The sequence below is a fragment of the Hippopotamus amphibius genome, chromosome 7 (genome assembly GCF_030028045.1).
Source record: "Hippopotamus amphibius kiboko isolate mHipAmp2 chromosome 7, mHipAmp2.hap2, whole genome shotgun sequence".
Classification (NCBI taxonomy): domain Eukaryota; kingdom Metazoa; phylum Chordata; class Mammalia; order Artiodactyla; family Hippopotamidae; genus Hippopotamus; species Hippopotamus amphibius.
In genome coordinates, this window is record NC_080192.1 from 93,971,406 (window position 1) to 94,032,353 (window position 60,948).

At 43.6% G+C, this 60,948-nt stretch overlaps 1 long non-coding RNA gene across 1 annotated transcript; it reads right to left on the bottom strand.

Moving 5' to 3' along the window:
- Positions 1-32,320: 32,320 nt before the first annotated feature.
- On the bottom strand, positions 32,321-60,431 carry LOC130857060 (uncharacterized). Its single transcript, XR_009054756.1, has 4 exons — positions 60,316-60,431; positions 44,849-44,933; positions 44,357-44,568; positions 32,321-32,712 (listed from the first exon to the last, which is right to left on the bottom strand). It is a non-coding gene; the product is annotated as an uncharacterized LOC130857060 (long non-coding RNA).
- Between the last annotated feature and the right edge of the window lie 517 nt (positions 60,432-60,948).

Here is a 60,948-nt window from a genome sequence, read left to right on the forward strand (position 1 = left end):
AATAGTTGTGGCTCACGGGCTCTAGAGCTCAAGCTCAGTAGTTGTGGTGCACAGGCTTAGTTGCTCCGCGGCATGTGGGATCTTCTGGGACCAGGGCTCAAGTCCATGTCCCCTGCATTGGCAGGCGGATTCTTTACCACTGCATCACCAGCGAAGTCCCTCCAATTTTTCATTAAGATGTTATACTATGTGGCATTGTCGAGTCACATTTCCCTCGAGGTCCTGGATTTCTTTAAGTAGGATTTCCATCTCTCTTAACACATATTCTGCTTATGAAATATACAGTATCTCTCTAGTCCTTATTTTAAAAAATTGAACTTACAATTTCTAATTTTAAGTGTATTTTCTGAGACACCATACAAAGCAAAATCCAGAATGGTGTTCTAGAACTAACATGGTAAAAGAAGTCTCAAACCACGGAAATGCAAAACTTGTGTGTAAGAACAGAGAAGTTTTAAATTATAGAGCAAGGATGAAACAGGCTAATGTGTTAATTTTGGCACATCTTTCACAAGTGGGAACTTCAGCCATGCCAAATCACAGAGATAAATTTAGAATCATTCAAAGCCATTAGGATTATTAGTTCATACATAAGAAAAGCAGGATTAATAAACTCCTGCCTATGTAGAAATGAGTACTCTGGCCTATGTCTGCTATTCTAAATCGTAATTGCAAAATTCCTACTGTGAATACATCATAACTAGGAACTGGAGGTGGCCCCAGCTATGAACCAAAAATTGGAAGAGATCACACTAATTTGTGAAATCCAGGACTGAACTGAAACCAAACATTATTTTTTTCTAAATTGTGGCCTCACCCAAAAAAGATTCTATGAAAACCAATAAAATCCTATTAAATTCATATGAACTATAATTGAACCACTGTTTTCTAAAACAATTGAACCAGAACTTTAGAGTAGTATCTAAACCAAACCAGCATTTTTTCTGTGTACATCTCTTCTGATAATTATCTTTAAAGACTTTCATTTTTTTGTTCCAGTTATTGTGCATATCAAAAGCACAGGAAACATATTTCAATCAATTATTAACTATTTTGAATTCTGGCAGACTCTGCTGGTTGCCAAACACATATTCATTCCATTCTACTTCTTTAACAAAACCCAGATTTAGCCAAGAAGACAATATATCCAACTTCCTTTACCTAGCCTCCCTTGGAACAAAATGTGGCCACGTGTCTAAGTTTCAAACTATAGGATTTAAGCAGAAGTTGAGTGGAACTTCCAGGACACTTTTTTGCCATGGACCCATTCTATATTCTTCCATCTTGAAATTCAAGTGTATGGCTAGAGCTCCAGTACCGTAAGACAAATTTTAGGATGCAAGCTATGCATTAAGGATGACAAAACAGAAATCAGGAGATAGAGTTATTGTTGACACCCTGAAGGTCCATCCCAGCTCCAGTTTTCTTTCACATGAGAGCTCAATAAAACTTTATTGTGTATGAGCCATTGCTTTGAGGATTTTCTGTTGCATGTAGCTAAACCTTAACCTAACTTATAAAGAAAGTATGCTAACATTACAGAAAACAACTCAGTACATCATTTTATTCAATGAACATTCATTGACTATCTACTCTGCATCAAGCACTGCATTAAGGATACTGATGTATTTCCTGCTGTCATGGAACACACAAGAAAGAAAACTTGGCTTGGCAACTACATCCCAGACCGAGCCCTACTATCAGCTAATGAAGCCTTTGAACTTGGAGAAGCCACTTCACTTCTCTAAGCCCCAGGTCCTTCATATGTAATATGATGAGGCATGACCAAATCTTTCCTAAGATCATTTCCAGCTCTTCCATCATATGATTCAGTGGGTGTCCACAGAAAGCCAAACTTTTCCTCACCATCTATAGAGCCCTACCCCACCCTAAGTCCCCAGAGGCTAGTAATATGACCCTAATTGACCTTCTCCAACCACACTTGTTAAGACCAACAATCAGATTCTCCTTTCTGGGAATCTGAAGTTGAAATATTGTGATACTTAGGTACCTGGTGCTGGGCACTTGAACTGAAAGGTCATGTGCAATAGGGGTAGAGCAAGGGGCACAGCAAACCAGAGCCCTGTGTGAGCCCGTGTTTAGGGAGCAGAGACACATCAGGAAGCAGGGAAAGTTGCCTGCATGACAGAGCAAGAACACACAAAGGAGGAAAAGCCAAAGGTACCAAACTGGCAGTCTGACAAGGCAGAGATAGCCCTTAGTTGAATTTTCATTTGAACCAGAACATTTTTAAAACATTGGATCATTTGTCAAGATTTTTAAAGGAAGACATTTTGCATAAAGTTTTGAATTTCCAGCATCTCTGAATTCGTGAAAGATCTGACGACACTAGACCTTCCTTTATGCATGGCCACAGGGACTGGAGCAGGGTTGTCTAAACAAGATGAGTTATGTCAGCGCCCACCCCTCCCTGTTATCTAACACCAGTACTCTGCATTCATCTCCCCTCCCTACAGGGCCCTTGTTAGTATTTGAGTTTGAGACCCTGACCCAGGCTGTGTAGACACATGAGAAAGTGACAGGCTCAGCCAAGATTTTCCAATTTCAGTGTCCCCTCTCTAGTCCCAGCTCGGCTTTAGTAACTGTCCTGGAGTAGTTGTTAGATTCCAGAGCCAGCTGTAAGAAAAGCCAAGAAACAACACAACTGACATCTTAGAACCCCCCACAGGGTCAGGAATTGTCAGACTCAGGTACTTCTGGAAATGGAAGGTTAAGGTAGGACTAACAGGAATATAGATTAAAAGCGATTGGAGGAGATTTCCACTTAAGTCAAGATGGAGCAGCAGGGACCAGTTTTACTTCCTTACCAGACACAATTCATGGAACATACAAAATATATGAAACAATTGTTCCCAAGACATTGAATATTAGGCAAAAAAGTACAGACATTCCTGAGAGACAGAAAATAAAGATGAGCTCTATGATTGCCCCAGCTTACTGTCTTGAGATAGTTTTTATTTCCACCCCAAACTGGCCAGGACACACACTATTCTTTAATGCACACAGATTATTTACCAAAATAGTCCCTATTCTGGGCCAAAAAACAAGTCTCAATAAATTTAAAAGGGCTCAAGTCATACAGAGTATGTTCTGAGACCAAAAGGAAATTAAAACAGAAATCAATAAGAAAAATATATCTCAAAACTCCCAAAAGTTTGAAAATAAAATAACACACTTCTTAACCCATGAGTCAAAGAAGAAATCAAAAGAGAAATTACAAAGTAATATGAGAACACAATATTTCAAAATTTGTGAGTTAACTAAAGCAGAACTTAGAGGGAAATCTAGAGCACTAAACACTTAAGTAAGAAAAACAAAAACAAAGAAAGTGTCAAATCAGTGACCTCAGCTTCCTTCCAACTTAAGAAACCAGGAAAAGAAAAGCAAATGAAACCCAAAGTAAGGATGAGAAAGGAAATAATAATAATACCAAAAACGTACGGAAATGATACTAATCCTATACAAAATCTTACAGAAAATTGAAGAGCAGGTAAGGAGTCCTATGAGGCCAGTATTCAATGATACCGAACCAGACAAAGGCATTACGTGAAAAGAAAACCGCACATCAATACTTTCAATTCATAGATGCAAATTTCTGTTTTTTAAATTGAGGTATAATTGACATATTAGGTGTATAATATAGTTACTAGACATTTGTAGATGCAAATTTCTTAAAATAAATAACCAAGTAGGTATTATCCCAGGATTATAAGGTTGATATAACAATTGAAAATCAATAAATTTAATTCACTATGTCAACAAATTAGAAAAGAAAAACTATGCAACCATCTCAATAGATACAAAAAAGCATTTAAAAAATCTAACTTTCCTGTTAAAAACTGTCAACAAAGTAAGAACATATGGGAACTTCTGCAACCTCATAAAGAATATCTAGGAAAACCTACAGCCAACATCATATTTATTGGTGAAAGACTGATTGCTTTCCCCCTAACATCAGAACGAGGAAAGGATGTCTGCTCTCATCACATATATCCGACATTGAACTGAAGGCTCTAGACACTGAAATAGGCAAGACAAAGAACAAAGGCATCCAGTTTGGAAAAGAAGAAGTAAAAGTGTCTTTATTCACAGATGATGTGATTATCTATGCAGAAAATCTTATGCAACCTACACACACACAAAAAAGCTACTAGAATTAATAAATGAGTTTAGTAAAGTTTTAGTATATGAGTAATAATGTAAAAAAATCAAATTACATTACTATATACCAGCAACAAATTATAGGAAATAGAAATTAAAATATTCCATATCGGACTTCTTAGGTGGTGCAGTGGTTAAGAATCTGCCTGTCAATGCAGGGGACACAGGTTTGATCCCTGCTCCAGGAAGATCCCACTTGCCTCGGAGCAACTAAGCCCATGTGCCACAACTATTGAGCCTGCTCTCTAGAGCATGAGAGTGACAACTATTGAGCCCAAGTGCCACAACTACTGAAGCCCACACACCTAGAGCCCGTGCTCCCCAACAGGAGAAGCCATGGCAATGAGGAGCCCACCCACCACAATGAAGACTAGCCCCTGCTCACCACAACTAGAGAAAGCCCGTGTGCAGCAACGAAGACCCAACACAGTCAATAAATAAATAAATGAATAATTAAAAAATAAAAAATAAAAAATAAAAAATGAAATATTCAATACTATTTAAAAACATGAAATACTTAGGGATAAATCTGACAAAAGATATGTAAGTCCTATATAAGGAAAACTAAAAAACATTGTGAAGAGAAATAAAGAATATTTAAATAAATAGAGAGATATACTGTTTTCTTGGGTTGGAATGCTCAGTGTTGCTAAGATGTAAAATTTCCCCAATTTGATCTATAGATGCAATGCAATTTCAGCCAAAATCCCAGTTGAGCTTTTTACATTATACATTATATTGTTAATTTTCATATTGACAAGATGATTCTAGAATCCATTTGGAAATGAAAAGGACCTAAAATAGTCAAGTCAGATTTTTAAAAAGAAGAATAAAAGTAGAGGATTTACACTACCCAACTTCAAGATTTAGTATAAAGCTATAATAATCAAGACAGTGTGGTATTGAATTCAGGACAAACAAGCAGAATAACAGGTTAGAATGGAGAATACAGAAATAAATCCTTGCAAAAGTGCAAAGGCAATTTGATGGCAAAGCATAGTCTTTTTGACAAATGGTGCTGCCACAACTGGATATCCATATACAAAAACCAGAAGTTTGATCCATACCTCACACCACATTTTAAAAATTAACTCAAAATGGATCACAGACCTAAATTTAAAACCTAAAAGTACAAAACTTCTGAAAGAAAACAGGAGAAGGTCTTTGTGACCTTAGATTAAATGAAGGTTTCTTAGGTACAACACCAAAAGGTCAATGAATAAAAGAAAAAAATAGATAAATTGGATTTCATCAAAATTAAGAACATTTGCCCTTTGTAAAACATTGTTAAGAGAATGAAAAGACAAACCACAGACTGGGAATATATATATATATATATATATATATATGCAAGTCACATATTTGATAAAGGATTTGCATCAAAACTAAGCAAAGAAACCTTCAATGGGCAAAGAGATTTGAACAGACAATTCACCAGAGGATATACACATGGCAAATAAGCATATGCAAAGGTGCGCAGCATCGTTAGCCACTCAGAAATGCACATTAAAACCACAATGAGTTACCACTACACAGTTACTAGAATGTCTAAAATTTAAACGACCAAATGACCAAATCATGTGTTGACAAGGATATTGAGCAACTGGGATTTTCTCATGCATTGCTTGTGGGGATGGAACGGATATAGCCACTTTGGAAAACACTCCTAGGTGTTAACCCAAGAAGAATGAAAAACTATGTACACAGAGCAACTGCCCATGAATGTTCATAACAGCTTTATTTGTAATAATCAAAACTTGGAAACAATCCAAATGTCCATCAACAAGTGAATAAATTGTGACCTCTTGATACAATGAGATACCAGTTAGCAATAAAAGAAACGAATTATAGATACACTCAACAACATGGAAGAATCTCAGAATAATTATACTGAGTAGAAAAAAAAGCCAGAACCCCTCCCACCAAGGAGCACATAATATATGATTACATTTACATAAAATTTTAGAAAATGCAAACTGATCTATAGAGACAGACAGCAAATCAGTAGTTTCCTAGGGATAGAGAGGAAACTGTGGGGGTAGTTAATATGCTGGTTATCTTGACTGTGGTGATGATTTCACAGGTATGTACATTCCTAGGTATATATACACTTATCAGATTGTACATTGCAGGGAATTCCCTGGCAGTCTAGTGGTTAGGACTCCATGCCTTCACTGCAGAGGGCACAGATTCAGTTCCTGGTCGGGAAACTAAGATCCCACGAGCCGCTCGGTACAGCCAGAAATGAAAACAAACAAAAAATCAAATTGTACTTTATAAATAAGTGCTATTTATCTTACATCTATTATACCTCAATAAAGCTGTTTTAAAATATATATAATTAGGTTCCTTTCCCAACTCTGTTCAACTGGGCAACTGCTCTTCCATAATCCCGCCATTAGACTGAGGTTATTTTCTGGAGGAAGATAACAGAGGGTCCGTGGACTGGAGGACAGCAGGCAGAGTTGATGGCAAGGGAATTACGACAAAAACGTGAAAGTCTACAGACTGAATAGTGAGACTCACAGCCTTCTAGCTCTACTTGGCTCCTGGAACCCTGGCAGTCAGGCCTATCTCCTCCAGGCAGAAGCCTGAAAGATTCTTCTCAGGGCAATCCTATTGGCCCAAGAAGAAAGATTTAAACATTCTGACACTGGGGATTCCCTAAAGAAACATCATAGCCAGATAACCCTATAGCCCACAATCAACAAGCCCCACTCACGATATCAGAACTTCTAACTGGCTTTATAATATCCCACTCTTTAACATGAGCAGACAACTCAAATAAGAATTTAACTAGTCTTAGAACATAAGGGGATAGAAAAGGTGCTTGAACAGGGGACTGGGGAGCATTATTGGAAAAATAGAGAAGCAATCATATTCTTTAGGGAGAAGTCATTAGAAAACGCCCAAAACTTAAATTGCCCTGGAAGTAGCAATTTAAGCCCATTATTAGGTTATGCAAAGATAAATATTAAAAGAACCAGCTGAAAAAATTGGAAGTGGTTGCCTCTTGGGAAGGGAAAATGGGGAGGGTTGAGAAACTGCAGTAGCAACAAGTCTGGAAGAATCAGGTGAGTCTTTAAAGTATGTGCTCCTGTAGCGTTTATAAAAATGGGGAGGGGGGGAGTGAAAGAAATTCAGTAAAAGCTGAATAAAGTTCTCGGAAAGTCAATGGATAGGATGGCCCCATGTCCCTCGTTGTCAAAGACGTGCCCAGTTTTCAGCTATTGCGAGGGCTCTCTCTTACTCTCCAAATATCTCAGTGTCACTACCTTGATAATGGAGGTGTTGGGTTGACACCTCCTGAACCCACTGATGGACAATAGCATCACCTTAACACAAAACAGGGTATCCTCCTGTGATGCCACAGGAAGTACACAGCACCATCTATGAAGTATGCTTGCCTCCCCCCTAAAAAAGAAAAAGAATTTGAACCTAATCAAGTCTCTCAGGATTTCTCAAAATTCACATTTGGGGACACACAATTCTTTCTTGTGTGTATAGGATGTTTCATGGCTTCCCTGGCTTCTACCCACTAGATGCGAATAGCACCACCACCTGGTTGTGACAATCAATACGTCTCTACCCACTGCCAAATGGGGTGGAGGGGTGGCGATCTCCCCCTGGTGAGAACCACTGCTCTCTCTACATCTAAGTACCAACTTCCAGGAAATGGGATGGAGAAGTATGTGAAAGGGCATCAGCAGAATACAATCCAAATGCAGAAGGCGGGAAATTCGAAAGGACAGAGGACCCAGTTTTTTCAACAAACATAAGGACTGGGGAAAGTTTGGGAGGGGACTATTACAATTTAAAAGCCCTTTAAAAAAAATCAACAAATGCAATGTATGGACCCTGTTTGGATCCTGATTTTGAAAAGCTGCAAAAAGACCTTTATGACACAACTGGAGAATACTGAATACCGGCTAGGTAATGATGCTAAGAGATGTTGTTCGTTTTGTGGGTGTGATGATGCTACTGTGGTTGCGTTATTTTTAAAAGCTTTCTGCTATAGATACACACGGCTGTATTAACGGATCAAATGACATGACGTCTGGTTGCAAAGAGGGATGTGGATCAGATCAGACACGAAGGTCAGACCATGGATGGTTACTGCAACTGAGTGATGGGGACCTGGGCATTCATTACACTTGCCTCTCTACTTTTGTGTATGTTTGAAACTTTCTATAATTAAAAACTTAAGTGAAAGTAAGTCCAAGGAATTAATAAAGCATGGCTTACTAGGAAGCACATAGGAGTCCAGAGCTTGGGGTTATATTCCGGCTCCTCCGCTAACCAGTTCTGGTCATTTTAGCAGGAGAGTCACTTCTCTGGCCTATAGAAACAGAGTCTTGAATTAATGGATTTGTGAAGGTTTTGGTTATTCCACAACATGCCTTGAGAAGTGAGTTGAACAGCATCCTTGAGGACCATTAGTTTCAAAAGTCTGAATCTGTGGTTGAGACACTGGTGATATCCTAGCCCAGGGCTCCCAGATTCCTTCCTCAGCCCCTCAACTAGTTTAGAAGTAGCAAGGTCAGCTGTGCTAGAACATTCTGAATTAGAAAGTGCCTGATGAAAAAGGCTTGCGTCAAATCCCTCTTTGAGCGGCTGTGGCTGCAGTTTGAGTAACTTGTCAGGAAAGTGTGAATTACAAGTCAGTATTACAAAAGTGTTTATTTTCAGCCTTTCCCAAAAACAGAAAGAGGGAAGCATGCATAATAAAGCAGCAGGGCATCTGAGGCTAAAGTTTGCTTTCTCTCATCCTCTCCCCTCAACCTCCCACTTCAGTCTACAGGTATCCCTTTCCTGTGACCCTGAATGCAGCGAGCAGGAAGAGGGCAGGTGAAGAGGCACGGAGGAAGGAAGTACTGCCACTCACAGTGGGGGTGCAGAGCTCACAGTGACAAAGGAACAGCTCATGTCCTGTTCTCCCATCCCCCTGCCAAGCCCTCCTGCCACGAATGTAATGATTAATGTAGGAGTAACTGCCAAACGCCACAAAGAAAACCCTTAGAGAAAGCTCCCTGAACCACACCTGAATACAGCATCCAAAAGATCTCTGCCCTTGCTTTGAAGAAGGCAGAAAATGTGCCTTGCCACCATATGTAGAGCATTGCCCACGATGAAAGGAGGGGGAATATCACACTGGTTTCCACCCCTGCACCCCCTCCCTGGGCCCCAAATGAAACCTCAGCTTCTCTCTATCAGCCTATCAGAAGGGTCCCCCAACAGTCTTCAGCCTCCCGGACGACCTTCCACAAAGGCAAACCTGTCCAAGCCACTCATGCTCCTCTTTAAAATGTTTTCATTTGCCTCATTGTGGTGGGCTTAAAATCCAGTGCATAGGACCTGCAGTAGAGGTAGTGAGTGCTCATGATTTAAAAGCACCCTCAGAAATCACAGAAGCCACAGGCTTTCCTGGATAAACGTAGAATGAGCTTCTGTATAATATTCATATGGCAGGCCTAGGTGCAGAACAAAGGAATCCCACCCAGATGCAGGGCCCTTGGCTTTAGGCCTGGACCTAATGGCCTCTCCCAGTCTGCACCTTTCTGGTCTCCCCAGACCTCTTTGGTTACCAAATGGCAGCCCCTCTGCCCTGCAGAGAGTGCTATAAGAAGGGCAGCCCCAGAGAGCGGGTCCCCCAACCTGAGGGGGTGCAGGGGGTGGAGCAGCTTCAGGGGGGATAGAGGGTTTATTCCAAAAGTCTTGTCCTTCTGTATCATCAACCAAAGCAACCCAGAGGCAAAGGCAAACAAGGACCCTGAAGGGTAGAAGGAGCCCCAGGGAGCCAGCAGAAGGTGAACCAGATCCATTCTGGAAATGAAGCACAAGCACTTGAGGGAGCTTCACAAACAAATGTTTAATTACACTAGTAGCACAGGAATAAATTCTCCTGAGAAAATACTTAAACTAGTTCAGATTAAGCTACTGCATTGGTTAACATGTATTTAATCATATCAGAATGCCTGCCTAACAGTGATTTAAGCAATAAAAGTATTTAAATATCTCAGGTCACAAGCAGTTTGAAGAAGAAGAATATCTGCTTTGGAATAGCGAGATGTCAGGATGCTGGACTGAACTCCACCATTCCCCTGGCCTTTCCCTCATGGTCATAAGATGGTTGCCATAGCTCCAAGCATCACATTTTCAAACAACATCACCCTAAGACAGAAAGGAAGTGCAGGGGCAGAACTCTTTGTCCCCTATACTCTCTGTTGTTAGAGCAAAAAATATTTCTAGAAGTCACCACTGGATCAGGTCGAGTGCCTACCCCTAAATAAATCACAGGCAAAGAGAGCTGGTCTAAATGCACTTGACTTAGATCAGCCATGCCTGGACTACCTTCCCTGAGTAGAGTGCTGCCTTTTGATACTTGAACAAAATTTGAATTGTTAGGATGAAAGAATGGAAGAGGGTGGGAAGTGGCTGCTATTAGGCAAACACCAGTGACTACCACAACTAAAGTCCCCTTTGACTGTCTCCCCCCAGGCTACCCCCACTCTTGAGCCTCCTCCCACCTCCCCAGTGCAAACCGCTATTATCACTCCAGATCTTACATTCACGCACATTTACATATGCACCACACACCATAAGAGACAGTAGACTTGGAGCATTTAATAGACTTACAGTAGTGTGTGTCTGTCTGTGTGTAAACATGCCACCCTACTCTGGGCACCTTTCCGCAATCTGCTTCACCATTCATCGATACATCTCAGTGATCCATCCACACCAATACTTATCGATCCTCCATCCTTGCAAGTGCTGCATCGTGTTCCCTAGAGTGGATGTGTCACCATTCATTTAGATACTTCCCTGTTGAGAGCCTCTTGGTTATTTTTAGAGCAGCTTAAAGGCACTTCTGTGCACACAGTCACTGAGTTTTCTCCATTTGGCCTTCCAGCTCCTTTCTCTGCTCTATTGTTCAGATTGCTGACTGCTATAAATACATGAGCTGCTTTTCTTTCTCTCCGGCATCTGGTTGGGTAAAACCTATGCGAGTAGCCCGAAATCAGAGAGAGAAAGAGAAAGGATTTGGGGTATTTATTCCCCTCAGTCCCTTCCTGCCAAGCTGCAGGTTTTCGGGGACTGTGTTCCTCTATCCAAGGCTACAGCTCCTGTCAAGGTACCCATCCTACAGCTAAAACGCTCAGGGGTCTCAATACCTGCTCTTGTCCCCTTGTTGCTTCAGGCCCCAGGAGTGGTAGCATTTCTCCATTCTGGGAACCATCCCTCTCCAGGTGCTCTCTGTTTCCTGGATTCTAACTGATGGAGGTAATTCTTTTTTTTATTGAAGTATAGTTGATTTACAATGTTGTATCAATCTCTGCTGTACAGCAAAGTGACTGTTATACACATATATACATTCTTTTTTAATATATTTTTTCCATTATGATTTATCCCAGGAGATGGGATATAGTTCCCTGTGCTATACAGTAGGACCTTATTATTTATCCATTCTAAATGTAATAGTTTGGGTACTTCCCTGGTGGTGCAGTGGTTAAGAATCTGCCTGCCAGTGCAGGGGATACGAGTTCGATCCCTGGTCCGGAAAGATAACACACGCCGCGGAGCAACTAAGCCCATGCACCACAACTACTGAGCCTGCGACCTAGAGCCTGCATGCCACAACTACTGAGCCCATGTGCTGCAACTACTGAAGCCTAAAGCCCGTGCTCCACAACAAGAGAAGTCACAGCAATGACAAGCCCATGCACTGCAACAAAGAGTAGCGCCCGCTCTCCACAACTAGAGAAAGGCTGTGTGCAGCAACAAAGACCCAATGCAGCAAGATAAATGAAAAATTAATAAATTAAATAAATAAATGTAATAGTTTGCATCTACCATCCCCAAATTTCCAATCCATCCCTCTCCCTCTCCTTCTCCCCGCTGGCAACCACAAGTCTGATATCTATGTGTGTGAGTCTGTTTCTGTTTTGTAGGTAGGTTCATTTGTGCCATATTTTAGATTCCACATATAAGTGATATCATATGGTATTTGTCTCTCTCTTTCTGACTTACTTCACTCAGTATGATAACCTCTAGGTTCATCCATGTTGCTGCAAATGGCATTATTTTGTTCTTTTTTATGGCTGAGTAGTATTCCACTGTATATATGTACCACATCTTCTTTATCCATTCATCTGTCAATGGACTTTGAGGTTGTTTCCATGTTTTGGCTACTGTGAATCGTGCTGCATGAACATAGGGGTGCATGTATCTTTTTGAATAGTTTTGTCCAAGTATATGGCCAGGAGTGGGATTGCTGGATCATATGGTAGTTCTGTCTTTAGTTTTCTGAGGAACCTCCATACTGTTTTCCATCGTAGTTGCACCAGCTCACATTCCCACCAATAGTATTGGAGGGCTCCCTTTTCCCCACACCCTCTCCAGCATTTGTTATTTGTAGATTTTTTAATGATGGCCATTCTGACCAGTGTGAGGTGGTACCTCATTGTAGTTTGATTTGCATTTCTCTAACAATTAGTGATGTTGAGCATTTTTTCATGTGCCTACAGTCCATCTGTATGTCTTCTTTGGAGATATGCCTATTAAAGTCTTCTGCCCATTAGAGGTCATTACATTCATTAAAAAGAGCAAGAACAATGAAGACCAGAACCTTTCAAGATAAGACTCGGCTTGTCCCCTGGTCTGCCTCGCTGTTTCTCCCAGCATCTCCCCTTCCCAGCTCCTGCTTTCATCTCCTCTCTATCACTCGGTCCTTGTGTAAGCAGCAGCCCAGATGACCCCCAGCCCTAGATCCACCTGGCCCTTAGATGTCTACTCTGGAGACCACCCTCTTAGCACACTAGGTCCTCGTCCTGACTGACCGGTCCTTGTGGGGGAACCCACGGGGACTTTTAATTGGTTGTTGCCAAGTAAGAGAAAATATCCTCAGTTCTCACAGTGCAGGACCAGTAAAATGCACGTGGTGCCCAAAGATAGGAACATCCCCTCCCTCTACTACCCCCCTAGCCCCAGGGCCATGACAAGACCCAAAGCCTCCCTCTTAAGGCTCTGGGCTCTCCAGTCCTTCACCTCATGCCCCCTCTTAAACTCAACACCAAGTTCTCTACTTTAGACCCTGAGATAATTTAGCAACCAGTTAACAAGTTTCCAGAGCCCCGGCACAGCAGTTAAGAATATGGGCTATGAAGGTAGATACATCAAGGTCCAAATTCTGACTCCACCACTCAGCAGCTGAGAGGCCTCATGACAGTCCTGTAACGGCTCTGTGCCTCCGTTTCCGCACTGTGAAACTGAAATAACCATATTACTTACCTCATACGGTTGTTCTGAAGATCTCAGCACAGAAGCTAGTCCAGAGAGAGCCCTCCACACATGGTAATAGATATGACTCATTCAACACTGTATACGTTGCTGTAGGAGGAAAAAGAAGCCATGGCCCTACCCTCAAGGAGCCTGCAATCTACTCTGGAAGACACGAAGAACATTCTCGTAATCATGAACAACGCAGGTGACCTTATGTTCAAATGGCCAGTTATCTGGTACAGTTCCAGGGCAACACTAGTAGGGTGACCCTTTCACATATCTGACTTTTCATATTGCCTGACAGGCTCTTGAGGTTAAACGCCAAGCATTATTGTTCCTGGCAAGCCCAGTGGTCGCACACAGTAGGCTTTCAAACACAATTTGTCTGAATACCTGCACAAGTACTTCTTTCTTCCCAGAGCACTTTGAAAGTGAAGCATCATTTAATTCTCATAACAACCTTGTGAGATCATCGCTTTTGTGATCACCTGCATTTTCTGGAATAAGGACATGAGGGCTCAGAAAAGCTTAGGATCTCGTTTAAGCCACATAGTCAGTTTATGGTGGAGCTGGTCTGGGACCCAAGGCCTTTGCCCGTAAACATGGAGCCTCCTCCTGTAAGGACCACAGAAGTCCACCAGCTGAACAGGTCTATCTTCCGTCAAGTGTCTTTTTCTGGCCTCTAGTGTGCTCTATTTGCTAAACTTTCCCTTGTTCTCTCTAGCTGAGACAGCTGGCTCCAGTTTTTTCTTTTAGCTGAAGGGAATCAAATTCATTAGGATTTCTTTTCAGGGAGGCAGAGACGCTCCTATTTCTCCAAGCGTCTATCAGACGTATCAATGTATAATATAGGCATGAAACGCTGAGATATGACTCAGTCATAACCACACACACGCTATTGAAGACGTTGTTACCTCCAGTGGGAGAGGTTCACCGTGCTTACCACTCTCTCCTCTCCGCAAGGCCAGAGGAAGTACGCGCTCTGGTTAAGGCAAATCTTTTATTTTGTCTAGGAAGCCTCCTAAAAGCAGTAGTATGACTGATAAATCCTAGTTTATTTGTAACGCGTTGAAAGGCAATGTTTTCAAAAAAAACAACACTTTTTTTATCACAAAAAAGCACTGCCTGCCCTTTCAGAAAAAAATCAAATACTGAAGTGTGTGAAGTAAAAAGTGAAAATTCTCAAGAGAATGAGAACATAAGCCACAGACTGAGAGAAAATATTTACAAAAGACACGTCTAATAGAGGGCTGATATCCAAAATATACAAAGAACTCTTACAATTCGACAATAAGAAAATTAACCACCTGATTAAATAATGGGCCAAAGACCTGAACAGACACCTCACCAAAGATTTATAGATGGAAAACAAGCATATGAAAAGATGTTCAACATCATATGTCATTGGGGAATCGCAGATTAAAACTGCAATAAGATATCACTACACACCCATTAGAATGGCCAAATCCAAAATGCTAACAGCATCCAGGGATCTAGAGCAACATGAACTCTCATTCATTGCTGGTGGGAATGCAAAATGGTATAGCCACTTCAGAAGATGGTTTAGCAGTTTCTTACAAAGTTATGTTTTTACCACACCATCCTGCAGTTGCATCCCTTGGTATTTATCCAAATGAGTTGAAAACTTATGTACACACGAAACCCTGTACACAGATGTTTATAGCAGCTTTATTCGTAATTGCCAAAACTTGGAAGCAATCAAGATGTCCTTCAGCAGGTGAGTGGATAAATAAATTGTGGTACACTGAGACAATGGAATATTACTCAGTACTAAAAAGAAATTAGCTATCAAGCCATGAAAAGACACAGAGGAACTTTTAATGTGTATTACTAAGTGAAAGAAGCCAATCATAAAGACTACATACTATGTGATTCCAGCTATATGACATTCTGGAAAAGGCAAAACTATGGAGGCAGTAAAAAGATGAGTGGTTGCCAGGGGTTGTGGAGAGGGAAGGATCAACAGAGAGAGCACAGAGGATTTTCAGGGCAGGGAAGATACTCTGTAAGATACTGTGATGCTGGGTGCATGTCATTATACACTTGTCAAAACCCATACAACGTAGGACCAAGAGTGAACCCCAAAGTCAGCTATGGACTCTGGGTGATAACAATGTGTCAGTGTAGGTTCAATGATGGTAACGACTGTACCGCTCTGGTGGGAGATGTTGATAGTGAGAGTGGCTGGAGGTGTGGGGGAGGGGACATATAAGCAATATCTGCATCTTCCCCTCAGTTTTGCTATTAATTTAAAACTGCTCTAAAAAAATTAAGTATTTTTTAAACTGGAAGTTATTTTCCCTGTGCCTCCCATGACTAATTGCATTCCCCACATGTCATTGTTATTAAATGTATGGTGTATTTTCTCCCAGTCTTTTTTCTCACACACAGGTAATGTGTGTGTATATGTAAGTTTTTTTTAAAGGTCAGCAAAAGCTATGTATATGTACATGATTATATCTGTGTCCCCTTATAATAGTGGAAATACTTAAAAGTATACAGTTGTTCAAATAAGGAACACAGTCATCCCTCAGTATCCATAGAGGATTGGTTCTAGGACTCCTCCCAAAACACCAAAATCCAGGAAGCCCCTCTGGAATTTTTTAAAAAAATATTTTTGATCCATAGTTGGTTGAATCCATGGATGCAGAACCCACAGATATGAAGGGCCGAATGTAGTTGAGTAAACTATGACATATTGCTAACTAAGCACTGTATAGTGGAAACTTCTGCAGACTCCAAGGTAGTTAGAGTAGTAGTTGTAGTAGAGCCAGATAGAACTGGATTTAAATTCCCATCTTGCTATTTAAACACATACTGAGGGCATTCTCTGGTGGCACAGTGGTTAAGAATCCGCCTGCCAATGCAGGGGACACGGGCTCGATCCCTGGTCCAGGAATATCCCACATGCTGCGGAGCAACTAAGCCTGTGGGCCACAACTATTGAGCCCACGTGCCACAACTACTGAAGCCCACGCACCTAGAACCCGGGCTGCACAACAAGAGAAGCCACCTCAATGAGAAGCCTGTGCACCACAAGGAAGAGTAGCTCCCACTCACCGCAATTAGAGAAAGCCCGCCCGCAGCAGCGAAGACCCAATGCTGCCAATAAATTAATTAATTAATTTAAAACCACACACACACATACTGAACATTCTCCAAACCTTAATTTTTCATCTGTAGCATAAAAAACCCCTGAAGGGTTGTTGTATAGATTAAATTAAAAGTGAGACTGCGTATGAAGTCCTCAGCAAAGTGCCTGGGACCTCGGTGCTCCATCAGTCCTGGTCCCTCCTCCAGGTTAGACCCTTGTCTCGGTGATCATTGCTGCCCAGCAGCTTAACTCCATGCCTGGCACAAAGTAAGCAGTAAAACAAATGCTAGCTGAGTTGAACTGGAGTAGAATATTGTAACTTTTTAAAATCGACATTTAGAGACAAGCTGTGGGGCTTGGGATTTCAAGGAATTCAATATTTAAGAGAGAGAATGAGAGGCTGACATGAAGTTGGATGGTCCGGAGGAGTCAAGGTCAGGGAAGCCTCCACTGTCCTGCACGATGTGGAGGGACCGTTGCAGGCGACCTCATGTCCTGAAGCAGCTAAGGGGTAACTCCTAAGGGGCTGCCAGGAGCTCCCAGCCAGACCTCTCACCTGCCCCTGCAGTGAGGTTTTCTCTGTGCTGCTCTGTCATGGCTCTGTTGACTCATTGAGAGAGAGAGCCCATAGTTGAGCAAAGAAATGCAGAAAAGTAAGTTCTGATAGGGGAGGAGGGAGGGTGCTCATGACTCAACCTGTGCAAATCTGCAGGAGCAGTTTGTAAAACCAAAACAACCTTAGTTTTATATTACAAACAAACACGTGCCCATTGCAGAGGAGAAATCATCCAAGAATCTCACCAGCCAGAGAGAACCCCTGTTATAACCATGGTCTTATTTTCTCATGGATCTTTTCCTATACCTGTATACCTATGTCAGACTTGTCTCAAAAATGTAAAATATTACATGTGTACGTATGTGTTTTTCACATATGATATCCTTTATCATGTCAATAAACAATCATCCATGATGTCCTTTTTAATGGCAGAATAAAATTCCAGTGTCTGGCTAAACCATCCTTTATCTAGCCAATCATCAATTGTCAGACGTTTGGGTCATTTCCAAAATCTTGCTATTCTAAACAGCGCTGCCAGGAATTTAGAGCCGTGCTGTGAACTTCTGATCCTCTTTCACAGAGGGTGAAAGAGAACAACGGGCTATTTGCTAAATTGACTTCAACCCCAAACCATCACCCCCTCTCCCCACCCCTGGGGATACTCAGTCCTCTGGAGTCCAGCTGGAGGAATCCACGGTCAGGACCTTGGATTCTTGAGGATTTGTTCTCCTCCCAGAAGGAGTGTCTGGGCCTATTTGAACCCACATAATTAGATGCAAGGGCCCTGAAATCAGGCCAGCTCTCGCCAAAATTGGGAAGCCGATGAAAGAAGTCTTGGCTCCCTCTCAACTCCCTTCCCTAGTACTGTCCAGTCCCCCCAAGAGGCAACTGCCCAGTGCCCCACACCCCGGGCCCCGTCTCAGCATCTGACACCCCAATTTCTGCAGCTGTGACAGTAGTCAGGCTATAAAGGGCCAGACCTTCCAGTAATGTATACTTTTCAAAAAGTTTCCTTTAATACCCTGAGTCAACCAACACGCTTTGAACTAAATACTGCCGAGAGGCACAGGTGGGTAAGACATCATCACTGCCCTCAGGTGGCTTATACTCTGCAGTAGTTTCTTAAGTGCCATAAACTGGGCACCTTAAAAAAACAGAAATGGAGGCTACAAGTTCTGGAGGCTACAGGTCAGAGGTCGAGGTGTCTACAGAGCCATGTGCCCTCTGATGGCTCCTTCTTCCTAATGTCTAATGGGTGCCAGCGACCCGTGGTGTTCCTTGGCTTGGAGCTTCACCACTCCAATCTCTGCCTCTGCTTTCCCGTGGCCTTTTCCCTGCGTATCTGTGTCTCTGTGTCCAAATTTCCTTCTTCTTACTGGACACGAGTCATATTGGATTAGGCCCTCAAAATCCATGCTGGATTGGATTTCGTATGACCTCATCTTGCCTGATTACATCTGCAAATTCCAAAGAAGATCATATTCTGAACTCCTAGGTGACATGAATTTTGGGAGGACACAGCTCAACCCAGGACACATGCTGATAGAGGCAATGATGAATTTGAAAAACATCAGCACCACAGGCACGAAATGGCTATTACAGCTTTAAATGGACCAGGAGGGATCAGATGCGGGAGTACAGGGTGCAAGGAATAGTGAACCTGAGGGTGCTCTACAAGCACCTTTAAGTCACCCTGTCTCACACCTACTGGTCTGGCTATGCCTATAAATGAGACGCGCTGTGAGCTCCCAGTGGGCCCACTGAAGCCACCCTGTGGATTAAGGAATACTTCTTGAATTCTCTCCAGCTCTACTCACAACCCCATTTCCTTTGAACCGTACGTTCTGGAGAATATCATGACAGGGGAAAGACAGACCTTAATAAGGAACATACAAAGGCAAAGCTGCAACACCTTTTCCCCTAATCTGCTGTGCTTTTTGCAGATCTTTTCCTTTATCCTCTGCTATCTCAGGTTTTAAAAGCTGGGGCAGGGGCTGGAAGAAGCAGTCCCCTTTCAGAACCAGTGAGCTTGCACTTTTCTGCCCCAGCTGTGCACTGCTAATACCGTAGGGTCAGCAGTGCTCTCTCAGAGACCGTGAGGCCTGAGCCCTTCTCTGGAGTTCAGGCAGCAGTCCCCGCATTTCCAGAGCTGAACCTCAGCGCCGGAAGGGTGTGGCAGATGCTGAGATTTGAGCATCGCCCCATCACAACAAATCCCTTGCAGAGGCAGCAAAGTACTCTTCAGAGGTGTTGGCATCATAGCTAAACCTTCCCCTTGGACAACGTCAAGGAGATTTATTGTCTTCCTCCATCAGCTCTTATGAATGACAGGAGTAACTCATAACAAGAGCTTTCATGGTCAATGCCCCACACGTAGTCCTCTGGCACGTGGTCCAGTGGGGACGAGGATCCTGAGCTCAGGCTGTCTTATTTTGACTGCCAGTGGAGAGCAGTCTGAAAGCATCAGGGAGGTTAGCCATTGGGAGCAACCCTCAAGCAATGAGTAACAGGAGATGGTGAAAAACACCCCAACTTTCCTGCCCTTGGGAGGAGGCGGGGACAACTCTGAGCTGTGCTTTCTGCCTTTGCCCAGAGATCCCAGCAGGACTGAGCTCCAGAGGCCTGCAATGGCAACCTGCTTATTAACGTATCCTGTATTTTCTCACTTCCCCACTCCCTTCCCTGTGCTTCCTGGGATCACTTCCCAAATAAACTACTAGCACTCAAATCCATGTCTCTAGGTCAGCCTCTGGACACCCAGCTTAAGACACAGAGTTGCGTTAGTGTGCATTTCCTTGCTGGAGAGTGAGCTCCCTAAAGACAGGCCCCACATCATAGTCCTCTGAGCGCTTACCATTTGGTCCCTGCCAAATGCTACATATGCATTACCTCATCAAACCTGCAAAACAACCCTTAGAGGCCACTGCTATTATTGTCCCCATTTTACAAATGAGGGAAACAAAGCTCAGAGAGCTTAAGTCACTTGTCCAAGGTCACACAGCCTATAAGAATAACCAAGGTAGTCTCTTTCTGAAACCTATACTGTTGATGACTGCTGGCGGAAATGGTATTCAATAAATATTTATGGAAGGAAGGAAGAAGCTAGCAAACAAACTCAACAAGCATTGGTACCAGTGGTCATTATTTGGATGCTGGAAATAGGGCCCAAGACCAGCCAATGTCTCTAACCTGTTTAAGGACCAGCGGAGATAAAGCCATTAGTGTATCCTTACCCAAATTTTCACAAGTTCTTTTTTCTACTCATGTATTGATTTGAGGAGCATTTATTGATACCTATTTTGTCTAAGACACTGGACCAGGCCCTATGGTGGACACAGATTCAAGGAGTGTACGATCTATGGGTGGGGGGTTGGGGGGTGGGAATAAAGGTAAGGTAGAAGTACCTGAAAAGATAAATTACCAGACCAGATTTGTCATCGGGCCGAAGTGATGACCAAGTGAGTTGATCAGAAAAGTGCATTTTTTGGAAGAGAAGGTGACCTCTGGGAACTGGAGTGGACAGACCACAGACAACTGGAGGAAGTGGGGATTAAAGGATGGGGACAACTTGAAGGCAGGGACAGGGAGAGAGAATGAAAGGGGTTGGACAGGTGAGCAAAGAGCAAAAGAATCTAGATGGCTCTATTCATTATTTTGCCCTGCCCTTCCTTGAGTCAAAGCTAATTGGGGAGGAAAAGGAGATGTTTCCCAGGAGCAAAACCAAGGTTGAAGAGACAACCCCCGAGGATAATTAGATGCACGGTAATGCGCAACTGCTTTTCAAGCCAAGACATGCATAAAGGAATACAGATGACATAGTAGAGAGGTCACCTCTCCTTCAGGTCTGAGGGATGACTGAGTGTGATGACACATGAGCCCGCCACAGCGCCCCGCTCCGAAAACTTGGCACCAGAGGACACCGCGGAACCGCCAGCTCTCACTGCTGTGCTTGGATCACGCAGCCTGGAACTTGGGAGCCACGAACTTTGGGGATTGAAGATATTTCCCTCAAGGCTTGGCAACGGAGACCTCATTTACAGCTCCTGTGCTGGGGGAGGATTTCTCCTCTGCTTGCCCTCCCCTTCTCCCCAGTGAGGGAGCCGGCAGGCCAGACTGGCACACTGGACGAGAAAGGCAACAGCCTAGCCAAGCACTCTGCACGGTGCTGTGAAGAGGCTGGGCACGAAAAGCCTTGAAGGCTCTAGGAACATGGGCAGAACGCACTCAAAGGACCTTACCTTGGTGGCTGTGTCCAGAGCTAAGACCTCCTATGATCTTTCAACCCCCACCCCCATAAACATACAGTCTAAGTAAAGACAATGTCTGCTATGTAAACACAGCTTGAAGACCTACCCCCTGAACCCCACCCCGTCCCAACCAGATGGCTGCCCCCAGGCCTCTCCCAAATAGAAATTCCACAGCCATCATTCTTGCCAGCTCACTGGGGGCAACTAGAGTTTTACAGCCACGGTGATAGGAAGACAAAGGGTGGATCCCAGTCCCAGGAAGTTCCAAATAGCTTTGCCCGTTTACTCAGCAAGAGCCTGAGCTCAACAACCCCGGCAGTGGTTGAAGTGACATCACGCAGCCTACCGGCCTATCCGTGGCTTTCCCCACACTCTGCCAAAGACCAGGAAGGGTGGGGGGTACTGATGTCCATGCGGCAACTGTTGCTCACTAGGGTGTGGGAGCAGAAAGATACATACTTCCCCCTCTTCCCCCACCCCCTCTTCCCCCACCCCCTCTTCCCCCATCCCCCAGATATTCCTGAGCCGCATTTCACAAAGCTTCCAGGAAGCAGCCAATTCAATAACTCATCCTTTTATCGGCTCTCCTGCCTTCTCTGTTTCACTCTCAAATAGACAACTCATGTATAAGCATTCCTATCAAGCTCTGCTTCTGGAAGAACCCGGACTAAGACACTCAGGAATTCAAAAGATATCACTTGGCTTCTGAAAACGGCACCATAGGGCACAGGGGTGAGGGTTTCCTCCATCCTTGCTTACATTTGCCTCAGATGTGAACTTTTCTGTTATAACCAGTCAGGCATAAACTCTGAGACAGGTTCTCAGCACATCCAGCCCAAAGAAGGAGGAGAAAATGATCCCTTTAGCTACTTGGGGGAGGCATGGCAAGTGAATTCTTTTCACCGAGTCCTGTTTTATTTTGTCAGTTCACTAGAACCCATCTTGTGGGAGTGCCACTGACTCACCACGTAAAGATGGGAAGAACAGTTTCATTGGAAGTGGGGTGTTTCACACACTTCTTAGGTACACACATCAGGACACAAAGTGGGGTGATGTGGTTTGCCTGATGTCTAAGTGTCCTCACCTTGATGTAGAGGTTTTAAACAAATGTAGCAAGGATGCTTCTGTTGGGGACTCTAGCTCCCTCTTCCAAAGCAGATGATGGGTGAGAATAAGGGAGGGGGCTGGAGAAGTGGGGGAGAATGGAAGTAGAGTTAAAACAACCCTGAAAGAGCAGAATTCTCAAGAGAGGAGGGAAGGAAAACCTCATCCACACCTTCTGTTCAATGCCTGGGTCTGACCATAATGGCTTTCAAAGCAACATAGGAGACATCTAGAAATGTATATGTTGTGAGACAAAAAGATTAAGTTTTGACTGGGGTGTGAGAACTAAGATTACAAATAGTGAAGGAAAAAAAAAGAGTGGTGTTTAGTTTTTCACACTTGTCACAGATCAAAAATCACATTTTAATCATAAAACTTTGTTGTGATTGTAACATTATTGGTCTTTCTCCATATTAAAAAGGGTAAAGACTAGAACAAAAAAATTATTTCTGAGGTTTTTGGAAGTGTGTGAATCAAAAGAAAATCTTTTGTCTCTGCCTTCACCCCTGCAGCAGGGGCTGTAACATCTCCAGGGGCCTGGATATCCAGTCCCATAGCATCTTGGAGTCTGGCTAGAATCGTGAGCTATGCAAATCCCACTCCTAGCTATTTACCCAAGAAAAATGACTGAATATCTAGGAGTATTTCCATTCACATGAAAACCTGTACAAAATGTTTATGCATCTTTAGTCATAATCCCCCAAACTGGGCACCACCCAAGTATCCTTCAAGTAGTGAATGGAAACCAACCATAGTACATCTGTACACTATAATAGCAACCATAAGAGAGAAGGAAAGAAAAAAAGGAAGAGGGAAGGAAGGAAGGAAGGAAGAGAAAAAAAGAAAGAAGGAAAGAAGGAAAGAAAGAAAGAAGGAAGGAAGGAAGGAAGGAAAGAAAGAAAGAAAGAAAGAAAGAAAGAAAGAAAGAAAGAAAGAGAAAGAAAGAAAAAAGAAAGAAAGAGAAAGAAAAAGAAAGAAAGAAAGAAAAGAGAAAGAAAAAGAAAGAGGAAAAAGAAAGGAGGGAGGGAGGAAGGAAGGGGAAGGGAAGGAAAGGAAGGGAAGGGGAGGGAGGGAGGGAGGGAGGAAGGAAGGAAGGAAGGAAGGAAGGAAGGAAAAAGGAACAAACAGATGTGTGTAGCAACAGAAGAAGGAATCTCGCATGTACTTTACTAAGTGAAAGGAGCTAGTTTCAAAGGACGGTATAGTTCCATTTCTTCTAGAAAAGGCAAAATAGATAGAAAACAGATTCCTGAATGCCCAGGGCTGCTGGTGAATGGATTGACTACAAAGGGGCACCAGTGGATTTTTGCAGGTGATGGAACTGCTCTATACGTTGATTGTGGTGGTGGTTTTACAACTGCATGCATTTGTCAAAGCTCATGGAATTATACACCACTAAAAAGGGTAAACTTTACTGTATGTCAATTATACCCCAACTTTTTAAAAAGGCATGAATTCTGGAGTCCCCAGCCTGGGAAAGAGTCTCAGCTCCACCACTTCCTATTGAGTGACCCTGGAGAAGATACTTAAGCTTTCTGGGTCTTGGTTTCCTCAACTGTTACATGGGGGTTCAATAGCTCCTGCTCCAAGGGTTTGTTATAAGGATTCAGTGAGTACACACAGTGCCTGACACCCACTCAGCGTCAGATTTCACGATGACCATCCAGCCAAGAGTGCCAGTGTGAAGTCCACTGGGTCCTGATAGCTCTCGGCCCTGCACTTACCACCTCAGGCCTCCTGCCACCTGCCCTCTGCCCAGCTGGGGTTCCTGGGAGAAACTGATGCCATTCCTTGAGAATTCTAGGAAGCAATCTGAGTCGGGTTAGAACTTGGTCTTACTGAAACCTGGCTTCAAGTCCCAACCAATAAGATGGCATCTCTGGGGGTTTTAAAACCTCTCTCCTGCAGTCACTAGCTGTGCTAGTGTGTGCTCTCTCCCTGCTCCAGTCGGGCTGTGATGTAGCCATTATTTCCCAGCACATAGTAGATGTTTGATAAAAGATAGGATGTACCAGCCCAGGGTGACTAGCTTCTGGGCATTTTTTTTGGTCTATGCTAAACAGCATTAGATTTCAGATTCTAATATTTATCTTTCTTTAGCTGTGTGTGTGTGGTTCTCTTAACACTTTCTGTTGCATTTTAATAAAAACCCTACTGCCCAACCAAACTCTTTTAAAGATCCTAAGTTGATTTTCCACCATGAGGAAGTTTTGTGGAACACTCCATTCTTTACATTAGCTAACAAGATGAATCCCCTCTAAAGAGGTTTTCATTGATTAGGATTGAGTCGGATGAATCATTGATTAGGATGAAGCTCAGGACCTGGACTGCACTGTGGGCAGGATTTGAATGCTCATTCATTCATTAACAGAGGAAATGATGCAGCAAGCCTGCAGCCAGCAGCTCTCCTGTGCTCAGGGCTGTGCCGGGGGTGCTGGGGTGCGAGGGAGAGTCACACCACTCCTTCCAGCTTCCGCCTCTGCGTGTGCACAGGGTCAGCTACAGACATCTCACTCCTCGGGGTCCTGGCTTTCTCAGCTCTCGTTGTTAAGGCCCATTCCAGACCCACCCTGAAACCTAATGGTACCGATGAAGGGGATGGTATTGCTGACCTAAAGAAGAGAAGGAAGTTAAAGGAATGTGTTTAATGATAGTGGCTAATTTACAAGTTTCCTTTTCTTTTACTGCTTTGAAACTACTTGTGATGGACTAGAGAGATACACAGCCCTTCGGATGGGGTAGGCAAGTGAGGGACAAGCACAAGAGGGCTTCAATTGATATTCATAGTGTTTTATTCCTTAAAATTAAAAAAAAAAAAATGTCAATAGCCTTAAGTGGTAAGTCAGGATATTAGGAGTTCATACTCATGAATTACAATATACTCTGCACTTTTTCATATGTTTGACATATTTTTTGACAATTTTTTAAAAGAAATCCTTCTTTTTAGGTAACAGAAACTGTTGTGTGGGGCTTTTTTTTTTTTTAACCATGGAGAGGGTATTTCTGTGTTTACGTGAGTAATCAACCCTTCCTTGGAAAAAATACCCTGATGCTGAGTCTTTGTCTCTCTGTCTCTGTCTTTCTCCTTCTCTCTGTCTCTGTCTCTCTGTCTCTTTCTGTATCTCTCTCCCCTCCAAATGTTCTATGGGATGCTGCACATACAGCTCGGATGAACAAATTGACTGATGACTTAAATCCTGACAGCCAGAAGCACTGGTACTTCAATTCCTTTAAATGTTTTCTACCGGCTGGTCAGCTGCACCTCCACACACCTGGGGGGCCCTGGCACAGACATCCTGCTGGTGGGGCACCTTTGAGCTCTCTTTGCTCAAGGACAGGCTCGGGAGAGAACTGGGCGCTCTGGCTGGGCTGGAAACAAGAAAAGGACAGCATTGCAAGGGAAGGGGCTAAGGGAGGGGTGGATCAGCCTCGCCTCAAAGGCTAAAAATAAGCCAGCTTTGTAGACTTCTTCCTCCAACTAGCCCGGCCGGAAAAGGGGAGGGGGGAAGACAGGGTAGGATCTTGGCATCCTGTTAAGCTTGTGCTGGTCAGAAAAGAGTTAAACTGGGAGCCTCCATCCTAGGCTTTCTCCCAAATCAACTCCTTATAAATAGAGCTCATCAGTCATCTCTTGGATAATAAATGTGATTAGCAGAAACCAGGTGGCATTCTTTCCACCTGTCCCACGGTTAAGAGGAAAGCCCGGTGGACTGGGGATGCAAGGCAGCCTCCCTGTATCCTCAGTGCACCTGAGCCTGGGCACCTGGCATCTGCGGGCACAAAGTCTCATCCCTGTAAGGGGTTTGGGGCTGATGAAAAACCAACGCCTTCTTTCCCTAGAGGGTTTCATAGCAACGGAGATAATGGGCAGGAACTGCTTTTAGGCTCCTCGAGGAAATTCAGGTGATGCTCCCAGCTTCCTGTGGTCAGATGCAAGCTGCTCCTTTAGCCAAGCATGGATTTTTCTCTTCACTGGGTTTCCTTTACTCCTGGACTGTAAACTCTCTGAGTGAGACAAGGACTCCTTACTGTACAGGATGCTTCTCCTCCCCCACCCATATCTGGGTGTTTGTAAACCTGTCCAATATTCTTTCCAGAGCAATGACTTCCTTTACAAACAAAGGTTAGAGGTATCCAGGAAGTCCAGTAGCTGGCCGGCACTAGGGAATGTCAAAGCTACAGCCTTGACAAAGACTCTGTGCTTGACCAAGCTTTAGCCAGGATCCTGAACTGTGCACTTCCTTGTAAAATCCAGTTTGGGCAAGAACTCTGCTAAGTCAGTTTAACCAGAAGCCCCCATCCTCGATATCTGACCGGGTTCTTCATCTCCCACCATCCCCAAGTGATGTCTGATCACCCTGGTCTGTCTTCAGCAAGAATCCTGTGCGGTCAGTTTAGCCAGAATCCCCCTTACACTTGATGTTTCCTCTTAGTAGTATTTCGTTCACTGACCTCCATTCTGCTCCTTGGCTATAAATTCCCATTTGCCCATGCTATCTTCTGAGTCGAGCCCAATCTCTCTCCCACTATAAAATCCCATTGCAGTGGTCCCTTTAACTATTGTAATGGTCCTGAATAAAGTCTGCCTCACCATCTTTAACGAGCATCACTGAGCATTTTTTTCTTTAACACTCTCCTCATGGATCCCTGGGCTGGGCATCCTTCCCAGGAATGGTAGGCAAGGAATGAGGTTCTGCTCCTTTGGATCCACCAAGTAAACAACTACCTCCCTACAAACCAGTTCTTCTTCAGTAAGATGACGTGTGTGTGAAACCCCACATCATGACTGACTCCAGTAATTCATTCTCCAACATGGAAATCTCACTCAGCAGGGCTCAAAGCTGCCATATAGCCAATTTTCTTGGTGAAAATGCCACCCTCACTGGTTTTAAAGGTATATCAAGAACCCCAGCCCCCTCAACCCAAGTGTTAATGCTAAATGTTTACCAGGACCTTATACGCTACAAAAATGTCAACTTTTACACGGGGATAAGGACAGTTCCGCAAAACTTCTGAATGAGGTAAGAAGGCCATCATTGCCTGGATGTGAACCCGAAAAAAAGGCAGTTTCCTCCCCCTTAAGTTTCTGAACGTACTTCTTTGAATTACTTCTAAGAAAAAATATGGGACTTTCCTGGTGGCACAGTGGTTAAGAATCCACCTACCAATGCAGGGGACAGGGTTTCAAGTCCCAGTGGGGGAAGATCCCACAGGCCTCAGAGCAACTAAGCCCACGAGCCACAACTACTGAAGCCCTCGTGCCACAACTACTGAAGCCCATGCACCTAGAGCCTGTGCTCTACAACAAGAGAAGCCACGACAATAAGCACGAGGACTGCATCGAAGAGTAGCCCCTGCTCGCAGCAATTAGAGGAAGCCCGCGCACAGCAACAAAGACCCAATGCAGCCAAAAATAAATAAATAAATTTATAAAAGAAAGAAAAGAAAGAAAAGAAAAGAAGAGAAAAGAAAAGAAAAGGAAAGAAAGGAAAAGAAAAAAAAGAAAGAACATGAACCGCTAACATCTTTTGAGAGTTTACTCTCTGCCAGGCCCTGTGCTCAGCCTTTAAAGAGATCATTTCATTTAATCCCTTCATGTACAGGCGTGGGGACTGAAACTTTAACAGCGTCATGAAATGTTCCACAGCCCCTCAAGCTTCACCAGTAAGAGATGGAGCTGGGATTCGAGCGCCCATCTCTCTAGCTTTGCATCCAGGTTCTTAATCACAAACTCCAGAAGGGCCCTTGTTGAGATGCGAGTGGTCCAGAGTGGCAAGTGTACAAGAACAGACATCGGAAGACGTGTGCTTGAACCTCTAGGTCGCCTCCAAACTTTTTGTATGATTGTGAGGAATAGTACAACCTCTCTGGGCCTCAGAGATGAAAAAAGAAAACAAGGCTATTAGGTGAGCCTCCTTCACAAGAGTGGTGGATGGGATGAGTTTTACTGCTGATCTCTAAAGGGAGACAGAAAGGGGACAGGCAAACACAGGAGAAAGTTATTACGATTCCTTAGGCTTGCAACGCTTCATAGAAAGCATCCCGCGTCCCCACTGGGCTCCCTTTCTGGATGGTATCAGGAATACAGACCTTCCCCACAGCCTTCCCACAATTACTGAGCCTGCACTCTAGAGCCCGTGAGCCACAATTACTGAAGCCTGTGTGTCTAGAGCCTGTGCTCCGCAACAAGAGAAGCCTCTGCAGTGAGAAGCCCACGCACCACAACTGAGTAGTCCCATTCGCCGCAACTAGAGAAAGCCCATGTACAGCAACAAATATCCAACACAGCCAACAAATAAATAAATAAATTTATTTATTTAAAAAAAAGGTCTGAAACAGCAAATTGCCCTGGGTATTGTATTATTTCAGATAAAGATTCAGTTTAATGTGGTCATTAAGCTGCTTGGCCTCAAAGTATGGGGTGAGGAGTTACAAATCCCCACAAGCTACTTCCCCCTTGTGTTATCCTGGGCTAATCGTTTACTCTCAGCTTCACTTACCCCTAAGTTGGGGGTAATAATAGGATCCACCCATGGGTTGCTGGGACGATGCAATGAGCTAATGCCCATACAGCATATCACAAAGTAAGTGATCGATAAATGTCAAATGTTTTTCTCATTGAAGAGATTTTGGTTGGAGATTGCTTTAAACAACTCCTTTTAGCCAACAATGCCTAAAACCGCACTTCCAAGATTGGGAAATATACTGCCATTGATTTCAAATTCATCTTCAGTTATCAGATCAGCTCTATTGACATCTGGCTGTGAAAATGTGATCCCTGAAGCCGTCTTGAGTTATGAGCATGGGACCAGGTGTGAGGGTAACGTCTACGGACTCCTGCCACCCAACTGAATTTCTTTAGGAATCTGAAAGCCATTTACCGTGAAGAACGAATCCATAAGGGGACCCGTTAGCTAACATGGGGTGATCCCTCTGAGACCACGTCTGCACTTGGTGGCTGCAGATCTAATGAGATCACAGCTGCCTTGCCTTAGGAGGCGGCCCTAATCACCCTCAACCCAGGCTGAGCTGACAGTGTCTGCCTGTATCTCCCCACCAGCCCACATTCTCATCTCTCTGCTGCATCGATAACTCACACAGACGGGGCCATGCAGGCTTCAGATCTGTATACCCACCCCTGGCACATGGTACGTGTCCTGTAAATCCTTTCCGAGTGAATGCATGGGAGGCTGAAACATTCCTTCCACTCTTCTCTGTGGTATATCTGTGTAACCAGTGCTGGTCCTATGGCCTATATATGGGTCAAAACAAGAGCCTTCCTGCCCTTGCAACTTTCTTTTCCCAGACCTGGTACATATGGCTGCCCTGCAGCCAAGTGTAACCTCGGAAAGGGTCAGGCCATCCAGGCACAATCTTTATATTACTTATATTTTAATTGCATAAGTATCTCAGTCTCCCGGGTATCATCTTTTCCAAGCATTTCTTAAGCTGGACTACTTAGGCCAATGAAAGAGCTAATCTATTTTGTTAATTCCATTAGCTTTGGTTTCTTGACCTAGTTTCTGAATTAGGAGAAAGACGTGGAAGAGGGCACTCTTTCACAGACTTCTAGACCTCGCCTAAGGAGACGACTTGGGAGCTTCGGCTACTCTCCCACACTCTGATTTGAGTGTGCCCTTGACTCCCCACCCTGATCCTATACGTGAAGATAGGAGAGAAGTAACATACTGGATCAACTTAATAAGAGCTTCCCTCCGTGGACTTCCTGGAGCCTGGATCCCCTACCCATAAATAGATTAGTCTAGTGTCCTGACAAGAATCCTGGATTTATCATCATTGGCCCTGCCTCTTGCTGGCTGTGACATTTTGGATAACCATTTAACCTCCCTAGGCCTCAATTCTTCATTTATAAACGCAGGAGCAGCCTATGATATTTTAAAGGTATTTTAGTAATCTCTGTAATATTAAAGATTAGGTAGCCCTCTAAAAATACGAGGGATGACTAGTCTCCCTGGAAAATGCCTTCCTTTTTTTTCACGAGCTGGTGGAAGGTTCTGAGAACAGAGGTCCCTAGGGAAAGAGAGCCGGTGCCAGCAAATCACACTCAGAACAAAAAAGAAGAGAAGCTGCAGAACTCCCCAGGTTACCTCCCCAAACCTTTGTGGAGACGAGAATCTCTCTCTGAAAGTTGCCTTTCCCTTGGAATGAATAGAAGCAGTAATCGTCCTGAAGTCGCATCAGTGGAAATCTTTGGCTTGAATTAGAGGCTCCTAAAATATTAACTGAGGTAGGAACCAGCCCTTTTAGAGGGCAGAATACGTTAAGACTTGCCTAAAGAACTAATAGTGCAACCTGTACTCTGTAGTCCAAGGCTATTTTGGGTCTTAGAAACTATAAGTGCACTAAAAAAAAAAAATCAATGCTCTCAACAACTGAAAGTCATTTGAATTACTCAAGCTTTCTCTCAACATGTGTAGCCATTGACTCTCCTGAAGTCTGGCTACTACAGCATTTGGGCCTTGTGCAGACACCAAACTACTTAGCCAGCAGAAAAAACACAGGGAGCTCCAATCATCCAATCAAGAGACTGAAAATATGGGCCATAAATCTCTGGTTCTGCCACGGCTCACCAAGGACAAAGTCTGGCCACCTTCCCACCTCGCTGACGGCATCTTCAGGGAGTTGGGATGGCCCAGGGGCCTCTTCCCCTCCTCTTTCTCTTAGCTGTACCCCAAGATTGTGATGCACAAATAGAGAACTTTTGTTTTCTTACAAGAAAGGTGTCTGTTTTCCCCAAAGTTACCTGAGAGGTTTTTACCAGTTTAGGGCCTCGGCCTCAGCCTTTCTCCTGAAAACCTTTCATCTCCAGACTCTCTATGCCTTTGGTCACAAGCGGGCTCACGAGGTTGCCTCTGGAAGTGCTGCCCCAGCCCTCTGGAGCTGTGAGAGGCAGAGGACAGAGGAGCAGGGTCTACCCCAAATCGGAGCTCACTGAAGGTCTGTCCTGTGGCGGGGGCATCCTGCGGTGAACTAGCAGGGCATGGGGAGGCGGCTGTGTTCTCCTCAGGAGGTGGTGGGCAGGGTGTTCCAGGTCCCTCAGGCTCCATCCTGGCACTACTGGGTCTGAGGGCATTGATAGCTCAGTACCAATTTCAGTAGACCAACTGGGAATCTCTGCTGTAGACTGTCTGCCCTCTAACCCACGGTTTTCTCATCTGCAAAATGGGAGAGTAACACCAACCACACTGGGTGGTTGACCCCATGAGATTATTATGGAGGCAAAATGCCCAGTACAGTGCCTGGCACACAGCAGGCACTCACTGATATTGGTGCTTTTTCTTTGCCTCCACCTCCATTCTGAATTCCACTGCTGAGACCGGTAAGAACCATTTGATTTTCCAACACTCAAGCGGTATGATCTATCAATAGCCAAACCTTGTAGAGAACTAGGATGAAGAGTGCCTTCCAGCATTTCTTCTATTAAGAAAAAGTTATCCACTGACACAATACAGTTAAGTCCCCCACATACGAACCTTCAAGTTGCAAATTTTCAAAGATGTAAACATATGTACACATATCTAATCACATAAGTTAGTTTGCATGTCTGGCATACATTGTCACATGTGTGCACCCTCTAAAGGCAGTTATGCTTTTCTGTACTTTACTGTACAGTACTGTATAGAGTACAGTAGTACACTGTCTTTATTTCAAGCCTAGGATATCTGGAAGCAAGCATAAAAGCACTGGTGATATACCTGGTACTGCTAAGAAGCGCCAGGAATTGGAGGCCCAGAGAAAGCACAAAGAGAGACAAGAGGAAGAAGTAACTGAAGAACCAAAGAGACTCACGATGCAGGAAACAGCAAGGGGATTTTCTTTATTTGAGGAGGCACTGTTGGTTTTTGAGGCACAGGACCTGAACATAGAACAGTCCATGAAGCTGGCAGCGACCGTGCAGAATGCAGTCAGTGCTACTGTGTCGTCTATGATGAGAACAAAAGAGCAACTACCCAGACATCGCTGGATCGTGTTTTCAAGAGGGAAGATAGAATTGGGTCCAGCAAGGGACCAGAACCTGTGCCGTCACCGTCAGGCGTGGGTGAAATCGCAGCTGGCCCTCCATCTCCTATTGCTGACGGTCCTTCAGCTCCACCATCTCCCACCTCCTCTCCATCTTCCGGTCAGTAACTCTTCTTGCCTGTTCACTCGATGCCAGCCCCTGTACGCCAGCTGCTGTACTGTACGACTGTGCTTTTCAAGGTGCTGTACTGTAAGATTAAAAATGTTTTATTTTTTGTCTGTTTTTTATGTATTATTTATTATCATACAGTACTATATAGCCAATTGTGTTAGTTGGGTACCTAGGCTAACTTTGTTGGACTTACGAACAAATTGGACTTACAAACGTGCTCTCAGAACTCGTTCATATGTAGGGGACTTACTGTATTGTAAACCAACCATACTTCAATTTTAAAAATTAAAAAACAAAACAAAACATTATCCAATGCCCTTCCCATGTTGTATAAGAGCATTTATAACAAGCCCACCTGAGGGTTAACTGATATTCTACCACAGAGGTTCTTGGGGACTTCCCTGGTGGTCCAGTGGTTAAGACTCAGAGCTTCCACTGCAGGGGGTGTGGGTTCAGTCCCTGGTCCAGGAACTAAGATACTGCATGTTGCATGGCCAGAAAAAAAAAAAGAGGTTCTCAAAGTGTGGCACCTGGCCCAGCATCTGCTCCTGTTAGAAATGCAGATTATTGGGCTCCACCTCAGACCTACTGAATCAGAAACTCTGGAGCTGAGGCTCTGAAATCTATTTTACTGTCCAGGACTGATGCACTGGTCTAAAGAAACATAACTTTGTGCTTACAAAACTGCCTGAGACAAAGGAGCTATGCAAGTGTTGGCTGTCATAAATTAGCATATGTAAATCTAAGATTGTGATGCTATACACACTGAAGCCAAAGGCTCCAATCAGAGATCCAATCAGAGGACTGGAGATCTCTGAGTGGAAGCCTCAGGGCTGTCATCACACGGGCAGGCAGAAACCACGAAGGCAAAGGGCAGTACTGGCCACGTGTGGCTGATGGGCAGAGGGAAACTGGAGGCAAGTCTGGATGAGACAGACCCGTCTGCATGAGGCCTCAAGATCATAGCCTGGAAGGCTCCAAGCTGCCTGGGACAACTTCAGCCTTCTAGCTAAGACGACTCTGGTCTCAGGTGGCAAGGGTGCAAAACAGGTGAAGGGGATTACGAGGTATAAACCTCCAGTTATAAGTCACGGGGATGGAATACACAGCATAAGGAATATGGTCAATAATATTGTAATAACTTTGTATGGGGACAGTTACGAGACTTCTCATTGCACCCATTCCATGACGTATGCAAACATAAAATCACTGTGTAGTACACCTGAAACTAATAATATTGTATGTCAACTATATTTCAACAAAATAAAAAATAGGGAATTCCCTGGTGGTCCAGTGGTTAGGACTCCACGCTGCCACTGCAAGGGGGCACAGGTTCGATCCCTGGTGGAGGAAATACGATCCCACATGCCGTGCAGCCTAATCAATCAGTCAATCAATCAACAAGTAAATAAAAATAGACAAATAATTTAAAAAACTGAACCCATAGAAACAAACAAAAACCCCAAAGAAAACAAAAACAAAAGAAAGAAGACCGGTCTCCACGGGCTGACATTTTTGAGTCTTAAAGATCCAGGCCCACTGGTCTGTCCTGCTCTGTCTCCCCAGGTTACTGGTCGTGGTTCATCTCCCACAGCTGCAAGCACCTCGTGACTGTGACCTTGTATCTCTGGAGGCAAGGGGGTAAGCCAGGGCAGAGGAGGCGTGATGCAGGAGCCACTCACTATCCTTCTCAGACCTGCCTTCCTAGCTCCCACACCTTCACAGCATGGAGGTCAATGCCTTCCAAGTTCTGGGGCCTAAGAACTGAGCTTCCCGTCACGGCACCAATATTTATGTGAGAGATGACTGATTAAATGATTATCCAGGATGGTAGAAATACAAATGTGAGGCTAGTTACGCATCTGCTACTTGTTCATGTGGTTATATGCCAAACACCTGCAAAAAATCTAGCCCCTTCACGAATGGGTTGATCCGTTTACAAACTGCTACCTAGACAATGAAAGCTGGATTTGAATCTTAACAATAAAGTTAATTTTATCCATACTTAGACTCCATTTGAAACATAAGTTTGAAGAGAAATCATATAATAATCACTTTCTTAATGCTATGAAAGTTTTGTGTTCATTATACTTCAAATCACTACCAACGAAAGCAATGACACCATTGGTGTTCCTTTTAACGGACTTTATCGTTCTGTAACCACTGAAAAGCATTTTAAAGTTTTTGATTACTTTTTTAAAGCACCGACGAGGCCAAGCTGGTAATGTGGAAATGTGTTCTATTTGGTGAAAAAGGGGGAAGAGAAAAGGGCTGGAGGGAGTGAGCTCGTGAGCAAGCCGGGAACTGTCAGGCACTACAGCTGGGTGCCCCCTGCTTGGGCTGCCCTAAGGAGGGACTGAGGAATAACCGGCAAAGCCCTACGGGTTGAGGAATGTCTGTACGAAGCAGGCATGATATATGTATATAAAGAGAGAGAAAGCAGGAAACAGGAGAGATACTGATATAGGTGGTTTGGATTGGTATAGAGATATGGGTACATGTGAGCATTTGTAGAAAGATATTAGAGTGCCTCACAGTTTTCCAAATGCTTTTGCACAACATTCCAGGAATAAAACTCAGTGAGCTTTTACTGTGAGTGAGATGTTAGGTCTACAAGGAGGACTCAGAGAAAGGCCCTCAAGCAGCTCATATTCTAGTTATTAGTATGTAATATCACCTATATCTGTCCTGTGGAATCCACATGAAATGTTTGCTGCAGTCGATATAACGTGTGGTAGATATATTTGTAGTGGAGAAGATTGGAAGAGCAGTTTAATTTACCCTTTATAAAGGGGAAAATTGGGGGAAGCCACTGAGAGCACAAAGTCTGGAATCGAATTACCTGGGTCCAAATTCCAGCTGTATTGTTTACTAGCTGTGTGATCCTCTCTGTGCTTTAGTTTCCTCATCTGTAAAATGGGGATGGTAATAGTAACCACTTGAGAGGGCAATTGTGAGAATTAGTTACTAATATATGTAAGGCACCTGGAAGAGATCTTGGCACATAATAAACATTACATGTGTTACATATTACTATGTTTAGTTTGTTTAAATTTGGAGATCAACTTGAAAGGATGTTTTATTCATCCCTAGTTGATGGAGCAACAACAGGGTGAGAAAATGGAAATGAGAAGGAGGTAGATTTGCAAGGTCATTTGGTCAAGACATTGCCCTAGAAAAATGTGCTGGCATCTTAAGGGATCCCAGCACATCCTTTCTTGGTGAGTCAGAAATTGGTTTTGGCTGGCACCATCCACAAGTCTGGCATGGTGCCCACACCTTTACCCTTCTGTGGTCTAACACCCCAGAGAGAAGTAGATAAATGCTATTCTCCAGATGAACCAAGCCAGTTAGGAGCCATGTTAGGAAAAAAGTTTAAAAACAACAACAACCAAGAAAACACTTCATCGGGGATACCTGCAAATAGAATTTTATCCTTGACCACCACCCAGCGTGAGTCCCACAGCTGGAAGCCATCATGCCATCCATCAGATAAGTCATTCAGAAAAGTTCCCCATCTTCAGGTCTTTAAAGATGAATGCCTATCGGCCCGAATGGCCTCAGCTGTGTGCAGAAGGCTGCAGTCCCTGACTTCTCTTCCCAGCTCTGATGTCTCTTCTGAAGTCATCCAAGGAAGTCACTTAACCACTCAGTTTCCTTATCTGCAAAAAGGATAAACCATTCCAGTGTCTTTTGTTCCTACTTATCTCCCTAGGGAGTTTGTGGTATCTGTGTACCTAGGAATCCTATTTACAGTGTTCAGTGTTACAGAGACCAGCAAAATGCCTGGGTGATTGACTTTGGATTCATTGATGTTTCAGGAATTTGAATAGCTGGAGGATGTGGAAATGGGTGTTAGGTCTGGCCCTGTCTTTCGTATTTCTGAAAATCTGGTGATATAAACAAGAAAGAAAATTGTGAACATAGCCCTTCTAAAGACACTCTACTGAAGTATTACTACTATCTTCTGATTCCTGGACCTATACATGGCATATTCTTGCTCACTCATGCATGGAAATAATTTCTTTCATTTGCTCTACTCACTGTGCCCAAGAAGAGAGACTTGAGGCTACTGCTTAAACCAGTGTTGCTCGGAAACCACCTTATTGTAAACCAAGCCTTCCAAGTTTTGAAGCCACAGGGTGTGTCAAGAAGCACCCACCCATGCCTTCTTTACCACTTCAATGGAAAAAGAGCTTAGCCAGAGTTAGAGGGGTTAAAGCAGCCAAAGAAAGTTAAAGCCAAAGAAGGACAGAGTGGCACCATCTTAGTGGTCTGCTTTCAGGCTCTATTTATACTTTCTGTTTAATCAAACAGTACTCAAGTTGACAGTGATTCAAACTTTATCTGGCATCGGAGTTACCCAGAAAGCTTGTTAAAATTCCGACAGCTGGGCCCACCCCAGTAATTTTGGATTCAGAAGGACAGAGGGGCCTCAACATTTGTCGATTTCCTACAGATTCAAAGGCGATGCTAGCACAGCTGGTTCAGGGAATCACAATCGGAGACCCACTGGGTCAAAAGGTACATTCTTACAGGTGAAAAATCTTATGTTGTGTCCAATTAGGATGACCAGGTGTCCTGGTCTTCTTGGGGTTGACAAGTTTCCTTGAACGCAGGACTTTTCAGTGCTAAGAGTGGGATGGTCCCAAGCAAACGAGGATGGTTGCTCAACCTAAAACTGGAAGAGATGGTGACAATCTAATCTTTTCAAAGTTTGGACGAATTCAGCAGGCTAGCTAGTTAGTTGAGAATTAGTAAGTTCCAGAGGCCACACATGGGGGTATTAGACAAATTAAAGAGAACAATTGCAGTTCTTGTCCTCAAAGAATTTCCAAGCTGAGTAACACATTTGTATTGACCGCCTACTTATATGCTAGGTATTTGGTGGGGAGGGTATATTGGTGAATAAGATGGACATGGGACCTGCCCTCAAGGAGCTGACTATTTAATGGGGAAGACAGTGAACCTGGGTGAACAAAGGTGAAATGGAAATCTCCTCTTGAAGTGGAGTTATGAGGCTTGAGTTAATATCTGGAGACTACAAAAGGGAACAGTATGTTACAATTATTATAATCACATGACCTGAATCTTCTGAAAAGTCCTAATTTATGACATCACATTTCCCAGTTTTTGGATGAGGGTAAAAAAAGGCCATGAAGCTAGAAGTCAGGAGAACTGAGGCTTAGTTCTGGCTGGGCTATTCACTTGTTTGACCTTGAAAGAGTCTTTAATGTCTTTGTTTCTCAATTTCCACACAACATAAGAATCAGATAAAATATTATTATGGAAACACTTTCAATGTCAACAAACTGATATATTTAGAAGGCAAGTTATTTGGAAAGGTATCACACAAATTCTAATATCACAAATTCCCTACTGCACAAAAAGTATTCAAATCAGAATAATTTCCATGACCTGAGGTTCTTTTATGGAAATGTTTTAAAAAATGTATAGAGCCTAGGTGAGTATAGGTTTTCACTTTAAAGAAGAAGCTTCCATGATTTAGGATGACAGTTTTCTGAGGACAAATGGAAAATTTTTTGCAGACTTGGAAATTTGCATCACTCTATTTGAACTCAAATTTCTAAAGCCAGAGATTCTAACAAATACCTAAGTAGCATAAGGAAAAAAATGCACATCTATTGTTGCCTCTATTTTTTCATCTTAAAAAAAAAGTCTTTTTTGTAAAATTGAAAGCTATTTAAATATATATTTCCAAGGCTTCCTTTTTTCTTGTATGTACAGGTATCCTAGGGGCACAAGATGTATATCTGAAACGTGTCATCTCCTGCTGTCAACAATTTAGTAGTTTCCCATGGCCCTTAGATTACGGATCAAATAACCCAAGGCTAAGAACCGTCAACCCTTGCTGATTTACCTGGGGGACCTGGAAAACAAAAAACAAAACCCTGTATCTAGTCCCTCTTCCAGCTGAATCTGAATCTTTGGGGGTGGGGCCTGGGTACTACATTTTGTAAAAGCCACATGACCTGGCACTTGTTACCTCTCCAGTCACCTCTGCCACTACTCTTACCTCCCTGGCTCTGCTCAGCCTCACTGGCCGAGTCCTTGATACTAGACAGGGTCCAGGGTATTTGCACATGCTGCTCCCCCACTCTTGGCTTAAGCATTCCTTCCCTGACCTCTCAGAATGATATCAAGTTGCTCCAATGCACAATCTCCTAGCACCAGACCCTGGCCTCCTTAGCCCATCTTATGGCTGCATTGTACACTTACTTGTGAGATCTTTGGTTTCACATCTGCCTCCCCACTAGGCTATGAGTTCCTTGAGATCAGAGTCTGGTTGGTTACTGCTCAGTGTATCTTTCCCAGCTCCAGTGAAGGGCTTGACAATAAGGGGTGCTTGGTACTTATATCAAATGTAGAAAATGAATGACAGGATGGAAGATGATCCAATATTTTGTGTCACAGGTTTTAAGAGATGAAAACATATATATTTTGTAAAGTCATGTGTAAATCTAAGGAAGTATTGTCATAAAACATTGAACTCCATTTAATCTTAGCTACAGCTTCCCCAACCAAGCTTCAAAGACAAGCATCATTTGGAAAATAAAATTACAGAACTAATATAACGAGCCATATCCTGTTGAGAGTTATTTTTGGAAGTGCCTACAAAAGGAGGGTTGTGTGCTGCCTTTTCAATGCCACGATGGGGATCCACAGTTCGAGGCCTCCCTTCTAGAGAGAGATTTTCTGAAAGCAGAGTTAGGCCTCATGGTAACTGCATGCAAAACCTGGTTCTGCTCTCATCCTGCTTCCACTGGGGCCTCCCTGTTAGTCATAAATGATATCTGTTCCTAAATCCAGAAATGCAAATCGGCTGTGACTTCGGTTCACATATTTGTAGCTTGAAACATCAGAGAGCTTGAGTCTGCCATAGCCACGCCTATAAGCCTTGGAAAAAAGCCAAAGCTGGTCATCTTGAACAACTAAACTGAAGTGCACAGTAGATAAAGTTAAGCCACAAAACAGAGAACTGGGTTCAGATCCTGCTTCTACCCCTAATTACCAGTGAGAGATCTTATGCAACTTACTTAACCTTTCTGTAGCTAGTTTTCCTTGTCCCTAAAAGGGTTTAATATTAATAGTACCATATCTCATGGGATGGTTGGTAGGCTCAATGAATTAATACACATGACATTCTTAGAACAGTACATGGCACATAGTAAGTACTCAATAAGTATTAGCTATTATCACTGCTGATGGCATTTCAAGCACAGCTCTAGACAAGGGGGTTGCTTTCTTCCCCAAGCCCAAGCCAAGTGCCCGCTCACCAGGTGGCCTTGTGCTTACGGGGAGTGAAGACAATCTGCTTTGCTTGGAGCTGCAGGAGCACAGTTCCAAAGTGGGGGATGAGGCCCCCTGCCTTTTAACAAGGGTAAAGTATGTGCCAGAAGAAATGCATTTTCACTTGGATTACTGCCACCAGGAAAAAGGGAGGAGGGATTGATTATATGACCTACAGATGCCCTTCTCTTTTAGTCAAGATGAATTCAAAAAGGAAGTAAAAGCCATTTCCTACAGCTCATCACAACGCTGATACCTAGCATTTGGATCCCACTTTGCACAGTGCAGAGCTCTTCTACAGTCTTTACTTCTTTTTGTTCGGTTCGAGCAGAGGAGAAGCAGTACCACACAAAGGAAAGGTTGCTAAAGGGAAACGGGAGGCTGGGATTCTAGGCTTAGTGTGATACCCACCTTCTCTGGACCTCAGTTGCCTCATCTGTAAAGCGTGGAAGATGCACTAAATACTCCCCGAGATTGCTTCCAAGAGAAAAAGAAGAATACTCAAAAAGACTTAGAAACTTTACAGAAAAGGAAATTGAGCCATAGAAAAGAAAGCCGAGGTGGGTGGGGATGTGGGAAAGATAGCAGGTTGGGGATGCAGAGATAGGCTGCAGGACCTCTTCTTTGACGGCTTTCCCTGTAGATCATCTGTAGTAAGACACAGGTATGGGTGGCATGAGGAAGCTGGGTTGGGATGGGGGCCTGAAGGAGCGCTGTAAAGGTTTGTTGTATCACGCTGTTTTTTCTTCATCCTGCCATGATTTGTTAAACTGCTCCCTGCTCTTAACCCCCTCAAAACTGAGAACAAGAGCTCTTGGCTAAGAATTTTGTCAAATCCCTTCCAAAAAGTTCAGAATGTAGGAAAGCATCCATTCAGAGGTGCATGGCTCCCTTCTCAATCCTAGGAGCTCGTATTGCCTCTGAGAATTCATGCTTGTCTTAAAGAGGGGAGTGTGAAGCATGTGTATATGTCTACATCTAGTAGATCCAAAAATCACCCACTGAAATTGTCAGGAGAATAATGGGAAAACCTAAAAGTCAACTCAGTTTAGAGAGACCATGCCCACACAAATACCCATACCCTATACCTTGGGCCCCAGAGGAGAAACAGGGAACAGATCACATGCCCCAAGTAGCCACTGGTCCAAGGAGGATGAAAGACACATGAAACACAGTTGAATCCTACTTGGTGCTTGGATCCCAGAGCCAACAGCCAGCCTAGCTCAGTCAAGCCAACAGACCTATGAGCATGAGAATAAAGGATTGTTGTTTTAAGCAACTGAGCTTCAGGATAATTAGTTAGACAGCATAACTGTGGCGGTAGCAAACTGATACACCACTTTATGTCATAGGAATTCAACTCTAGAAAAGGGGGGAAAGGGTAGAGGCTGACACTTTTGAGTTACATAAGCAGTGTGTGTCTTTTTTATCTGGTATGCTATATTGATTCAGTCATTCTTTTATTCATTCATTCATTCAAAAGATACCTAATGAGCCACCTACTACGTTTTAGACACTGGGAACAAAACAGTGAATAAAACAGATGGAAATCCCTGCTCCATGGAGTGTATATTCCAGTACGTGAGATGCATTTGCTACAGGCTTCCGTGAGCAGAGGAAATGGCTTTAGAGCATCTCCACCTCAGCGCAGCCAACTCATTTACATTTGTTTAGCTATTACAACACAGGCTTTTAGCCATTCATGCAACCCAACTTAGTTCCCTTCTCTACTTCTCTTTTGAAAGGAATGACTTGCCCTGAGTTCCTACTGTTTGACAAGCACTAAAGCTACATTATTTTTAATCATGACAAAATCTTTACAGCATGGTTAACAGTACAGGTTTCCCCCACTATCCAAAAGGAGAGTGTTCCTAGGAAACCTTTCATAAGCCGAAATGGCGTAAAGCAAAGAAGCAATTACCTTAGGACACGTCTTGCTAACGGAGGCACAAAATAAACTGAGATAAAGCACAGATGCTCACAGACACAGTTTAAAACTCTGGTGGCTGGATGCTGAGATGCTGGGTGTAGTTCCCAGGGAAGGAGCTTGGTGGTTTCACTGCTGCTGCTTGGGCTGCACTGCCTCTGTGATGGCTTGTGCAAAACCAATGCTGAACACCTTTTTTACTTTCTGCCTTTTCTAGAAAAGTGAAAATCCTCTTCGGATTGCTTGCAGTTATAGAAAACGGGTACTAATGCAGGTCTTTTGTAAAAGCGAAGGGGCATAAAGCAAACTTTCAAAAAGCAGGGGATACATGTATTCTCATTACCTACCTTAGGACACAGAGGTGAGAAAGGTGGAGTAATTTGTCCATTGTCACACAGCTGGGAAAGACCTGGGATTTGAACCCAGTTATGTGCAGCTACAAAGCCCTGTTTTGATGAACCATATTGCCTCTCATAAGCCTGGCACTGCCCTGGAAAGTTTTAGATTAAAAGAAAATATTCTCTAATGTCAGATAAACTCATGGTATAAGGAAAATGGTGGTTTCTGGGCATACCTCTATGACTTCATCTTTTCCTTCTAAATAAATTAATTTCTTTTTTTTGCTGATTCATATTTCATGAGCACATGTGGTTTAAGCCAACTAGAAATTCTTCAAATGGCTACACATCTCAGAACATATCATCCTAGTTAGACCTTCAAATTTCTGGTCCAAAACCTAATTCCAAACACTACTCAAAAAAAAAAAAAAACCAAAAAACAAAAAAGCAACAGTTTGCCCTGGAATAATAATCTAAGAAGTCAATATAAATAATCAAATATTAAAGATGATGGCTCTACTGACCAAATCTGAACATTAAAAACAGTGATAATAAAGGATTATAACATTGAACAAAACAAAAAAAGGAATCTAGAATTCAGAGTTAAACTTTTTTAAAAGGTAGGATGGGATATTATTTTTCAAAAAATAAATAACAGATAATAACTGTAGAAGGAATGATATAATCAGAAAATTACCATTTTGCAACCACTGATGTAATAACAAATGCTTTGAGCAAAGATCATCAATAGTTGCTAAACCACTAGGTAAAAGATTTTGGGGGAACAGTATATTTCCTGCTCTCAAAGTGTTACCTCTCTTTTATTCCTCATTAATGATAAAGGGTAAAAAGTACCTTTATAATAGAGAAATGTGATGGACACCACCTGAACCAAGCAGTCAAAATTAGCATCACCAATAACAGGGTAAATTGATAATATACCTCCTGGTGACTTGCAATGGGAAATCCCCAAAATGTCCCATGTGATGTTCTTGCCAAAAAATGTTTATCCAGAGTGTCTGATCACAAGGAAATAATCTGGCAAGTCCAAGTTGAAGCCATTCAACGGGACAACTGGTCTGGACTCTTGCAAAATGTCAATGTTGTGAAAGACAAACAAGAACAACAGGTGAGAAGACTGTTCCAAATGAAAGAAAACCAAAAAGACATGACAACCAAATACAAAATGTAGCACTTGATTCTTGATTGGATTGGAGGGCAGAGTGGGGAGGACTTTAAGAGACATTCATGGAACAACTGGAAAACTTTGGACTGTATTTCAGATAAAACTATTTCACTCATGTTAGATTTTGTGGATGTGATATTGAGATTGTGTTGTATAGGAAAATGTCTTTACCCTTTGGAAATACATGATGAAGTATTTGGGGTGAAGTATCACGTTGTCTGTAATTTACTTTCAAAAGGTTCACCATATATGTGTGTGTAGATAGTGAAGGGGTTCAGAACAAGCCTCCCCAAAATGTGCCACTTTGGCACGTGAATTATTTTGAGCTGAAGACAATGGAAGCCCAAAAGACTCAGGAAGAGTTTCTAGCTATCCCTTAACTACCTAAAAGAGTTTAGATAGGGGGCCTGGCTGAGAGAGAGCACTAAATCTGAATGACCTGTTTGGCAGGGCAACCACCTAATTACCAAACATCTGGTCTTCTTATTGTCTTGTGGCTCACCCTCCTCCCCTTTGAAGCCGCAGGCCCCTATCCCATTTCTTAGCTCAGGATGGCATATAAGCCTCACTGCCCTCCTTGCTATTGGGTCTCAGATTCTTATGGGGGCCCCATATGTACGTAATTAAATTTGTTTTCCTCCTGTTAATCTGTCTTGTGTTAATTTGATTATGCGACCAGCCAAAGAACCAAGAAGAGTAGAGGAAAAAATTCTTTCCCCCCAACGAAAGACAGATAGATGATAGATGATAGACAGATAGATACATGATAGATAGGGGATAAACTCAAGTATGAAAGAAATAAAGGATAGAAAAAGAAAGCAAATACTAACAACTGTTAATCTAGGTGAAGAATCTGTGGATTTCACTGCCTTTTCTTTCAAGTTTTTAAAAATTTGGAGTCAAAATTGGGGGAAGAAAAATAAAGCTGTTGGAATAGAAGATGTTTCCAATTCCTTACCTTGCTGGCATTTGAAAAATGCCAAGATTGGAAACAGATCATCCTTGGAAGATGTGGTCCTGTCTGAAGCCCTGGGTCTGTCAGCTGTCCTCACTGCAAACCCACACTGAGTGTCTAGCATTTCTGTTCGGCACTCAGGAGCTGACCATGGGGTGATGGCTCCTCTGCTCCTTCTTTGAGTCTGGGACATCATGATGATTGTTTGGAGCTGGCTTTGATAGACAAGAGGATATTCAGGCATTGCTGGGAAAGGCTGTGAAGGGTGAGTCAGGAAAAGAAGGAGATGAGGGGGCAGAGAGATGGGTTGTTTGCAGCCAGGAAACAACTCAGGGAATGTGTGGGAAATGTGGAGGAGGGGAGTCTGGGAAAGGGTGAAGGAGCAGGGGCTTATCTGAAAACCCTTTAATACAAGCACAACATCGGAAGGCTTATTTGGCCTTGTTTATTTACCTACCACAGGTTCCCACTGTTAAGTAGGCAGGCACCACTTACCTGCACTTCCTCATCCTGCAAGTGAGTATAACTCCTTCCACATTCTTTCATCCAAGCCCTCCTTTCCTTGCAGACAGCCGGTCTTCTTCAAGTTAATGTGCCCAAAGGAAGGAACAAAAAACTTTAGAGCTGCAATATGTGGAGGCAGATTGTAGGAGGGCAAGGGTAAAAACAGGAAGACCATTTTGGAAGCTTTTACAGTCGTCCCAGTGACGGATGATGGTGGCCTGGACCAGAGGGTTACAGAGGAGGTGGGCTGAAACAGTCCAATTCTAGATGCGTTTGCAGGCGGAAATCAAGGGAGTTACACTGCTGCCTGGCCTACAAATATCACTGGCCCCTCTAATGTCCCTTCAGCATTCCCTATCTCTGTGGTTTACATTCTTCTTTAACAGGAGGGCTTGGAGAGCCACAAGGCAAGTTGGAGTGTGGACAGATGAAGGCAAATCCATCTTTGATCCTGGAAACAGGGTTCAAATGACCCTCTGATAAAGATTGGTCAGCAACATCAGAGGTAGTTGGGTCCATTTCAATGTTCCACATTTTCCAGGAAGCCTGACTTCGCAATGTCATGCCTGCCTCCTATGAATTCAAAGGCAGTCTCGTCTATAGCAATAATAGCCTACCTAACATGAATGTAGTCCTTTACCAGTGTTTTACACCACTTGGAGAGGTCTTTCCTAACCCCTAGATTATACTCCATGTTCTATTTCCCCATGGTATCTTGTTCTTCCCCACTATATTTATTTTATTGTAGATATTTAATTATCTGTCTTTCTTGCTAGATTGCAAAGCTTTATGAGGAACAGACAATGTTACACCTCTGGTACCTAACACAGTGCCTGGTTCGCGAAAGGAATTTAGTACACCCTTACAACTGAACAAATAAATAATCAGTAACTTTTAACTTTCAAAACAACTCTTCCAAGGAGGGTGTTATTATCTCCATTTCTTTGATGAGGGGAAGGAGCTGTTGGGAGATCACCGTCACAAAGCTAGTTAGTGGAAGGACTAACTGGCAGTGGTACCCAGGTCCCAGCTCTCACTGCTATGCTCCACTTGGAGCCTAGAAGAAACATCCATTCATTTAATCAGTCAACACACACTTTTTTTTAATTAATTAATTTATTTTATTGACTGTGTTGGGTCTTTTTGCTGTGCGCAGGGCTTTCTTTTAGCTGTGGTGAGTGGGGGCTACTCTTCATTGTGGTGCGCAGGCTCCTCATTGCCGTGGCTTCTCTTGTTGCGGAGCACAAGCTCTAGGTGCATGGGCTTCAGTAGTTGCAGCACATGGGCTCAATAGTGTGGCTCACGGGCTCTAAAGCGCAGGCTCAGTAGCTGTGGTGCACGGGCTTAGTTGCTCCACAGCATGTGGGATCTTCCTGGAGCAAGGATCGAACCCGTGCTCCCTGTATTGGCAGGCGGATTCTTAACCACTGTGCTACCTAGGAAGTCCAACACACACTTTTGGATTATCCCCTACATGTCAGGCTTTACCCAGGGAACACAGACTCATGGGGGAACATACTAAAAAGAGTAAGACTTGTGTTCAGATGCTGGAAACCAGAAGCAGGAAAATGAACATGCAAATACATAATTGCATTATAGGGTGGTAAGTACTACGGGAGCTCCTAGGAGGAATGTCTAAATCTGCCTGGGTGATGGAAGGCTCAAATGGGTCCATTTGATCTGGGTTTTGAAAAAAAAACAAAAAACTACTTTTCTAGGGAACAGAGCAGGAAAGGATATTAAAGGACAAGGCTCATGGCTGACACCTCCAAAGCTGAGTCACCTCATTTCCAGCTCTGTTACTGACTCTCCCATCCCATCCAAGTCCCAGAAGCTGGCTTCAGGAAATGGAGGAGCCAGTCCCAGGACCCCATGCTTGCTTAACTGGAAACAGTCAGTGCAACAGGAGACCCAGAGTGTGGAGCCAGGCTGTATTATACTCATCGCCAGAGCTCACCTACCCGGGCCGCCACACACAGGTTAAAATAGCATCCATATGAATGACATTCATTGGATTCAGGCAATGCTCAGCTCTCACCATTGCGCACGTGGCTCCAACATCTCATTTCAATCAATCTATAAAATCTGTTTTTGCTAGAAATAAAAGAACAATGTAGGCCATATGATACGGAATAAAATGAGGTACAACTTGCTGAGAGTAATAGAACACTGGAGCAAGGGAAGACCACTGGTTTACTGGAACCGCGGAAAAGTTGCCTCTAAGAATATAACACACCAGCCAGGGCGGTCAACAGTCCTTCTGAGATGTGGCGCTGACGTGCAGCCAAGAGTGGAAGGTGAATCTGTGAGCACTGTCATGTCGTACTAGGAACCAGGGAGGGAGGGAAGCTATTATCACGAGCAGTTAATTGACAGGAATTCTTTAAATAAGAAAGCACAGTGATCACATTTACATTTTAGAAAGATAATGGACAGCGGTGTGTTAGGGGTGCAAAGGACAGAGGCAGGGAGACTGTTTAGAAAGTCAGTGAAAAGATACCAGTGAGAGATGATGAGGCATCTATCTGGGTAATGAGAATGAAGAGGAGGAAACAGATCCAGAAGCTATTTAGGAAACAGAGTCATCAAGACCTGGATGACTAATTGCATGTCAGGGGTGAGAAAATAGGAAGAGGAGACGATGACTCCTGAGTTTCTGATTTGGGAAAGTATTTGGATGGTGGTTGGAAGAAGAGAGAGGCAGAGAGAAAGAGAAACCTTAGTGTGTGTGTGTGTGTCTGTGTGTGTGTCTGTCTGTGTGTGTGTGTGTCTGAAAACAAAATTCAGATTTCTAACTGTTGAAGTGACTGGACGACAGGCATAGATTTCCAGTAGGTAGCTGGATATATGGTCTGCAATTTAGGAGAAAATACCTAGTATCTAGAAAATAGTAATTTGAGTGTCATCAGAGTTTAAATGTTAAGTAGCAGTGGATGAGGTAAACTTAAGGAGACCACACAGAGAGAGGAGAAGGCTCAGGACCCAAACTTAGGGAACACCAACATTTAAGGGGCAGTTAAAAGCAGTTGTCCATGAAAAAGACTGCTTTAAACTTGAAACACGGCTGGGAGCCTTAGATGTTCTAGCTCAGTTGGAACTGCATTTAGCTGCACGTCACAGAAACCTGACTTTCTCAACCAGAAGGCAGTTCGGGCAGGGCTTAATGAAGCCATCAAGACTCACGCCCCTTCCAGATCCTTTTGTCCTCATGGTCCTAAAATGGCTGCTCCACCTCAGGCACTAAGCCCCTGTTCCAAGCAGGAAGAAGGGGAAGGGCAAAGGGCAAGAGGCATTTGCCAAGCCTCTCCCTTTTTACCAGAAAAATAATCACTTGCTGAAAAGCCTTGCCCATTAGACGAAAAACTACAACTCATTGGCCAGGATTGTGGATATGAATATCTCACCCCAGGGGTGCCTGCGGGAGATGAGGTGTTTTTGTTTTTTTAACTTTTTATTTGGAGATAATTTCAAACTGATAGAAAATTTGCAAAAATAGCACAAAGAACTCCTGTATACCCTTCACTCCAAATTTCCAAATATTAACATTCACCACATTTACTTTATCACTTTCTCTTTCACACATATTTACTCCTACATACTTCAGTATATGCTTCCTTAAAAGAAGGATCTTCTCTTGCATAACCATAATACAATGATCAGGGACTTCCCTGGAGGCACAGTGGTTAAGAATCCACCTGCCAATGCAGGGGACATGGGTTCAATTCCTGGTCCAGGAAGATCCCACATGCTGTGGAGCAACTAAGCCCCTGCGCCACAACTACTGAGCCTGTGCTCTAGAGCCCACGAGCCACAACTGCTGAAGCCCACGTGCCTAGAGCCTGTGCTCCACAACAAGAGAAGCCACAGCAATTAGAAGCCCCCGCACCACAATGAATAGCCCCCACTCAATGCAACTAGAGAAAGCCCACGTACAACAATGAAGACCCAACTCAGCCACTTAAAAAAAAATACAATGATCAAAATCAGAATATTAACATTTATACAATGCTATTAGTTAACCTACAGCTTTTGCCAATCGTCTCACTCATGTGCTTTATCACAAAGAAAAGTATATATTCCAGTCCAGGAAGCAATCCGGAATCACACATTGCATTTTGTTGTCATGCTGCTTTAGTTTACTTTAATCTAGAAAGCTCCTCAAGCTCTTTTTATCTTCCATGTCATTGACATTTTTGAAGACCACAGGCCAGTTACTTGTAAAACATCCCTTATTTGGGTTTGTCTGATGTTTTCACATGATTCTGGTTACATATTTTTGACTAGAATCCCACAGAAGTGATGTGGTGTCCTTCTTGGGGCATCATAATAGGAGGCACATAATTTTGATATTAACTTTGATCCCTTGGTTAAGATGGTAAAGTGGTATAGGTCAGATTTCCTGAAATTAAGTTAATAAGAATGTGGGGGAGATGTTTGGCGACATTGTAAATGTCATGCTTCTCATCCAATTTTCACCTGCTAATTTTAGCATTTGTTGATGATCTTGCCTGAAACAATAAGGTGATAGCAATAGTGATTGTCTCATTCTGTCACTCATTCTATAATTTATTACTTTTCTTTTTACCACATAGAAGAACTTTTCTTCCTCCTCCATTTATTTGTTTCAGTTTGAACTCCCGGATTCCTAGTCTATTCAGTGAGTTAAAATCAGCAACTATCTTTACATATTTTGATGCTCAAAGTGTTGCAGATTGGCCCTTAGGGGTCCCTTTATAAGCTGACTTTTGTGTCCTTTTGACATGTCCCCATCATTCTTTGAGCACTTTTCTTATTTGCGAGGATTATTTTTAATGGGGCACATTAGCACCTTGATAAAATCAGGCTTCTGTTCGTAAAGAACACGAGGAGAAATGGAGATCGTGTGGGCAACCAGTTGTGCTTACCACACCTAGCTCCTCACCATCCAAGAGCTGGTGGCTTGAATCCAGGTTGACAGTTTTGCTTTGTTCTAACAAAACAACCTTGTGCCCACATTCCAAAAACAGCCTCAAGGCCATGTAATTCCATCGATGCCTTTTCTCACTGTCAACCGTTACCACCATCCAAAATGAGTGCTCCTAGGGCCAGGGCCCTGGGTTGCACAACTCCAGGTTTGCCATTCATACAGTAGACTATGAATGACCTATCAGAGCAGGGGCCAGCAAACTCTTTCTAAAAAGGGCCAGATAGTAAATACTTTCAGCTGTGTGGGCCATCTGGTCTTTGTTGCAACTACCCAACTCTGCCACTGAAGAGTGAAGGCAGCCGTAGATGATATGTAAATGAACTGACATGGCTGTGAGCCAAAAAAACTTTGTTTATAAATACTGACATTGAATTTCATGTCATTTTCACGCATCATGAAATATTATTCTTAATTGTAATTTTTAAAATGTAGAAACCATTCTCAGTTTGTGGGCTTTACAAAAATAGGCGGCTGGTTAGATACGACCACAGCTGTCGGCTCCCCGCCCTACTCAGCCCAGAGCTGTGGTACGCAATGGCCCTGCCTCCAGCCGGGTCCCTTTTCCTTCACCCTCATCTCCAATTTGCCATCCTGCTAGGAGCTTTCTTTCCACCTTCTGCCCTCTCCTTTCTCAGGCCTTTTCCTCTGCAGGTGCCCCAGAACCTCCATTCAATTGTAAATAAACTTCTTTTCACCTTTAACCTTCTAGGTCCCTCCTTGACTTAGCAAAGTGAATGTATTCCCTAAGGAACTTTCTTCCTTGGTTGAATTCTAGAAAGGATACTACTCATTTTCCCACGCCCATTGGCATGGGAAGTGGTGTTGGCACACTCCAGATTCCTCAATCTGACTTCTAAACCTTTCTTCTTCTACCCGCTCACAAAACCCCTCCTCCTTTGAAGCTCTTATCATCTGACTCTTTTTTCTTTTTTTAAAGGAAAGGGACAGGTAAACTTTATTATTTATTTATTTATTTACTTGCTGTGTTGGGTCTTTGTTGCTGCACATGGGCTTTGTCTAGTTGTGGCGAGCGGGGGCTCCTCTCTGTTGTGGTGCATGGGCTCCTCATTGCTGTGGCATCTCTTGTTGCAGAGCACAGGCTCAGTAGTTGTGACTCACAGGCTCTAAAGCACAGGCTCAATAGTTGTGGCACATGGGCTTAGCTGCTCCGCAGCATGTGGGATCCTCCTGGAGCAGGGATTGAACCCGTGTCCCCTGACTGGCAGGCAGATTCTTAACCACTGCGCCACCTAGGAAGTCCCCAATAGCTAACACCCATTGAGTGAGATCCTCACAACCTCTAGGAGATAGGGTACCCTTATTACTCCCATTTTGCAAGGGCAGAGAGAGGTTGAGGTCACACAGCAGGGCCCAGATTCTAGTCCCAGCAGTGTGCTTACTGCCAAGAACTTACATTGCCTTTTGTCTATGATCATGTACCACGTGGATAACCATCTTCCATCCGAGGCTCACTACCCATTACCAGCTTGGTGCACAGGCAGAAACAGATGCACACAACTTGAGTCATTTGAAGAGGATTTAACAGAGGAACAATTTATAAAAGTGTAGGGCAGGCTTCCTCAACCTTTTTCATGATCATCCACCCTAAGGAGAAAAATTAAATCAACTCACTAGTAACTTTACTAATTAAATTAACTTAATTAATAAAACATCCAGTTCACCTCACCCAATCCATTCTTCCCACGATAGTGAAAGATGTCTAACTGGAGACAGTGGGTACCTCTGGGACAGGGAACTGAAAAGCTGGAGGTGGGCAAGAGGAAGACCCTTCCAGCTTTTGAATGTTGTACAATATGCACGTATCATCTAATTTTAAAATAAACTGTAATTTAAAAAATTGACGTAAAATGAAATATGGTCATTCTTTCCCAAGCTCAAAACACTTCCGTAGCCCATCTGCCTTCAAGTTAAAATCCAAATTCGTTCCCGTCACACAAGGCCCCTCTGCATACTTCTTTAGCCTCATCTGCACCACCTTCCACCTTAAACCCTGTGTCCGGACATGTGAATTGCTGAGAAGTGAATGCATTCCCTAAGCAACTTTCTTCCTTGGCTGGCAGTTTGCTCACAATGCCACTTTGTATCAGACATTTTTGTATACTTGCAGTTTCTACATCCTAGCACTGCAAAGCCTCTTCCTTCCCTCTTCACTTCTTCCTGATGAATTCTTCTTCATTCTTCAAGATTCAGCTAAAATAACTTCTCTGGACTCCTGTGAGAATAGCTGCCGACCTTCTCTTCCACGCCACCACTATAGAGTCGGTGATTAAGAGCACAGGCTCTGACGTCAGATTTGTGTGGGTTTAGATCCTGGATTTGTCACATACCAGTTGGTGACTTGGGGAAAGTTATTTAACCTCAGTGCTTCAGTGTCCTTATTTGTAAAATGGAGATTAAAATAAGTAGTTCCTCTCTTAGAAGCAGAGTATTCATTCACCAAATATTTCCTATTATACATCAAAACAGAAAAAAATTCCTGCCACAGCAGAACCTATATTAGCTTCTAGAGCAGGGGTTGGCAAATTATACCCCTTGCGTCAAATTGAGCCACTTGTTTTGTTAACAAAGTTGTAGTGGAACATGGCCACACCCATTCATTTATGTATGGTCTGTGGCCACTTCCATGCTATAGTGGTTGAGATCAGTGGTTGTGACATAGATCACAGGGCCTGCAGAACCAAAACTATTTACCTTTAATAAAATATTTATTGTTAAGAAAAAGATTTTAGCCCCTGCTCTGGTGAGACTGAGTTCACATATGTAAAGTGTTTAAAATGTTAGAACATTGCCTGGCACTTGGGAAGCACTCAGTAGATGCCAGCACCATGAACATGATTGCATACTCTTACAGTAACACTTCACACAGGTACTCAGTAAAAGTTTTTGCTGAATAAATGAATAAACAGAGAGGTAAAGAGGAACCAGAAGCTGGGGTTGTGGAAGCCGCTGGAAGAAGATTTTCAAGAAGGTGGAAGTGGTCAGCTAGGTTAGGTGACAAATCGATACTGAAGAAAGATCATCAGATTTAGCAATTGGATAATGTGACCCAACCTCGGAGCAGCTGATGTGAAGTGGTGAGGACAAAAGCTAGACTATGGTGGGTTTAGGAGGGAATGGCAATGAGGAAGAAGAAATAGGAAAGGAGAGATCATTCAGCTATGGGACAGCAAGTATTGAGGGAAAAATGAACACATTTAGCCTGCTACCTGAATTTTTAAAAATCTGCTAACCCAAAAATATCAGGTTTGATATATTGGGGTATCTGATGGCTTTTCTGCTCAACTCTAAGCTGTTTGGTGTTGGGTAAAACATCAATGGTTAAAATTGGAGTCCAGAACTAGAAGACAGACTTCAAGCAGAACCTTCAAGTCCAGACCATTAAAAGATTTATGATGATGTTGATGATAATAATGTTTGTTTCTTTTGTGACATTAATCACTGTGTCATCTTAACTGGTGTGAAATGAGAATTTCAATGCAAACAGCAATGTAAATTTGCCTACAGAATATTTACGTAATCACAAAACAAAAACGACACAAGCATTGTTGTTCATTCTATAAACATTTACTGAGTACTTTGCATGCACTACACATTCTAATAAATACAGATACGTGTGCGTAGAACTTAATTTGGTCATTGCTCTCCCTACTCCCCCCCCAGGAATTTATGATTTAGTTGGTGAAAAGGCTAGAGTTCAAATAGGTTCAATATTTGTTATAAATGCTAAGGTACTAGTTTAGGTGGGTTACAGCAGGGGCTTGAAAGAATAAAATAATTTCTATGAAACTATTTTGCCAGTTGTCAACAATTTGCCAACTATTTTTACATCTATACATATGTACATTAAGACTAAAGAGAATGATATCAACTCATAGCTGCTTTCTGGAAAATGTGTATGAGACATTTAGGATTCTGAATATATGCATATTATTACTGAGGTCTTTTTAAAGAGACTACAAAAGAGTATATTAACTATGATCTTATTTTTATTAATATACACACTAGTAAAATACAGTGTACATATAGAGGAAAAGTCTATAAAGATACACATTCAGAATATTAACAGGGATTATACCTGGTAGGTGGGATTTCTGGATATTATTTTCCTTGCTATACTTTTTTGCACTTTAAATATTTGTGCAATGAACAGGGCTTGCCTTGCCTTTGTGGCGTTTTTTTTTTTTTGGCTGTGCTGCCCAGCATATGGAATCCTAGTTCCCTCACTAGGGATCGAACCCATGCCCCCGCCAGTGGAAGGGTGGAGTCTCAACCACCGGACCGCCAGAGAAGGGCTTACTTTTACAATCACAAATAACAATGGAACAAAATCATTGAGTTTTAACCATCACATGTTACGAGCATACAACCTGTGTTGTTGTTGCACGAACAGCAACAAAAGTTCTCAGCCTACAAATGTTAGCAGATGACATCTCAGAGATGTGTCTAAAAGTTAACTTTGTTGGTCAGTCCTCCTCTGCAAGTGGGAAACCAACCAGACACCTGCTGTTGAAACACTGGAATTTACTTAAAACAGGGAGTGCTAAGCAGACGAGGAGTGAGGACAGTGTGAATCACTTAGTTTGACTTGTCATTCATTCACTCAGTAAGTATAACAGGTCACCCACTATGTGTCAGAGTGACTCTGTATTGAACAATAGAGAAAAAGATGTGGTCTCTGCTCTCAGCGAGCTTGGGAGGGAATACAGATAGGCAGATATCAAATTACAAAAGGTGTAAAGAGGTAAGGACAGAGGAAGAGGGTATACATGGGAGGAGCACCTAGCCCAGCTAAGGGGAGGGGAGAGAAGCCTCCCTGGAGCAAAGCAAGTGATACCCAACTGAGGCCTGGAAGAAGAGTACTTGGTTGCCCCTCCTGGCATCATGGGAAATTCCTTGCCCTACAAGACATCTCATCCTACACTTTATCTGCATCTCTTCTCTGACTTACTGTTTTTCTTTTCCTTTCTTCAAAATGTCTTTGCCCAGCTGTCTGTACATCTGGGATCCAGTGAGAGGACCACAGGGAAACTCTTGCAGCAAACTGAAAGTTTCTATTACAGATCCTTCTGCCACCACTATTTCCATAATCACCATAATCACCTCCACAACTACCACCACCACCATCACTTCCACCCCATCACCACCATTACCTTCACCACTACCTCTCAACATCTCCACCATCACTTCCCCCATCAAGAGACCACCTCTGCTACTATCAAAAAAATATACAAGGCTTGCTTTAATTCCAAAATGATGTATAAAATCTGAGTTAGTATAATGAACAAAGGATGATTATTTGCTTTTCCAAATTATTCAATCTATAGCAACCTTAATAGTTAAGTTTCCCTAGTGTTTTTTATATGTTCTTTGTTTTTTCTTTTTTAACAAACATTTCAATTGCCTAGATCTCTTTAGGAATATACCTATCTTAAGAAGTAAGGCATACCAGAGACAGGATTTTCATGCTTAGAAAGAAAGGAAAGCATAATAAGTTCATAAGGTCTCTTTCTTTATTCACTAAATTATTGAAAAGAGTTTTATAGCATGCAAAAATCTATTAAACATTAAGCAGTTTTAGTTACTTGGCCATAAATCAGTGACTATAAAGGCAGAAGTTAATTCTATCAATAGTACTCCTATACATAATAGGATATCTATATATAAATATATAATACTTATATTAAAATATGTGATATATGTATGCTTATAGTATATTTTCTAATGTATTTATCATATATTTGTATAAATATATAGCACATATATACAATGTATATTATAACAAATATTCTTCTCTAATTGTGAAATTTGAAGTAGACTATACAAATGGTTACAAATTCTTCTCATCCTTGTATGCACATCCCTTGTGCATACTCTGCTCCTCTTCTCATCAAGAAGGAGAGTCTTATTTCCCTGCTTTTTGACTTTTGACTCTGGGCTGGCTGTGTGACTTCTCTGGCTATTGAGATAGTATAAACAAATGTGATGCAAGCAGAAGCTTGAAAAATGCATGCACTTTGGGCTTTGCCCTCCTGCTGATCTGGGAACCCTGCCACGACCACCATGTGATCTAATCTGGGCAGGCCTGCTGGAGGATAGCGGATCACATGGAGCAGAAATGAGCTAGGCCAGCTCTGGCTAGGTCAGTCAGCCTGCCAATCACCAGATACCTGAGAGACCCTCCTAGATCATCCAGCCCCAGCTGAGCTGGCTGAGGCCAGAGCAGTCACCTGGTTAAAAACCAGAGACTCATGAGAGATGATAAAATATTTATTGTTTTAAGCCACAAAATTTTGTGGTGGTTTTGTTTTTTGTTGGGGGCGGGGGGGGCGCATGGGGCATGTGGGATTTTAGTTGCCTGACCAAGGATTGAACCTGCGCCCCCTGCAGTTGAAGCACAGACTCTTAATCACTGGACCGCCAGGGAAGTCCCTTGTAGTGGTTTGTTACACAGCAAAAGTTAACTGATACAGGTACTATATCTTACTGAGTTTTGTTTTCTTCTTTTCCTTTTACCCATTCCAAAAAGCTTGGGTAAAACGTTTGGTTGATTGGAGCCATAGCTGTCACAAACATATGATCCTTCATTTTTTTCTAATTCTAAAAGTTCATATTCTCATATTATTAAGCATCCTTTCTCACTTATGAGCTTTGCAGAAGAAAGGGGCTGGGGAATAAAGGTAGTAGAAATGAGGCATGATGTTAAGAGTGAGGAGGGAGCTGGAGATGTGAAATAAGGTGGTGACAATGGGATACTAAGGCCAAAAAGAGAGGGTGGCACAACTCATAAAATGTTGACTAACTTCCTGGGAGAAATTTGTTCTACTAAATCAGAATCTCTGTGAAACTCCCTGGCACTGACCCCAGATGTCCCTATGTTAAATTGCAAACATACATTCTAAAATTCCCTTATGTTCCATTCCTTAGTTCCTCTCAATCTTTTTCAGTATGCTAAATATGGCTTTCTATTTTGGTAGTTAGAATTTTTTTGACTGTGAAAGAAGCCCAGCTTGATCTAAAAAGTCCAGATCATGCTCAAGCTTCAGGCAAGGTTGAATCAAGTTGCTCAAATGATGTCCTCAGGAAACTGTCCCTCCATCTCTGTCTCTAGGTTCTGCTTTCCTATGTTCTGGCCTCCCTGTATCCCTCAATCCCTGACCTATTTTGTGAGTCTCAGAATTGAGTGGTGGCAACTGTCTATTGGTGACTAAGCCCTCATCCTGTTACCCTAATCATGTTAAAGGCACTAAGATCTATCCAATTTCCCAAGTCAAAACCTTGGAAGTTATCCCAGACTTCTCCATTAGTCTCCATATCTAATAGATCATAAAGCCAAGTCATCTCCATCCCATCTGTGTCTTTGGAATTGGTTTTCCCTCTCCATGGCCAATGCCACTGTGCTTTGTCATGCATTGTTATTTCTGTCATGGAAGAAAATTTCTCCCTAACCAGTCTTTGCTTTGCTTCCTGCAAACCATCCTCCATGCCTGGAGTGATCTATTAAAGATGTAAATCTGAGTCTAGCATTCCCTGCTTAAAATGTTTGGTTGTGTACCTTATATAAACAGCTCCATAAATTTGGGGTAGAAACATGGTCCCATTTGGGGAGTTTTCCAATGGATCACTTGAACCTCAGCTGCCCTGTTGGCAGAGATCTTAGATTGAGTTCCCCAGACACAGAGCCTGAGCTGGGGATAAACATTGTTATTTTAGGGGCCTCACTGCTTCCCTGACGCTATGACTGAGCCCACTCCAATCCACCCTGTTTGGCCTCATTTATAATAGAGAGTCTTGGAGTAGGAGACTGAAGATTGGTGTCTTTCCTCCCAAGAAGCCAGGGGGTCCTCATGTAAAATTCTGTGTACCTAATACCAAGCTCTGGCTACCTGGGGTCTCAGAGTGGGGCCATGATCCAGCCATAAAGGATTCTTCTATGTCAGAAGTCAAAAACTCAAACACCAATAGGAGGCAGAAGCCTGACATACTCCGCAGTACTGCCATTCAGCCGACAATCAACAGTTACCAAGCAAGAACTTGGCATTCATAGTCCCCACATCTTTGTGGAGCTTTTTCAGGAGGAGCCCAAAATCTTGACTTTTATGGGAAATACTCTGATTTTAAACTGTTAGCCTGATTTTTACTTTTTTTTTTTTTATAAATTTATTTACTTATTGGCTGCGTTGGGTCTTCATTGCTGCACACAGGCTTTCTCTAGCTGCTGCGAGTGGGGGCTACTCCTCACTGTGGTGCGCAGGCTCCTCATTGTAGTGGCTTCTCTCGTTGTGGAGCACGGGCCCTAGGCGCGTAGGCTTCAACAGTTGCGGCAGGCACATGGGCTCAACAGTTGTGGCTCACGGGCTTTAGAGCACAGGCTCAATGGTTGTGGCACATGGGCTTAGTTGCTCTGTGGCATGTGGACTCTTCCCAGAACAGGGCTCGAACCCGTGTCCCCTGCGTTGGCAGGCAGATTCTTTACCACTGCACCACCTAGGAAGTCCCTGATTTTTAAAAAAAGCATGAAAAACAAAATTTATCTGGGGCCTCATCTAACCCAGGGGCTATCAGTTTGCAAACCCCAAAACAATGGATGCCCCACTTACCTTATATTAGTGTAATTATGGGGGCCACTCAAAGAGCTGGGACTGGACAAAGCTCCGCTATGAACCTCCTACAAAAGGTTCCAAGACTTCAAGATAGTCTAACCTCCCTTAGCATGGTCTCTGCTGCCTCCGTGACCTGCCCTTCTCCTTGGCCTTTCTGCTACCCGGCTTGCCACACTGCTACACCTTAGGGCCTCTGGGTTCACTAGGCTGTCAGTTATCTACATCCTCTTGCCTTCCTTCAAGATCTGGCTAAAAGACCTTTGCGGGGCAGCCTTCCTTTCCCTGACCTCTGCTTTCTCTCCTGCTTACCCAGTGTTTTAGAGCAGTTATGCCATTGCCCTAATGTTTTCCTTACAGGGCTGTTGCCCCACCTGACCAAAACCCTAGAGGGCAGGACCCTGGGTTCACTGACCACTGTATCCCTCACAAAGCAGATTGGAGAAATCCACCTCCAGTTTGAAAAATAATCACCAGACTACTTTCACGTGCCAGAAATGCATTTATGAAGAACCAGTCATTTTATTTTGAGAAAATAAGTTGAAACTTGGTGTTTCAGAGAAGGGATTAAAAAACCTCTCTGCATAATGTTATTTTAAAAATGACCACATATTTGTGAAATACAGTCAGAAAGAGTAAGTTTTTACACTTCCTCATCTTTGGACATAGCTGAGGCTTCTAAGAAGAGTTCTAGAACAAGAGAATGGCTAAACTGACCCGTTGCACTGCTTTTCTCCTAGACCTCAAAGGTCCCCTGGGCTGTTTGCCACCTCCGAGGGGAAAGGGCGCCAGCTCCTCCGAATGAAACAGCACTTGTACAGAGGCGAAGGCCTTACGAGGGAAAGCGAGCAGTCACAGTCGAAAAGACCCTTTGCATAATCTACTCTGAAATTGAGGCTGTAGAGTTGTAAACTGAAACTCCGGAGGCAAACCCTAAGCGGTTACGTTTTATCAACCAGAAGGTTACCCAGCCCTATCTTGCTTTCTCTCCCTCCCGGACGCGCGCGCACACACACCAGGCTCGGTGGATTGTTTCCTTGACGTTGAACCTCTCTCCTACCTGAAGTGGGGTATCTCAGGAAGCAGCGAGGTTTCATTCATAATACATGAAATCAAGGGAGGAGGGAGGCAGGGACAAGAGCCTTTCATCTCTGCTATTTAAAGTCCCAGCCTTGCAGCTGAAAGGGAAAATGACCCGGGAGTGAACGCAGCGGGGATGAAGCAAGTATACATGATAACGGGACCGGCGAGCGCGTCAGCGGCCAGCCCGCCGGCTATTTATACCGCGCCGATTATGCAATTGGGCTCCAACCATTCATACCCGGTCTGGGACGCCGCGTGCCGCGGAGGGGGGGGGGGGGGGGCATCATTCCCAGGCGCCCGGTCAGTTTCTAAGTTTGCATCATCCCCTTCATTACGAGAGAGCTTGGGTCTCCATTCCGGCCGGCGGGTCTGGGGGAGGCAGCCGGGCTGCAAACTCGCCTGGCACACCCTGGCACACACGGCTGCTTGTTTAAACAGAATAATAAAGGCACCCGAGCGCCCGGGGCGCGGCCAAACTGCGCGTAGGGCTGGGCTCCCGGCAGACCGGAAGGAACTGATAAAGCGGGCGCTAATGATACCCGCTCCCCCCCGCGTCGGAAGTGTCCTCCCAGAGCCGGTCATTGAGAAATACCGAAGGGGCAGGATGGGGGTGAGGTGAGGACAGGCGGGGCGCCGCGGCAGCGTGGGGGGGCTCCTGCGGGCCGCGGCCGGCCGGCACAAACCTTAGGGCACACTGGCGTCCTCCCCCAATCACCCCCTACCCCGGACCGCCCCCCCCCCGGGAGGGGGAGGGGAGTGATTACCACCAGCCCACCCCGGGGATATCTTACACTCTCCGCCCTACCGGACCCCGACGGGCGAGAAGTGGGCGGACGCAGAGAGCCGGCAAAGGACAATAAAGACAGAGCGGATTGCTGAGAAGGAGAAAATGTCCGCTTCTCCCCGCGCCCGTGCGGGGCGGGAGGGGGCGGGGGCCGCGGCCGGCTTCCGACTGAAGCGAGACCTGCGGGTCTACTGAGCATGCCCGTCCGGAGGCCGCGGAGGGTCGCTCCGGTTCCGGACTCCGGGCTTTCCCTGAGGCCGGCCTGGAGGATTCGGGAGGGGGTGCTCCCCCGCCTCGTACTCCGGTCCAGAGGCTGGTAGCTGGGGGTCCTGCTGAGGGCTCCGCTGGGTTAACGTGAAGTTGTGAGCAGATTGACGATTACTTTTGACTCTGTAGGAGACACCCTTGATTTGATTTGCCTGCCCCTTGTTTTGCTGGTGGTGGGGGAGAGACAGGGATGTGGGTGTTCAGCTCTTTCAGCAATGTCATTAAAGCCCTGAATCCGTAACACCCCCTATTCTGGTAACAATCCAGTAGACTTTGATAACATCCTGATATTCAGGTCAATAAAACACGTAAATTATTCGCCCGATCCCGCCATTTATTATCGGAACTGCCGGAGTCACAGTTAGCAATTGAT